Source organism: Pseudochaenichthys georgianus, chromosome 3 (genome assembly GCF_902827115.2).
Source record: "Pseudochaenichthys georgianus chromosome 3, fPseGeo1.2, whole genome shotgun sequence".
In the NCBI taxonomy this organism is placed as follows: Eukaryota; Metazoa; Chordata; class Actinopteri; order Perciformes; family Channichthyidae; genus Pseudochaenichthys; species Pseudochaenichthys georgianus.
Window position 1 is genome coordinate 45,418,314 of NC_047505.1, and position 60,857 is coordinate 45,479,170.

Below are 60,857 nucleotides of genomic sequence, written 5' to 3' on the forward strand. Positions count from 1 at the left end.
GCAGTTAAAGCACAGATATCAGATCATTATTTGCGCTGGATAGACTCTGGAGTAACCCATAGAATAATGTTTTTGTTATTATTCATGTTTAATGTTAATTGGTAAAATGCCTATGTTGTCCTCAGGAGCTTGGGCTTTTATTTTTTCAATCTTATGGCATTTTTTAACAAAAAGTGTGCTTGTTATCATTGCATCTTTCTTTAACTTGAGAATGATTACATTGCATTTAGCTGACGCTTTTATCCAAAGCGACTTACAATAAGTGCATTCGACCAAGCATTCGACAAACTTGAAGAAAACAGAATCATATAAGTATAAAGATGAAAGAAAGACTAAAATTGACAGCCAAACACATTATTTGCATTAGGTTACCTGATATCAAGTCACAAAAAAAGAAATATTTGCGAATTGATATCAGTCGATTTAATGGAAAACAATAAAGTGATTTACTTTCTATTAATACGCCCTTACCGGGGCTTTATTAATGATCCATACATAATTTACTAATGCTTTACAGACAAGCTAAAAGCCATTAATAACGCTTTTTGTTGGCTAGGTTGCCACTGTAGGTGCCTGGTTGGTAAACATCCAGATAACAATAAGTAAACTGTAAGTAAACAATAACTGTTAATGGAATCTACTTTTTTAGGTTGGATTTACATTTGGATCATGTGTCAGGATTTAAGAACATCTTGGCCACCGTTAAAGGATGGATATGTAATTGTAATTTTGTGTCCGATGGACTCTGGAGTAAGGAGCCCATAGAATAATTTAAAATTATTATTCGTGTTGAATGTAAAATTGTAAAATGCCTATTTTGTCCTGAGGAGCAGCACCATCCATCATGGTGCACACGGGCATTTATTGTTCAATCTTATGGCATTTTTTAAACAAAAATGGGTGCATGTCACATCCTCATTGCGTCTTTTTTTAAATGAATGCAGGATTTCATTTATTTTTAACTAAAGAATGACGAGAGAGAGACTAACATTGAAAGCTCAACACATATTATTTCCATTAAGTCAGTCCACGATTAAGTAGTCCACTAACTATTCCTAGGATGGATATGAAATTATAATTTGTGTCTGATTGACAAACATCCATGTCAGTTGTGTGCACAGACAGGCTTACACAAGTGCGTCAGGACGAGGGGAAGTTAAAACAATGTGTTTCTGCTGACTGTTTGTGCTTATTAGGAACTAAAACAAAGCGCACATGTGGCCGCAGGCTCCTCCTCGGCCATGTGACACAGTGCGGGCTGAGTCAGCCGCTCGTCATGCAGCGTCAGTCGGGAGTCGCACAATTATGAAAAAGCAACCTTCCGCTGGAGCTGCAGCCGAAGCGGATCTCTCCAACGTACACCGGGCTTTCCTTCCCAGGCTAACCGAGAGCACCGCCGCTAGATGGATAAAAGCCACGACGCAGCGCTTGCTGAGTCTCAACGGTGAAGAGAATGGTATGTGACCCAGAGAAACAAAACGGGGTTGATAGTGTTGTCAAATTGGCGCTGAGAATCGTCGTGACTGATCGGGGGCTTTGAGTGGCAGGTCCCCCCGTGCATGCTGCCTGCTGCCTGTCAGACACCCAGAGACACCCCGGTGGTATTTACTGTGTTTGCTGACTGTCTCGGTGTACTATTGACACACTGTGACTCCCACGTTATGAGTTAAGTAGACACCGTGACACACTGTCTAGCAGGAAAACCCGAAAAAGCACACACGGGCGGAGCGTTAGCCTGCTAAATAGCTAGCTCGCTAAAAGCTAACTGCTATTAACCGAAGCTAACTAGCAGCGGGCTGATGTTAGCAGCGGTTTCTCTGCCAGTGGGAAGAGCTTTACAAACCAATGAGAGCACTTGAGAGAAGCTGGCACTTGTTTCAAGACCCGTTTCTTCCAGCTGTCTCAGATGTCGGACAAGAAACGCTGTCATTGCCAGTAACAAGTCAATGCCAGTAACAAGTCAATGCCACCTTGAATGGCTGCCAAGTAAACTGAACGCTTTTATTCAGTCAGTCTGGGAAAAGTTAAGTGGTGTTGAAATAGTGCATTTATTATCTCAGACCTTTTGTGAGACCTCTGGACGCCCACTCATGAATGTTTTCTTTGTGGTTTGGTGACATGTTTAGGTCTGTCTGCAGCAGACATAGCTGAAGACTCATTAGTGTTTGTTAGTTGTAACTTTCCCCTTTTGGGACGAGCAAAACCTCCCAAACGACTTTTTGTCTAGTCTTCTCTGCTCTCAAATACACAGGGTATTGGAAGAGAAGATGACATGTAGCCAAAGTCATTAATGGCCACACAGTGTTGTTATTACACAGTGCAAGAGCTGGGTATTATTGCCAATGTCAACTCTAATAATACACACAGTCTTGGACATTAACAATGAGTTGGTAGTTTATGTTGGTATTCACTTTTTTATTGTCACAATGTTGACATCATATCTATCTGTCTTCCTCATTAGTTTCCAACATTTCCCACAATGGTTTTTATACACAGAGATGAATACCACAGCCTAAACAGTGTGTCTCTGACAGTAGACACACATATCACCTAACCTAAATTAAGATGTGATTATTGACATTTAAGTGGGAACTTTTATGCAGCGAGAACAATTAATTAATAATGTGGATCTAATAAGAGTAGCAGCAGCAGCTGTACATATCTGTCATTCACTTAAATTAAACAGCCAGATCCATCCATACATCAGATGGTATCATGTAACTGTGTTAAGATGAGTAGAAAATCCTTACTCAATAAGGTATTTATAAATTGAGTTAAATCTATGCTTTGTTTGCTAAGACGCCAGTGCACACGGTGCCTGTCTTTCGCCTCGGTGCATTATTTCCCACGGCGCTGGTCTGAGCCGGTCACATGCCTCAGCTTACATGAGGCACTGCTCTGATCAGTCTTATAGTCTGATGGCAGTCTAACTAATGAATGCTGACTAATCATTTTTGGTCTGGCTCATCAGAGCAGTCGGTGTGATTTGATCTGTTATGCCAATTGGGAATGGAGCTGTGTGTGTGTGTGTGTGTGTGTGTGTGTGTGTGTGTGTGTGTGTGTGTGTGTGTGTGTGTGTGTGTGTGTGTGTGTGTGTGTGTGTGTGTGTGTGTGTGTGTGTGTGTGTGTGTGTGTGTGTGTGTGTGTGTGTGTGTGTGTGTGTGTGTGTGTGTGGTGTGTGTGTGTGTGTGTGTGTGTGTGTGTGTGTGTGTGTTGTGTGTGTGTGTGTGTGTGTGTGTGTGTGTGTGTGTGTTGTGTGTGTGTGTGTGTGTGTGTGTGTGTGTGTGTGTGTGTGTGTGTGTGTGTGTGTGTGTGTGTGTGTGTGTGTGTGTGTGTGTGTGTGTGTGTGTGTTGTGTGTGTGTGTGTGTGTGTGTGTGTGTGTGTGTGTGTGTGTGTGTGTGTGTGTGTGTGTGTGTGTGTGTGTGTGTGTACTGTGGCGTGCCTCTCTGAGCTTTGTTGTCTCACGCTGTAATCCATGTACACACACACACTTGAAGATGACTGATGAAGCTTTTTCCAGCTGGACTGTGTTTTCTAACAAAAAGTCACAGTCTCAGTTTGTTGATTTTGTGAATGGAGCGCTCCCCTGTAGATCTTATCCAGCTGATCTCCCCACTGCTTCCCATCACTGTTGCTCCTGGTCAGACCTGATGCACTTTGTACTTTACAAAGCGCACTGGAGGGAATACCAATGTACTATATCTTAAATGTATCGTGAGGCATATATATTGTATAATATGTGCAAATCAAGACATGTTTTCTGTATATTTTTATATATTGCAGCTATTGGTCATTTTTATTGTCAAATAATCTTTGAATGATCTTTTCTGGATGAATCAATCATATCAGAAAATGGTTAAGAATGTCAAAGATGATGTTCTCATTACTCTTGTTTCTCTTCACATCTGAAAGATATTCAGCTTATAGGTGTTAAGTTGTAACAGAACAAAAAATGACATTAATTTAATAGGTGACAACAAATCGACTTTTCTTTGTATCTCTACTCGTATAGAAATCCTTGTCTTTGTTATTTAAACAGGGAGATTTAACTGCTCTGTCCCTCCTGCTACCTCCTTGCCTGTGGCTGGTTTACCTGCGTTTTCATAGGCTCACATACAGCGACAATAAGCACCAGATGTTGAGGAGAAAAGCCGTCACATGCCTCACATTACTAGGTTATCCAGGTGCTTGGAGGTAGGACTCGGGCAGTGGCGTTTTCTCCTGGAGGCCAAGGGAAGCCAGGCTTCCCCTGTTTTTTCGGATTGTAGTTATAATTTTAATAAATAAATAAAAACACTTCGTTTGGTTTCAGAAATTCTTTGTTGTGTGTTGCTGCCGGCCCGTCTCTCCCCCATTCTCATTGAGTATTTTACATAGAGTGAAACAGCGCCCCTCTAGATGTTATGGTGAAACGGTAGATTGCACTCTCTGTTGCGAGAGGAGGCTAGCCGAAATTGGCTTCCCTAGGTGAAAACAAATGGAGGGATTGACCAATCAGACAAGGCTCACGTCATGCCCCTGCCAACCTGTGATTAGTCAGGGCCATGCCAAGGGAAGCCAGAGGCGGCTAGCTTCCCTTGCCTCACAATCCAATCAAATCGCATCAACTTAGAGTTGCAGTGACGCGTCCTAAAACCCGGAAGAAAGCTGCGCTCGGTTTCCCTCGACAAAAAGGCAATGGGATTTCTCCATAGGATTTTGGAAAATAGCTCGAAATAAGGTCAGTGGAAAACGAACCTGTTAGATAAATGCACGTTTTGTTCAGTCGGATAATATCCACATGTCTACCCTACATTTATAATTTTCTAATCATAAATCTAATCGATAGATAGATAGCACCACTCTCACCGCCGTTAGAAAGCAGCAAGCAACTGAAGCAAGTGCAATTATGGAGGGTGGAGATTTGGAGTATTTAATCAAAAATAATTGTACTAAACTTCCGCTACAGCAGCAACAACAAATACAATCTGATGACCGGCCGATGCCCAAACTGGAGCTGTGTACAGCGAGGAAAAAAGGAGCGAGTCGGACGTAAAAACGCTAAAGGTCTCCTGATTTAGTTTGTGAATGAATGCTTATTAGAGTTTCGGCTGTAGAGTGCGTGCGGACCTGTCGGTTAGATAACAGGCGTGTGTAAGTCCTGCATCTGTATGATACACATGTGTATAAAATGATACCGGGTAACTCATCTGGTTACGTTATTACATTGACCACCACACCCCCCACCCAAAAGAAAGGAGGTATTATTGGCTTTCCCTAATTTTTTTCCCCACGCCACGCTACTGGACTCGGGGTGGCATGCCAGCGTGGTATCAGCTCGTGCTTTGTCTTTCAGAGCTCTGCCCAGGGGGTGGAGGGTGAGAGCTGAGAGCAGTCACACTTCGGTCTCATGACTCTCCTGCTTTACTTCCAGGAATCTTATCTGGAGGTTATTATAATGGACTTCTCCCCCTCCATTCAACATTTATTAAAGGCTCAGGGGCCTCATTTATAAAGGGATATACGCTCAAGAAATGGCGTACGCCAGTTTCTACGCAATGTTTGCGATTTATAAAATACTAACTTGACGGGAAAACGTGCGGTCCTCCACGCAAACTCTAACCCATGCGTACGCACTAAGCACAAAAAACGGGAGACGAGAAACTGCGACATCGTTGGCAGAAGGAAGAATGGAGAGAAATATGTGGAAATGATACCATAAATAAAATGTTACCTCATTTATCATATATGAATAATTCATTTTCAAACATTGATTAAAGCCAATCTTAAAATGATTTAACAAACGCCTGTTTGCGACTCCTCAGTGCACACAAAAACATAACTTGGAGAAATAAATAAATACGGAAATGTTATTTAAAACCACCTCAAATATGTTGTGTTAATGTTATGAAATGTTTTCTCATAAATGATGCGGTAAGCAGGAGGACAGAATTACGTCTAAACTGACGCCGTTTTGCATTTCTCTAGGTTGTAGATACGAGCATGGTTTTATATACTATCACGTTTAATCGTGTTTTTTGCCAAGACTTGATAAGTCGCTCGTAAAACACAGGAGGTATGGAAGCTAAGAACACCATATGTGGTCAATTGTACAGCTGATATAACACAACACATTAGTTGTATTTCCTTTAACTGGTGGATATAGGGTTGCTGCGGGAGGAGGGGGGGGGGTTGAGACGCACAGGCTGCAGGGGGGGGTGGGGTTGAGATGCACAGGGGGGGTGGGGGGTTGAGATGCACAGGCTGCAGCGGAGACGCTGCGCACAGCTGATCGACAGCTGGAACACAAACCACCAAATACGAAAACATAATTCAGATCCAGTCGTCATGACTCCACTTCGGAGGGATATTATTTCTAACAGTTTCTCATCGAGGGGGGGGGTCTCCCCGGTACAAACACACTGCCTGAAGAAGGCTACGTGTATTTTTTTTGTCATTAACCTTTTTCGGACCATTTATTTATTTTGGTGACGATCCGACCTCCATGCTGCTACTCTGGTTCAAACGGCATCCACCAAACAATATGATTTATCTCCACCTCCCCAAAATAACCCAAATCTTGCACGGTGTGAGATGACTTTTTTAGCTGTTCTGTCGTAATTTCCTGCGATCTTCATAAAGTCAGTCAAAATGAATGAATGGGCATTTCTTTGACTATTTATAGGCAAATATGGGCGTTACGTGAAGCCCGCAAAAGCGGCACTGCATTTCGAGTCGATTGTGATTTATAAAAGGGAAACCGGCGTAGGAAGTGCTGTACGCACTTTCCTCACCGGTACGCAATGTTTGGTGAATCGGAAAATTTCTGTACCTATTTTTTGGATTTCTACTACGTAAACAACCTTCCTACGCACGGCGTTATAAATGAGGCCCCAGATCTAGGGATGCTCCGATCGCCGGAATCAGTATCGGCCAATGGGGATCTTCCATTTAAAGTGATGTTTAAAACTCAGTTAATGGGGCTCATTCACTGGCGCTTCCACAAACAACAACCAACATAATTATTACATTCAAATGAAGTACATTATTCAAGTTTACATTAACTTTGGATAAGAACTAGGGATGGGAATTTGAAAGCAAATGTATATTCGAATATTCGACCCCCCAAGAAATGTACATATCCTATAAAAACAAAATTGGGGAAACAATTCTTTTTTTCTAAACTTTTTTTTTTGCCCAATTTTTTTCCAATAATTTTTGGAAATAAATACATACATGTTCAAATAAGTGTAGAAACCAAGTCGAATTTGTCAAATGTATTGAACTGGTGATCACAGTTTGACAGCTATAGGCCTACAGCTTTCATGTGTGGAGGCGATTCACAATCAGGCCAGCTGTAGAGAAGACCCTCTCAGCTGGAACGAAGGTTGCGGGTATAGCAAGGTATAGCATGTGTATATATAGGTTTAATTTGGCATAGTTTGACCTCTACACCGCACTCACTAACCTGGTCGAAATATTTCCACACGTTACTCCTTTTTGACGCCATGTCCTACACAACGTAGGACTCTTCTTGGAGTGTAAATAATTACCGGACTATGACTGGTAAAATATGTTGAATACCGGCAAAACTAAATCTCTCCAGTCAAAATGTCTATGTACTTTGCCGCCACACACGGTTTCCAAGCAGCGCTTATTGTTGTTTAGGCTGGCCACTCATGTGTTGCGAGTGTTGACAGGGGGCGGGGGAGCACGCACATGAACTGTTGGCGCCAGAACCTCGCAACGGCTGCGGAGCTCATTTGCGCCACATTTGGGCCTAAGATGAGGTTTGAGTCTGCGTGATCTGCGTGTAGGGAGGGGCAGCAGTCATGTCATTGGCTAGAACTAGCTAGATCTGATGGATTTGGACATAAACGCGAGTGAAGTATAACCGGACACGAGAGAGAGCTGCAGCTCTGCCCGCTGTGAGGGACCGGTGAGCGGAGCAAAACACACGTTAAGACGTCACCTAACACATTTAGCTATGGCACAGTCGTATATATATACATTGAATTATTCAATTTGATAATATGTAATCAACTTAGGCATCACTCCCAAAATTTTTTTTTTTTTAAAAATATTCATAACTCATATTCGAATACATGAATAATTATTCGAATACCTGAATAATTTCGAATATTCGATTAATCGTTCCCATCCCTAATAAGAACATGAGTGGAAGCGCTCTCTTTTCTTCTCTCCCCCTCTCTCCTGACAGCCTGTCAGTATCATCTCATGCAGCTCACTGATCCAGTAATGAGTGACCCGACAGTGAAGAATACATACATTTAACTAGTTTAGCTTGTTCCAGAGGTAGATAAAATAGCTTGGTGTGTTAGGTCTAACTTGAAGTGTGTGTTTCGCTCCGCTCACCGGTCCGTCACAGCGGTTCGAGCTGCAGTATTTCTGCTTCGCACACATTGCATTCCGCTATTTTATTGTCATTTCTGACACCTTAAAATACTGCCAGACTCGTCGGCCGATCGATCGGAGCATCCCTACTCAGATCCACTCAGATGTGGCCAGGATTGCGTATTAACTTACACACACATCTTTCAAACTTGTTGATGGTTGTACTTACTAGATCTCTAAACATGAGACTTTGATATCACCAAAATCAGCCCTTGAGATCTGAATTGGACCTGCTTTTATGAGATGTATTGTAAAGGTTTCACACTTCTAGTAAATTATTTAATCCTTTTATGATTGTCCTCAATCAATCAACAACATTTTGTCCTGAGCCGTCCTGACCTTTTTGTTTCAATCGTGCAACATTAGGAGCACTAACGAATTGTTTTGTGGCATGACTTTGTATATTTATGATTTAAAAGTTAAAGATACTATTGAAACCACTTTTAAAGGAATATGTTCTAATTCCAGTAGGACGCCGTGTTTACCTGTGAATAGTCATTATTCAGAGACATGATAGACCTCAGGCGTGACTTCCAGTTTGCTTTTTGAAAACCTCACCTGATGCCTGTTCTGGCAGACGACAGATTTGACGTTGGGCTGGTCTTTAATGACGTGGTCTTCCTCAAAAGACTGATACCAGCACATTAGTTGGTTTAGCTTACAGGCCTGCAATTATCATTAATAGTCTGCCAATAACTTTCCCCATTAATGGTATTCTCTTTAAAATAACAGAAAACAAGGTGACCTCTTCGAATGACTTATTGTGTCCCAACCAACAGCCAGATATTCAACAAACTGTCATATTAGCTAAGAAGCCGGCAGATTTCCTACGAATAAAACTGGAACCAGATTCGTGCCTTTTTTTCTTTTCTTTAAAAATGTGTTCAGTTTATTATCAAAGTTGTTGCATAATAATAACAACAACATAGTGGATTAACTATTAGATCAATCTACAAATCCTGTTAGCTCCAATTGATCAAATTGTTTGATGCCCGTGTGCCTTGAACCAGATGTGTAGTACCTCAGTTGTACAGCTGCAGCCCCCTGCGATGTGACTTAATGCAAAGAGAACATCGGTGAGGAATTACGGTTAAAGCAAGAAAACACTCCTGACGGCACCCTAAGCTCATTGTACCGTGCCGGTTGCCCTACTTTTGTGTCCATGTTACAAACCATATAACAGTGGTTCAAACGTACCGCTTGTCATTCAAATCCATACTAATAATCAAATGTGTATCAGAAAGGTGATGCAGTTCAACAAATGTGCTCTATTTCTTTTAATTGGTGAACCCAAACCTTATTTATATCTTCCATTATAAATAGTGGAAAGCTCCTTGAAGCCAGTGCATTTTGATACCAATTTCTCGAAGTAAATTGGTGGAAAAAATGAAATTGCTTCTAGTTCTCTGAGAAGCGCTGGTCTCTTTGGCCGCTGCTCACAGCGCTGACCCCGTATCCTCCAGACGGGTAATAGAATTACCAAGCCAGATGTTATCTCGCTCCGTAATACGTCAGGCAGGGCCAGAGGAATGATGGGTCGACCAGCCAGCCTCGTTACATTGTTGGGAAAAAGAAGGACGAGGACAAGGGGGAAGGAAGAACTCGTGTGTGTGTGTGTGTGTGTGTGTGTGTGTGTGTGTGTGTGTGTGTGTGTGTGTGTGTGTGTGTGTGTGTGTGGTGTGTGTGTGTGTGTGTGTGTGTGTGTGTGTGTGTGTGTGTGTGTGTGTGTGTGTGTGTGTGTGTGGGTGTGTGTGTGTGTGTGTGTGTGTGTGTGTGTGTGTGTGTGTGTGTGTGTGTGGAGAGAGACCGTAGGAAGATAGAGAGGTGGGTTGTGATCAGATTTGTGTTGTGTCTCTTTAGAATTACTTCCACTAAAGGTGTGGCTGAACACACACACCAACAGAACTCTCAGCATCCTACATTATTGCACCCAAAGGTGCTTGGGTATATTTCCTACAGGAACAAAGTAATCATAAAACTTGGAGCCCACAGAGGAAGAGCGAAGGGAGGCAGCGAGGAAGTGTGAGTGTGTGTTTTTGGCAGCGGTTCACAAGTCTTTTGTTGCCTGACATTCTCAGGTACCATGGTTACAGGTTGGCGGGGCACTCTCTTGTTTCATCCGCCTCATTATGAGTGTGTTAGATCAAGAAGACACCAGCGTCATTTAGGAAATCTAACGCAGACACTGAGTCACTGAAGGGTTAGTGACATAATAACACGACAATATAGACATTGTTTCTATTATATTTTACATGTCAAAGCTACTTACATACACTCCGATCACCCCCCCCCATATACATGAGTAACTGAAGATATGTGCACATCATTCGAGCATTAGAATTACACACACTATGCCATAAAACTGATAAAATACATAACCCATTTATTTTATTATATGATTAAATATTGCAAATTTGTCAGACAAATAACTTGTATTTAATCTGAGTAATAACATTTGACTTTTTAATGAAATCATACCTGTGCGAAGCTCATGTCCTGCTGGCTTTAGCTTAAAAGCATAAACTTCTCATTTTACTGTTTTTTGAAAAAATATAATCCTTTTAACCAAAAGCAAACCATTGTCTTTCTTTCATAACTGTGCCATGTGTATGCAGACCGTTTGTTTAGTTCTTATTGGGGGATCATTATCAACCTTCGAGTTAGTTTTTAAATAAGTGGTTTTGAAAAGAAATGGTAATTGAAGGTTTGTGTTCACTGTGCTTAACTAAGGGTTCAGGGCAAGGTTCAGACAAAACATAAATACTTATTGAAAGAGATCATTCCCTCTGCCTAGATAATTATTCACACTTACAAAAACATAACACGCATCACATCTTCAGCTGGGTCACACACATTTAAACTTTTAGACATCTGAAGCTTGGAAGAATAATGTCGTCTTTAAATGAAGATGAACTTCCAATATCAAAGCAACCTTTGTTGACATTAGACAATTGTGTTGGATGTGATCATTTCCAAATTCATAAATGTTCTCCAGCAGGGATGCCACTTCTAATAATAATAAATGATATTTATATAGCGCCTTTCAAGGGTCCCAAGGCCGCTGTACATGGTGGAGAAACAAAAAAACAGACAATCAAAGGGCAAACAAAAAATAAAGGAAGCCGGTGACCAAGAAAGGGCTCGGGCCCGAAGGCCAGGGTGAACAGGTGTGATGATTTGAAGATGTCCAGGGAGGCAGCATTACGGATCTCGGCAGGAAGTGCATTCCAGAGGGCGGGGGCCGCAACACTGAATGCCCTGTCACCAACAGTTCGGAGGCGAGAACGGGGGATGGAGAGCAGGCCCATGTCTGAGGACCGCAGACTCCGAGAAGGGGTGTAGGGATGGAGGAGGTCCGATAAGTACTGGGGGGCGAGGGAATGGAGGGACTTGTACGTGAGGATGAGTGTTTTGTATTGAATCCGGGACTTGACCGGCAGCCAGTGGAGGTGGATGAGGGGGGGGGTGATGTGTTGCCATGGCTTGGTGCGGGTGAGAAGCCTGGCGGCAGAGTTCTGGACGTATTGGAGCCTATCCAGGGTTTTGCTGGGAACCCCGGACAGGACTCCATTGCAGTAGTCCAGACGGGATGTGATGAAGGGAGGCGTGTATGTGTTTCTGCCACTGAGTCTGGCAATGTTTTTGAGATGGTAGAAGGCGGATTTGGTGACAGCGCCTGGAAAGAGAAGGTGGTGTCCAGGATGACTCCCAGGTCACTTCTGTACGAAGGATAAAGTTTAATCTAATAGTAAGTTTGCTTTGTGTGGACACGCCCAATGTAGAATTGTTTCCACTCATCAAAGTGTGAACATCAAAACCACTGCCTTATGTAAATATGTGATCCTCATTTGGTGTGGTGTGGTGTTTAGCTGTATCTTATGGTGTGTGGGAGTCATATATCAGAGCCACAATGGAACGAAGCGGTCAGTCTTTGTTGTGGTTTTATCAAAGCTAACTCTGAGTCTGGACGCCTATGAGAAGTGCCAACAAATGCTGACCTTGAATGGCCACTTAAACTTAATCAATGTACATATTTCCCCCATGTTCCCAAAAAGAATCAACATGATCATGGTGTGATAGGAATAAATATATATCTGGTTTTTTTCAGAGGACCTAACAAATGTGTTTTCTAAAGAATACGATTTGTAGGTCAGGATATTTCTTGAGCTCCACAATACTTGATTCAAAATGTTATTTCAACACGTATTTAGCCTTTAACAATTTCAAGGTTTCAAGGTTCAAGGCTTTTATTGTCATTCGTGCATAGCTACAGTGTAGTTATGACGATGACAATCTTAGGTCCCAGGCTCCTCCAACAGTGCAACACAATAACACAGATACAATAGAACAAGTACATAAAATACAATATAATAGAATAGAAACAGAATATGACGGTGCAGAATAGTCTATATACAGTAATTGGAATATTGATATATGTGAGTTGCAAACAGATGAATGTTATGTATGTTCTTTCAAAAGTTCAGGTGTTTAACAGTCTTATGGCCTGTGGGTTTTGCAATTTGAATATCGCACTAGATTTCAATACAATTTGAATTGTGTAGCACCAGTTTGATGTAAAGGCCCTTTAAAGCCTAAGTGTGGGGCCTGTGTTGTTGGGAGAGGTTTTGTGTGAGCAGCGTTAATCACAGTTGGTGGTGTGGCCTCACTAGACAACGAGGTGTATATCATTGAGGCCTCTGCCCATCCACTCATTCTCTCCCACGCCCCTTTCTCCCTAGTCTTAGTATAATATCTAGTTTGTCTCAGACACATTCATCTGCCCCCCCCCCCACCCCGAGTGCCTTCTTACAGATTAACCGTGGATGGAGTTCGGAGGCTGCATCACTCAATGATCGCTCAGCTTTTAACTCTGGCCGGAACTATACGTTAACTTTGAGACCCGTATGGAAATGTTCTTCTGAGCGACGGAGAGTGAGAGAAGTAAAGTGATTTGTTGCTGATGATCCAGTGCTCAGGAGAGGCTGTGGTGACTGTGGTTTGTCCAGGAGATGCATGAAGGAGCCTTGGCATGTTCCTGTACAAAACCCTTAAACACAGAGATGACGATGAGGACTTCCAGGTACACGGTGTTGCTGGTCAAGCGTCGGGATGACCCGTTTGTTTAAATGTTTGTCGAACCGCGGTTTGTTGTAGGTGGCTTACAACGTTAAGAACTATAGATGGGACTTTTGACACGAGAGATACGTGACTCTAGGAAGAGATGCAACGATTGAAATTTAGAAACTTTTATGGGTTGGCACTATTCCTTTACGCTTGATTTTTCTGTCTCTAAATCGTCTATATTTACGATTTCCCTACGTGGGAATGTTGCCTTCTGAGGATCATTTGCCCCAGCAGAAATGGACTTGCAGGGTCGCAACGTTTCCATTCCTGCTGGGTCACACTATTGTTTAAGTTTCGGGAATAGTTGAACGGCTCCGGTTGAAGCAGGTGACGGTGTTTGCATGTTTCGCTCTTTTGTGCTGGGAGGGATTATTGGTGCTAATCGCTCTTGAGCTGAGCCGGGGGAACAATAAGGCATGAGGCATTTAATTGAAAATTCCTGGAACATAAATCCCTGTTTAAAGGAATAGTGACACAGAATTAGTTTATTTCCGTATGACCATGGCAGCCACCTGTAGCCCTTATTATGATAGGATTGTTATGTTTTAATTTAAAAACGTCTAATCCCTTTCATTATAACTGACTGAACGAGGGGTTAAAAGCCTCCAAATGTCATTATTTTCAAAGCAAATTGTGCTGCGACTGTGTACCATTTTGTTTATCTATCCCCATGTTCTTTTTACTTGATTTCCTCGCCTCTGAGAAACTACGTAGCCCATAATGTCTGCACGGTTTGTACAAGCACTCAATTCCTAGACTGATTGTTTTCAACCTCCACCGGGGACGATTTTCTTAGCAGCTGGAAACCTTTTAATGCAAACAATAAACACAAATGAACAACATCAGCTGCTGTCTTTTTGCTCACAACTGTTTCTCTTTTTTCCACAGTCCCAGAAATCCTGGATAGAAAGCACTTTCACCAAGCGGGAATGTGTGTACATACTTCCAGTGTCAAAGGACCCCCACAGGTATGTGTTCTGTTCAGCTGTAGTGTGCATGTAGTTGTTGCCATGGAAACGGTGTAATTGTATGGTGTGTGTTAAAGTAGGCCCGAACCCTAACCGCCACTCTCCAAAGAGTAAATAAGTCTGTTTCCACATAATTTTAATCTTTATGTCTGTCACTATTATTACAGCGTTTAGTGAGGGGGAAGACCAGGAGGAAGTGTATCATATCTTCTTGGGGGTGTTTTTCTCTTTTATTCTGCTTTAACAACTGCCCTTTTTTCAACCTTAGCATGGTTTGTTTTTGCCCTTGTTTATTTTAGGAAGTCTTCTAACGGGCATGCCTTGATTTGTTCCTTGTTTTGATGTATTTTAGGAAGCCTTTTGTAATACTAGGAACTACAGTAGTTTTTTTACGATGTGTTTTGCCATTTGCACAATGCCTTCTTCAACTGAGCTGAATAGAAAGTTTGGATTTAATAATTTGAACAATGTATTATAGTCAATGACATATCCTATTTTGTGTCCTTTTTTAAAATTCAAACCATTATTAACTTTAAACGGTAACAACTATTATTTACTGCGTGTTTGGGTTTGTGCTGTAAGGCAAGATTTGATGCAGACCTGCTGGAATCTTACAAAGCCGTGTTAAAACTGTATAGAGCCTCCTATTGGCTTGGCATGCAGGTCACTTGTATAATATGTGTACATGAGGGGCTCATGAAAAACCATTAAAGGTCCAGCAGCCGGTATAAATGTCAAGAATAAAATAGACATTTTGTTTGTCATTTAGAGTGACGTTGTTTCCCACAGTGTATTTAGTATCTACTGGTTAACCACCTTCTTTGTGTGTAAGCCTTTTCTGTTACTGTTTCAAGAGTTTGCATTCCTTCCTTTTTTCCTGTCGACTCACAATGATACAAAGTTACCTTTACCCGGTTGTTTTCTTTTACATCAATTATTTGCCACTGGAGTTTCTCAGTTAACTACAATACGTGCTGCTGCTCGAAGAATATTCCGAGGTGTTAGTGAACATGTGTCCTTTTAACATTGGGCCTGCTTATGATTGATCAAAGTGAGAGTCTACTTGGCAGAACGCTCTCTTGGTAAAAGGCCAGTTCACTGGGCTTCATGCCCGGCTAACAGATAACTTTCTTTAATGTCCTTAACATTTTTCTACCGAGAGCAATTCCTTCTCACGAGGAGAAATCGGACTGTCATTGTGTCATTGCAAATGCAGCCCACAGTTCAGTTGTTAGTGTAAATTTACATTTCTTGTGAAATTTCTTCTAGATGCCTTCCAGGATGCCAGATTTGCCAACAGCTAGTCCGGTAAGTATTTGTTTTGCCTTTGTTCCCCTCGCCCTTTGTTACTTGACATGATTAGCCTGGGAGGATCCATGCTAACCAGTTACTTTACACCAGAAAAGACCTGCAGGGAAATTATTTTAATTCCAGGAAACGGAAAACCAGAAACGTCAGGCAAAGTGTGTCAGGATGCACGATCTCTCCTAAAGTCGTTAAAGGAAGGGTGAAAACAAAAAGCTTTTTTATAATAATAAAACATAGATGAGCCTCATTTGCAGTCTTTGAACGTTTGTCAAACTCTGTCATTATATTTAATTGTGAGTTTAAATTTGATCATGATAATGCTTGTATAATATTGTAAGTGTTCAAATCGGTATTTGGATGTTTAGGATGCTAATGGTGAATCGCCAAGGCAACATCCTTACATTTCACATATGCAGTTTACATTACAGTGATAATTGGTAAAACTCCAATTGATTGATTGAGGTAGGCAAACCAGGCTTCTTATTACAAACCAGCATCATATCTGAAGTAACGACAGTCGGTAGAAGATTTGACCAGAAATAGCTAGTTAGCTTATTAGCTAACTTTAGCTCCATGAGTTGATTTAAAGGTCCCCTAGTATACTGTTTTTCATCAATATATTAGAGGTCTCAGATATATACAAAACATGTCTGACGTGTTTGGCTCCAAACACCAAACAGATCATTGCAGCATTACCCATAATCCCCTCTGTTTCAGCCCTGTTTCAAAAGTGCTGATTCTCTGTCTGTTACTTTAGATGAAAATAAGGAGCCCCTCCCCACGCCCCTCTGAGAGACATTTGGTAAACAAGAACTCAAAGGTGCTCTAGCAGAAGATTCAGGTGATAAGGTGGGGGGAGGGGGGTTACCTTGGTTGCTGATTGGCTAATGGTTACACAAGCCAACAAATCGTTATGACATCATTAAGTGGCCAAAATCTGATCAGCTCATTTTCAGACAGGTTTTTATAGAAATGGATCAGGACAAAAAGAGAGGATCTTTGTTCCTGAAACTTTCAGAATCTCTTTGTATAAAATACATGAAAAAGTGGATTTTGCACAATAGGTCCCCTTTAAAAAACATCTCAAGTTAGGAACCATGTCAAATGGTCCTCAATATGCACTTGATGGCTGCATACATTATAATAAAATAGGTAAAAGTCTGATACTTCTTCCTTGATTTTAAACATCAGTGTAATGTGATTCATATGCATGCAAAATGTCTGATAAATTAAGAATAACATAAATGTGCTATTGTTAATATTCCGTTTGTATCTGCTGTGTCCCGCAGCATTACTGCTACTATGTATTAATTATCTAAGTATATCATGATATTGTTTAAACGTTGTTTTTTTGCCCCTGCAGATGCTGCTGTGGGCGGCTGGTGCGGCAGCATGTTGGCTTCACGGCCAGCTTGGCCGCGAAGTACTCGGACGTGAAGTTGGGTGAGAACCCCAACCTGACCGAGCAGGAGTGGTCGGTGGAGAAACACACAGAGGCCAGCCCCACTGACGCCTATGGTGTCATCAACTTCCAGGGAGGGTCTCACTCATACAGAGCCAAGGTAGGAGGGCAGTCTTTTACCCGCTGGGGGCCACGTTCATGTCAAAAGTAATGTTGTGAGTGATAACGGATATGGATGTTGGAAAAAAGGGTGTAGACTCATAATCTACAATTATTTTCATACATTAACACTGCTGTAATAGGTAGGTGTTTTTCCTAAATGACTTTCTTTTTATATCACGAAATGATGTGTTATTAGTAAGTCATTGTTGACAAACAAACTCAATATGAAAGAATCAGGCGCAAAGTCTATCCCCAGTCTTGATAACTGCTGATTCTTATCATTCAAATCTATTGCTGACATTTTGAGTCCATCAATCAACTAGTCGTCCTGCTACCACACATCTGTTGGTCTTAGCTTCTCAGGTGTGACGTTATGCTGCTATTTTCCACATTATGTAAGCATGCTTATCTTGTGTCTGTTCATTCGCCTGCAGTATGTGCGTGTGTCCCATGACACGCGGCCGGAGAGCATCCTGCGGCTGATGCTGAAGGATTGGCATATGGAGCTTCCCAAGATCCTCATCTCTGTCCATGGAGGGGTTCAGAACTTCGAGCTGCACCCACGCATCAAGCAGGTGGTGGGCAAGGGCCTCATCAAAGCTGCCGTCACCACCGGGGCCTGGATCCTCACCGGAGGGGTCAACACAGGTGGGCAACAGGAGAGACGTTATGTTAGTTTTAAAGGAAAAATGTGTGGGTAAATGTTAGGGGCAGCAATGTGTGAGCAAATGTGTGAATGTTAAACTGCCTTTGTAAGCGGATATCATTTGGATAACGAAACCTATGAATAAATACGTACGCCAATGACTTTCTTTGAATAAGACAAGATGCGGATGAGTTGGCAACAATGTCAATTACAAATGTTTTTGACTAAATCAACATGCAACACACACACACACACACACACACACACACACACACACACACACACACACACACACACACACACACACACACACACACACACACACACACACATTCTGTTTGTCCTTGTCTAAGTCCTGACAATAATGCACAATGTTTGTGAATCGGTATTATTGAAAAGCTAAGGCAGCTAAATCTCTTATATCCCCCCCTGCTCTCCCCTGCTCACACATTCCCTTAACGCTCACCCACTCACACTTACATTGTGCTCCAACCTGCACAAGCACACTGCCAGCATCAGTGTGTGTTGCGCTGATGAAGCAGAAGTTGTAATGCCGGGCTCGAAGCGTGTCATTTGGCTGCGTGTCGCGGCCGAGGTGTGTCTTCAGCCACAGTTAAGATGCTGTGGTCTGATCATAGTGTTTAAATCATTACTCACAGGGTCAATTACCCACACCAGTGATTACTTGTAATGCCTCTGGCTGCCTGACCAGTTGGGATGGTCTCCAGCATCACAAATTACTGCTGAATCCATGAGATCCATCGGCACAGGACTGTGGTTCGCACACAACCCCAGGACTAATGTGTTGTCGACTTTCCCCATATGCGGCGTTTGGCCACAGAACATCTTTCTTACATGCGTGGTTAACGGCAATCACAATATTTAGCGCACTTTCTAATGCTCATAGATTCATGCCATTAAGTGTAGGATGGCACATGTTAAGAAGCAATACAAATGTTGTCCAGGAAAGACAGAAAGGTTTATTGATTGTTTAATGTTTCCTTCATAAAGGTGTGGCAAAGCATGTGGGAGACGCTCTCAAAGAACACTGCTCAAGATCATCAAAGAAAATTTGCACTATTGGGATTGCACCCTGGGGAGCCCTTGAAAACCGGCATGATCTCATTGGCCGAGACGTAAGATGCAACTCTCACAATCTCATTTGTTCTAGAAAAGATGTTGATAGTTTCACTGCTGGATAACATCTCTATTTAATGTCTGGTCAGCAATTATTTTGTCAATGTTTGTTTATTAATGTGTCATTTTGCTTTCCTGCTTTCCCCATCGTGTCCCCCCTGCAGATCATCGCTCCGTATCAGACGCTGCTGAACCCTCTCAGCAAACTAAACGTTCTCAACAATCTGCATTCCCATTTCCTCCTGGTGGACGATGGGACAGTGGGCCGGTACGGCGCCGAGGTCCAACTGCGGCGAGACTTGGAGAAGCACATCAACCTCCAAAGAATACACGCACGTAAGAAAAACCTTTTTTAATGCAACGGTGTCCCTCGCTTGGATTTTTGAAAAACAAAAGATTATACTGGATCACTTTTCATCTGCAGAAGCAGTCTGGGGCTCTTCTGAGATAATTCAGTGACACTGTTTTTGTGTCTAGACGACCAAAACCATCGCCTTACTCAGCTCCTCCTCGTCAAAATACCACAATTAGCCAATTAAATGACTAAAATCCATAGCGTCTTTTAAAGAAATGCCATTTTAATATATATTTTGTCTTTTTTTTGTCATTTCGCTGTTTGGAGCTTCAAAGTTATTCAGATTCTACTCCACTCAGTGTTCAACTTTTGTGCCGGTGCCTTAAGACCAAGCTCATAGGGTTCCCCCTTCTTAAAAAATACTTTAAAGGATATCTTATTCTTCCTCTATTGCTAGCTTATGATGCACAATACTTGGAGAGTTGTCATACATGAAAAGTAACTTTGCAATTCATACCCTTTTATTACAAAGTTAGTTTGTCTTAGTCTGTTGGAAACTAGATAAGAACAACGTGGTTACTATCAGCTCAGCCTCTAATGGCGCGTTTCCACTGCAGGCCTTATTAGGCCCGGCTCACTTTAATGCTGCGCTTCCATTACAGTTTAGGAACTGGGGCAGTTACTATAGTAACGCAGTGTAGGCGGAGCCGTGACGTCATCTTCAATGAGAGCCCCAGAAAAACAACACAGCCGTTAGCTCTTAGCCCTCAGAGCTCACAGCTCCTCATATCTGTTCAGAAACTAGACAAAAGTTAAACAAGTACAAACCACAGACTGGCGAAGACAGTCGCTGGTTTATTTATGTCTGTATAGGCCGTTGCTGTGAGTGTGCACGGTCGGAGCATATATAACGTTAGCTTAGCCGATCTCCATTTAGAAAACACGCATTTTAAAAGGGTTTTTCGCCTGCCGTCTGTCTGCAGACTTGTCAAAGCATTAATTCATGGTTTTTACTATGTTTTCAGTATGTTGTTACTTCGGCATCATTTTGAAACGTATTACAATTAAATCACGGTCAAATATGTTCATCTTGTTGTAGTTGTAGCCCCCTTGCCAGCGATTCTCTCTCTAGTTTAGCATACTCAGCCCGACTCAGCCTGGTTGTTCCTGGCCCTAGAACCACGATTTAGTCGGGCCAGAAAAAAGGTGAAAAAGTAGCCCCAGGCCAAAACTAGGCCAAGTGGAAACGCAACCAAAAACGGGCCCCGCACGGCTCGGCACGCTTAAAGCGAGCTACCCGCTGCAGTGGAAACGCGCCATAACTGTCACTGGGGTGGAGCTGTATTCTGCAATTGAAAAATGTACCATAAACTAAAAGTTAAAGCACTCTCTCCGTCTTCCTTCTTGAAGGAATTGGTCAGGGTGTTCCTGTTGTGGCCCTGATCCTCGAGGGGGGTCCCAATGTGATCCTGACGGTGCTGGAGTACCTGCAGGAAAGCCCCCCTGTCCCGGTGGTGGTGTGTGAGGGGACGGGCCGCGCTGCTGACATTCTGGCCTACGTCCACAAGCAGACCGAGGAGGGAGGGTAGGTCACACACACACACACACACACACACACACACACACACACACACACACACACACACACACACACACACACACACACACACACACACACACACACACACACACACACACACACACACACACACACAGCACAGTGGTGGGCTGGGGAAGAAAATGATAGCTGTGGTTGGCTTTAGTCTTGATTTAAAGTGTAATCCCAAACTACAACATGGCCCATTGGTGGCCTCACTTGGGAAGCCGTTGTTCTGACTTCAATCTGTGTATGAGATTTACTTTGTAATGTAGAAAGAACATGGACACTAAAAATATATTTTGTTTAAGTAATTGCTCCAAGCGCTTAAACAACACATTGACAGCTGTGCAGTGTAGTTGTTCAGACATGAGGGGGTGTTAATTAAAGTAGAACACAACTTGTGTCTCTGCCCCCTGTTTTGAATCCTCTACAAAAGGTACGGGATCATCCTCGGCCTATGCTGCACCCTTCCAACAAGTTTCATGAGAATTGGGGCAGTGTCTTTTATCCTGCAACAAACCTCACTTAAAACATTACCTCTTTGGCAGAGGATGGTTAAGGAGGGAATGAATCAAGAAACTGAATAAAGTATGAAGTACTCTACAGATAATTAAAGATAATCAAGGTTTCAGGTTTTTTACAAAATATCGATTTGTGGTTGAAAGCAGTGGTTGAAGGGTTAGCAAGAGGAGAAAAGGCAGTGTGATGCTGTTAGTGATGAGTCATTCACTCTGCTGTACTTCCTTCTTCTGCATTCCCTTTGATGGCAGCGGCTCTGATCTATTACCGGCCCAGAAGTATTTCTAACAACACATCCGCAGCCCAGTCCGTTTATAAGAGAGATACATATAGCTGAACCTGTGACAGTGCAGTTATTCTAATATTCTACTCCACTATGTTCCTTCACTATTTTTATTTTTGTATTTGTTTATTGTTTAATGTCCTACATATCTGTGACCCGCTCTATCGAAATCAGTCGGAAGTCGCAACGGCTCATTTAAAAATAAACGTGGATTTGCGTAAAAAGGTTTTGCGCGGTTCGGGTGTTTTGTTTGATTTTTAAATAAACAAAGTCTTGGCTTTCAGAATATGAAACTTTTATTTCCAAAATCTCGCCACTCTGCTGTTCCGCAGCGCTGCCTGCCCCCCCCTCCCTCCGGCTGACATTGTGAATGTAAGGCGTATAGTAATCGTAGATAACACGGCAGGGTCCGTTACAGTTTGTTTTCATCTGATTTCAATTAAACAAAGTCTTGGCTTTCAGGATATTAAACTTGTTTCGGAAAATTCAGAAGGTATACAACTTTGAAGCTTGTGACGGCATAATTACAAGCGGAGAACGGAGTAACTTGACGACACAGCAGGCACAACAACAGCCGGTGTTTCTCGTGAGTGTTTTCCCCGGGAAACAAACACAATACACAAAAAAACACAAACACACGTATACACACACACACACACACACACACACACACACACACACACACACTCGCGAGCTTCCCCCAGACCAGTAATCCAAACGAAAATATCTCTTCCCTCCGTAGTATTTTGATCATTTGCTAGCCGCTAATAATCAATCGGATCGATGGATTCCAGAGAAGAGGAAACTTTAAAGGCCCTTTTCTAAAAAAAATCCTGATATCATTAGAAATCTAGGAATCTCCTCTTTCCAACGGTGTATACAACTCAACATGTGTCTTCGGGTCAATGCGACTGATTTCGATGGCGCAGGTCATATAAGGTTGCATTGTTGGAGGAGCCTGGGAGTTACGTTTTTCATTGCCATATCTACACTGTAGTGACTGTGCATATGACCATAAACCCTTTGAATCTTGAATCTTTGGAAAGTAATCTGCTGAAAGTCAAAGAAATGTGTGCTGCTAGATGTTGTGAGACAATCACAGATGACCACAGTTGATGTCTTCAGTGTAAATGTGTCCATATTCACAAACTTAGTTGATTATAATTTGAATTATCTTGGACGGTGATGGATTATTGTCTGACATTCAAAATCTTAAATACCACTAGCTGCTGCTGGATTTTGCTCAGAGCAGATACGATTTAAAAGTGAATCAATTCCTTCTGAAGGTTAGTTATCAAGTAAAAGACGATGGTATATAAAATACATTAAAAAAGGTACAGAAAATAACATATCCAAACAAAACAAATAGACACTTGTATGGCTATAGTATAACCATGTTTATTTATGCTGAAGGAAAAATATGCAGCAATGAAATGCAATATTTACACGCCTCTCTATAAAAGGAATTATATATATATTTATATAAGGCCAAGCATACACAGGATTCTATGTTCAGTCTATTACTCGGCCTGTTATTGGAAACCTTCCTATAACGTGCTCTCTACAGATCAAAGCACTCGGATCAAACCTATATTTGAAGTGTTTTTCAGCTGTAGTGTGGTTTTGAGCATTGTGACCATAACCACGTTTCTCTGAAATCCTTCGACAGGAGTCTTCCTGATGGCGTGGAGACCGACATCATCGCAACCATCAAGAAAACCTTCAACTTCAGCCAAAGCGATGCCATCCATCTCTTTCAGACTCTGATGGAGTGCATGAAGAGCAAAGAATTGGTATGCATTTCTGTAATCACTTGTATACACTTATTATTCATGTTCAGTTTTTATTTATTGCCATTTCAAACAAGTGCAGAAGAAGTGATTTGATAGAATTCCTAAAAAAAGAAAAAACACCAAATCTGCCACAGAGACGACTGGGATGCTCCCATTGTTGGTTTTTAGAAAACTCTTAAACAACATCTGGATAACGTTTGTGGGAACGTGTTGATAACGACTATCTTATTTATTTGAAAACAGATCACTGTGTTTCACATCAGCTCCGAGGATCACCAAGACATCGACGTGGCCATTCTGAGGGCTTTACTCCAAGGTTAGTAGAGGACTTCCCTCTGGACCCTAAGTTCTTTCCCTCTGGACCCTAAGTTCTTTCTCTCTGGACCCTAAGTTCTTTCCCTCTGGACCCTAAGTTCTTTCCCTCTGGACCCTAAGTTCATTCTCTCTGGACCCTAAGTTATTTCCCTCTGGACCCTAAGTTATTTCCCTCTGGACCCTAAGTTCATTCTCTCTGGACCCTAAGTTATTTCCCTCTGGACCCTAAGTTATTTCCCTCTGGACCCTAAGTTCTTTCCCTCTGGACCCTAAGTTCTTTCCCTCTGGACCCTAAGTTCTTTCCCTCTGGACCCTAACTTCTTTAAGAAAGGAACATAAAGTGGACTCGGTCAGTTCATATGCTGAGGTTGTTGGCACTGGGAGTCAAGATTTCAGGACTCAGTAATGTTTTCATTGTGATATAGATATGCTTTGAGAACCCTTGTCTTTGTGATTCTGAGGAGATCATGTTGCCCACATTCCCAGCGCCTCCTTATTTCAACAGTCACCGAGCTGCACGTCTTATTCCTCTTCGGACTCTGTTACCCTGTGTTGTCTTCCCGTCAACTGTACAACTTTTGTCCTGGTTTGACTGTTTATAAAACATAAAGTATTATTACCCACATTTTGGTTACACCTTTTAAGCCAAGTTAATTCCAATTCATTACTGATCTCTTTTTAAATTGACTGTCAAATGACAAATTTACGTGGCGCCTGTACGTGGCGTTGTAACTTCCTCCACAAAAGCAGCGAAGAAGCATGGTTGTCATGGTTGCCCTTCTGTTTATTCTCCGCGGTGGGGGCCGAGGGAACCGGGCAGAGTTTTTCGCCAGTCAGCGTGTATTAAAGTTTAAATCTTCCGGACAAAATTATAAAAGTGCCGGTCAAAGGTCTTCTTTGTTATTTATTGAGCTTTAAAACAAATGAATAACGACTCTATATAATATAATGATAAAATACACGGAGCCTCTCTTTTTCCTCCCTCTCTTCGGACAGCGCCAGTGTCTGTCTCATGCAGCAGCTGATCCAGTAATCAGTGACCCGGCCGACTGTAAAAATAAACATATTTATAACTAGTTTAGGGAGTTTGAGAGGTAATTAAAATAGCTAAGTGTGATGATCTGACTTGAAGTGTGTGTTTTGCTGCAGGTGAGCAGAGCTGCGTGTCTCCGTCCTGTCAGATTAGACTTCACTCGCGTTTAGCTCCATATCGAGAGAAAGATAAATAATCTGAATTCAGTGTGCAGTTTACTTTGACGCGGGGGTGAGCAGCAGAGGTGGGGAGAGGCGGGGCTATTGCCTCATCATTATCAGAAAAGGATCGTATAGGGCGTACACACGGAGCCGTTGGACCCCCCAGAGCGTTGCGTATGCCGTTCTATCCACCTTGGGACCCGTTATCGTTTCCTCAGTCGTTTAGTGCCGTATTCGGTCGTCCTCGTGTGGCCGAACGGTCTATATGACACTAAACCGTAACGCAAACGGCCGTTTTCGTCCTCGTGTGGCCGCAGCCTGAATCAGATCCGTTGCAGCCCCGTTTTTAGAGATTTGGGTGTGGAGGAAAAGAGAGGGTTGTGTTTTCTGACACTTGGTGAGTTCCCTGACACAGGGACACATACTCATGTATAAAATACATACAAATGTGCATTTTGCATGATAGGTCCCCTTTAAGATCAGAGAAACATCATTTGATGGATTCTTACACCGTCTTATGTCAAGGGCTCTGTTTTGAAAACCATTTCAATTTCAAATGGGCAGCACATAATTACACCAGATGCTACTAATTTATATAAAACACATAATTCAATGAAAGTTGTGATCATGATGTGATTTGTGTGGCGATGAGATGAAATAACACCTTGTTTCGACAAAAAAATACTTATGAATGTGTCAAATGTGACCCGAGGATAACAGGAAGGTTAAAAGAAAGAGGAAATGTATCTACAAATATTGGCCTGAATATTTCTTAGTTCTTTCAGGATGCTATAGAGCAGGGGTGTCAAACTCAAATACACAGTGGGCCAAAATTAAAACATCGGTACTAGTCGAGGGCCGGACTGGTTCAATGTTTATTGCAAAACTTATTGAAATGAACTTATTGCACATATTAAACCTGGAACTAACAAAGCTTAAATTATTGCCTATAAAAACAACATTAAACATTAAATAATCAGTTGCATTCATTTCTTATGGCTCTATCATTGAGTCTAATCTATCATGAGTCATTTCTTATGATTACATTTTCCCACAGGCCAACAACAGCTTCAAAAAAACGATTTCCCTCAAAGAAAAAACCAAACATGCCCTGTTGTTGCAAGAAAAAAAGTGCAGAAGGAAACATCTTTAAGCAGCCCTTTATATTCCTTTAGAGTCCTTTTTTAAAGATGAGTTAGTGTTTCACCAAGATGACTGCGCCTAAGGAAGACAAATGTTTACCCGGAGTGACCATTTTCAGTCTGTTTGTCTTTCTGAACCAGTTTCTCCTATCCATCAGCTGCTGTCACTCAGAAAATTCCTTGCTTTTGTCTAAAAAAACAACTTGAATTTTCAGATTTGCTGCGCCCGTATACATTCTGTTCAAAACACCTCTTTCAGGTGGAGAATTTGTTCCGTAATAGGAAAGGAAACACTGAGTTCACAGCTGGTGAGGAGAACATTATCTCTAGGAGAGTATTTTTCTACTTAAAGAGCCTCTATAGCAGGGGTTCCCAACCTTTATTGTGCCAAGGACCGGCAGATACATTTAAAAAAAAGTCGCGGACCGGTTGTCAATTTTAACTGATTTTAATATTTACTCACCAGCAGCAGGTAGCAACAGAGGCTAATTGTATGTAACAGCCCGAACAAATACTAGAACAATATGCATCCAAAACATATTAACAACGTTTAAAAAAGAACCAGTGTCGTTTTTCGGAAAAACGGAAAACCAACGTTATTCAGTTTTTAAACCTGTGTGCGCGTGTGTGTGGCATTTGTTTTCAGAAGATATTATGATATGACGTTCGTTCCGGTGCATGTCCGACAGCATTTAGCACTACATCGAGATTAAGATTAAACTAATTTATTTTGGGAACACCCGCATATAGGCTACCTATGGAGTAGGTAAAGATGTGTGTAAATTGCTGTTCATGGTCATTTGAAAACAAATGCCGGTGTCGGACAGACACAAACACAGAGCTGAGCACACACACACACACACACACACACACACATCATGCGCCTTGGTGACTGGACATCTCCTTCATAAAACTAATAAAAGGGGGAGTAATCTGGCAGTTCGATGTGTGTGGTTAACACGTAGCAGCCTGCAGTCACTCGCTGTTCTGATGAAGGTAAACACAGCGAAGGCGGTGCGTAAAAAGGCACCGCTCTCGGCGCGCTGGTGCTGCACTTCTCAGAGGCGGAGTATACGTCCCGCTGCCTCCTGATGCTGCCTGCAGCCATTTCATGAAGTGAAGGAGGTTTTCCTTCTATAAAACAGCTGCGGGCAGCAGATACCGTGAGAGACACAAATTCATAGATCAAGGCAGACTGGTTTACTCTCCTGTTTTTCCGATCCGGTGCTTAAACATATAGCTCTACACCCCTGGCCAACATGTCGTTAAAATGAAGTCCGAGTTTGAAAAATATCTAAAATAATGTATGCACTGCCATTTCCCCACATAAACATAACGGTCTGCAATTAAATGATTGTCTCCTGTGTGCTCCTCTTCCTACTTGGCGCACCGGTAACTTTCTCGTGCGCACGAGAGGCTGAGACCAGGCTGAGCCGCCGAATCCCTCGGAACATCATAAAAGCCATTTTCAACGGTTATCTGGTGAAAGATTAACTAGGCTACTGGATGAAATAATATGACTGGTATAGGTGCGAACATTAAACACTTTTTGAAAAAAATATTTTTATATATTTATAATTCTGCAAATATTACGATAAACTCACAGCTATTTCGCGGCCCGGCAGTAACACCAACCGGGGGTTGGGAACCCCTGCTCTATAGCACATGTGTCAAACTCAAGCCCCGGGGGCAAAATCAGGCCCTTGGTGGATTTCATTTCAATTCATTTAGCGGGCTGCGTATTAAACAGGAAGTTTGGAGAAGTCACTGGAAAACACAAGTCATTGCTGTTGTTAAAAACTGCATACGTTGTATTGTTGCACAGGTAGTCAAACTACCTTTTTATCTCAGGTTGTTTTAAATACAATTAAGTCATTTTAGTCAGAGAGAGAGACACACAGAGAGACAGTCAGACAGAGACACAGAGAGAGAGAGAGACGCACAGAGAGACAGTCAGACACAGAGACAGAGAGAGAGACGCACACAGAGACAGACAGACGCACACAGAGACAGTCAGTCAGTCAGTCAGACAGACAGACAGTCAGACAGACAGACAGACAGACCACTCAGCAGCTGGGGGGTCAGCAGGAGAACTGATCCTCTGCAGGACCAGATCCTCTCTAACCCCCCAGATTTTTTTCGGCTGCGTAGTTTCAAATTCTAGCGCACTCAAGCTGGTTTCTCCATTCTTACCTACCCTACCTTTTAAGTAGCACAATTACTCCCTGTTGATATTTTTATATCAAACCCACAAAATCAATTCTTTGTACAGTGAATATGCTCGTATAATTCAGACGGCTCCTAGAGGACAATAGAGCAGATCGGTGTGTGAGAGAGACTGAACAGGGATTTACTATGTAGTCTATTCAGCTGCGTTGCTGTATTAGTGTGTAATTGACTGTATTACTGCCCTGCCCCTGCTCTCCTAACTCCTCTAATCCTGCTAGCTAGCTAACAGAAATTACATAGCTAATAATAAAGCTTCATCCACCTGTGAAAATAATATTATTTTGTATTTCAGGCACAAACTCGTCTGCCTTCGATCAGCTGGTCCTGACTCTGGCCTGGGACCGGGTGGACATTGCCAAGAATCATGTGTTTGTGTACGGACAGCAGCTCATGGTACGTTCCATTTATCTGAGTGGGCCACAACTTTCATGAATGTTTGCTTAGCTCAACGTTGGCTATAAACATTCGGACTCGCCCGAAAATGAGCCCAGAGTCTGAGCTGAACCACAATCTGCAGCGGGGGACCCGGGGGAGGGGACCCGGGGGAGCGGACCTCGGCGCGCTGCCATGCTCTGCTTGTTCGGACTGAAACATGAACCCTCTTACAGTTGTCTTCATAAGCTGCCCTCGGTGCTTTTGTTTGTTTTGAAACTAGCAGGGAATCCTAGCTTGTGCCGCGAATGAGAGGATCGAGTATATTTATTTAAGTTTCTTGTGTGTTTTTGCTGTAATGTGGACATATTTTTGGGCTTCTCTCCTCATCGTGTTTGTTTTATAAATAATCATTAGCTATTTAAATTTATAACCGCATGTTTTTGTTTGCTTGTTTATAGGTGAGCTCTCTGGAGCAGGCCATGCTGGATGCCCTCGTGATGGACAGGGTGGACTTTGTTAAGTTGCTCATAGAAAATGGCGTGAGCATGCATCGTTTCCTGACCATCAGTCGGCTAGAGGAGCTCTACAACACGGTAAAATAATAAAACACGCACCAGCGACTGAATTACAAAGATGGAATTTGTGAACAGAAAAAATACAAAAGTTGTTGTGTGTTGAAATGCTTTTGTCTTTTTTTATTTTGTAGAAACAGCAACCCAACAACCCCACTCTCCTCCACCTGGTTAGAGATATTAAACAGGTACAGCCAGTCCAGTTTTTAATACGGCATGCATTTTATTTAACGGGTGCTTTCCATAATACTCTATGATAATTGTATATGGTTTGTTTCTGTGTCTTCTTGCAGAGTCATCTACCTCCAAACTATAAGATCACATTGATTGATGTGGGCCTGGTTATTGAGTACCTGATGGGCGGGACTTACAGGTGCAACTACACCAGGAAGCGCTTCAGAATCATTTATAATAATCTACATGGCAGCAATAGGGTGAGTTTGAACTGTTGCAACACCAGAGGGGAAACAGTTCATAGCTCTCATTAACTTTGTGTTGTGTGAACGTGCCTTCATGTCACTTTCATCTGGTAGCAATTAACAGAAGATGCCTGAAAGCTGCTTTGGCGTAGGATGCATTTCCAACAGACTAAAAAACACAGAACCAAGTTTTTATAAAAAGACAAAAGTGAGGCATCAACAGGAAGAAGTCTCTGTCTGCCCACATGTGCTTAAGCATGTTTGCAACTTGTGTCATCGTGAAGGAATCCTGTTCTGACATTAGCTTGCTAACAGCTAACTTGTCTTTTCATAATTGTATTTACCGTACCCCTGGTAGACATAAAGTGCTCAAATAACCCCTTGACGTGCTGAAATGTAATTTATGGAGGTAGTTGTTATTGTCGTGCCAACTGTTTTCCTCTCTCGTGGGTGTGGAATAACTCTCTGTATCTAAAATGTATTTTTCTTGGAGTTATCTGAAACTTCTGTCTTTGTTTTATGTATTGTTTTAAAGGGGACCTATCATGCTAATTGCACTTTTTTATGTATTTTATACATAAAGATGTGTCCCCGGTGTGTCAGGGAACTCACGCAGCGTTAGAAAATAAAACTCTCTTTTCCTCCGTACCCAAATCTCTAAAAACGGGTGTACAACGGAGCTGATCCAGATTTGCCGCCAATATGACGTCAAATCGCCGGCGGACCCACAGCACTATCAGAAACGTTGCTATCAGAAACAATGCCCGACTGTTTTGGACGTAATATGGTCGGTGCATGTTTTTGCATTAGCATCGCTAACACTCAGAGCTAACCTGTACTGGAGAGCATGTGTGTGAAGAAGCAGGAAATAATAAGGAACTCACCTTGTGGCATAACCGGCAAGAGAGAAAGCCTTTGAGCTCCAAACTGTTTCAGAGAGAATCCTTGATATGGTGTTTCATCATGGCAGTATCTGCCGGTAGAATCTCCCGCATGAGCAGGCATAAGCTCCGCCCCTCTTTTTTAAAGCTTTATACTCCAAATCAGCACTTTTGAAACAGGAAGTGAAATAGAGGGATATGAGGCATGGCTAGAATGGGTGATCTGTTTGGTATTTTGCACAAAACACTTCATAGACGTGTTTCTTATATATTTGTATATATCTGAGACCTATGCTATTGCCTAAAAATAGCATGATAGGTGACCTTTAAGTGGTTCTTGGCACGTGGATGTCGTAAAAAAAAAAAAATGCTATAGTAACTAGTATAGGATTGATGTTAGGCCTGAAAGTATTGTTGACTGAGAATCGTGTATCTTTCTTCTTCTGCGCAGAGGTCGGGGCGCCACCCTACAGGTCCTGGTTCTCATTTGAGAAAAAATAACGAGTCCTTCAGCATGCAGGCTGACAAGAAGGAGAAGACGAGGCACAACCACTTCATCAAAACTGCACAGCCATACAAACCTAAGGTAAACATTGGAAATAGGAAACAAGGCTTTCCTCAAAGTGAAAGTGTATAACCTATCTCTGTATCTAAGGATTAAAATAACGTCTGCCTCCCTCTCCTCCTAGCTTGAGTCTTCCATCGAGCAGAACAAAAAGAGAAGCAAAGAAGAGATCGTGGACATAGACGACCCGGAGACGCGGCGGTTCCCCTACCCTTTCAATGAGCTGCTGGTGTGGGCCGTGCTGATGAAGAGGCAGAAAATGTCGCTGTTCTTCTGGCAGCACGGCGAGGAGAACATGGCAAAGGCGCTGGTGGCCTGCAAGCTCTCTCGATCTATGGGCTACGAGGCCAAGAAGAGCGACGTGGTGGACGACACCTCCGAGGAGCTCAAGGAGCACTCAAAGTAAAGTCTTTCTGTGGTATTAATTCATTATTTATTTGGTTTGTTATTTTATCTTTTCTTGAATATCTTCTACCACTGTTATGTATTTATATTCGTTTATTTATTTGTTTAATGTTTTTGTTTGTTTGTTTTTCAATAACAAATGTATTTCTTTAGGTATAATATATATACGTTAATAATTTTCTTTTTGGGAGAAGGGGTGGGATTAAATAAGTTTATTACATGGTTTAGTTGAATACTCTATTCTAATTGGTCAATTCAGAACATGTGACACTTTGTTAATCCAGAACAGACAGACCGTTGTCAAGCACTTATTGACCGTTGTTAAGGATGCTCACATCTGCACAAAGAAGTCCGTTCGATTGAACTGTATACAGTTTGGCTGAAAAGCAAACGGCAAACTGCATAGCTTCGCGTCGGGATCCTGACCGCCTCGCTGCACATTATCCCTTACGTAAACTTCTTCCCACCCCTTTTCCCCTTGTAATTAAGTAGATTATTTGTTTATACATAGTTTAGAATCAGTAATATTTTTGGGTACAACTTTACAATAAGACTTATAAAGGGAATAGTTTGTAATTAATTTATTAATTAGGTTGTGAGGACTTTATAAATCATTAATAAGCTTTTATAAGACATGAGATAAACAAGGCAACTGTGACTAGTTGCTAAGCCTTATATTGGCTACTTGGCTTACTTCGTCTCCTTCATCAGCCAGCATCCTTGGTATCTGTTGCTCACTGAGTTGATTCTCGCAAAGTAGCCAATATACAGCTTAGTCATCTTGCCAAATAGTGAGCACACATTTATCTGTACTGCTAAGCCTTATTATAAATGGTAGTAACTCATTAATAAATGGTCATAAGAGATGCCAAGAAACATCAAGGTGGATGGGGGGGAATCCACTCCACAGATGACTAAGCCTTATATTGGCTAATTAGAGAGAATCAACTCAGTATTGGCTACTTGGCTTACTTGGCTTAGCCATCTTGCCAACATAGTGAGCCTGTGTTGATGTATGAAAATTATGATAGTACTGGTTTATAGATGGTTTACAACCTAATTCATAACCTAATTATAAATAAGAGTGTAGTCTTATTGTAAAGTGGTACCTATTTTTTATTATTTGACACTGCTTAATTTTGTATTGTATAATAATTCTCATGTTAATTTTTGTATTATTGTTTTACACTTTCGAAATAAATCTAATCAAATCTAAAAAGTGTTCACATCTCTCTATAAAAGTGAAGGTGTGCTAAACAAACAGTTTATTGATGCTGAAGACTTTCATTTCTGCCGCTGCTTCTAATTGAACTATTCATATCTTACACTGCACCTTAACTTGTATTCATGTATTTTGTCTTTTTATGTTTATTATTGCTTTTTAATGACTGTTTTTAAATGCCATTTTCTTAATGTCTTCCATGTTTGTGTTGAAAGGTGCTATATAAATAATCTTTCCTTTTCAGTGAGTTTGGGACGTTGGCCGTGGACCTGCTGGAGGAGTCGTTCAGGCAGGATGAGACCATGGCCATGAAGCTGCTCACCTACGAGCTGAAGAACTGGAGCAACTCCACCTGTCTGAAGCTGGCCGTCTCCTCCCACCTGCGGCCCTTCGTGGCTCACACCTGCACCCAGTTCCTGTTGTCCGACATGTGGATGGGACGGCTGAACATGCGAAAGAACTCCTGGTACAAGGTTCATGATCCATCTAGATTTTATTTTTGGCAACAAATGAAAGTATACGTGTTGAATGCTTGCTTTACAGAGGCTGCTGAGGTTTGATGGTGTGAGTCAACAGTCTATGAAAAGCTTAATACAAATGTTAAACCGTGCTGCAGTGGTTTAATAGTTGTTACATGAATGCATGTTTAATCGTTTATTTGAAGAGGGACAATGCATATTGATGAACATTTAAAACAAATAATGCTTTAAAACGTAAACATGCCGGATTTTAGCTTTGAGCTCATTTCCATCCGTAGTCCCTCACATACGACATTTAAGAACATGTCATTTGTAAACATAGCAAAAATAAATACATGATATGGAGCAAGAGCAGCATACAAGCATTAACCACATGGCAGTACAATGTAGCAGCTACGACATATAAAGTGCAGGAGGAGATACAAGAGAAGTGCGAGAGGAGATGCCCCTGTGTTAAAGTGCATTTAGCGGTGATTGCACGTCTGTTTGTTTCTCAACCATTCTTTGAGTTGACCTTTAAAACTATTGAGAGTGGGACAATCCCGTATCTCAGTTGGGAAGCTATTCCACAAAGAGCTGCCTTTAATTGATAGAACATTTTGTCCGAAAGTGGTCCGTCTAAGGTGGACTTCACAGTCTCCTCTGATTTCTGACCTGGTGCAGCGTCCAGAGTGTTTTCTGTGGATGAATTCCCCTGAGGGGGGGAGGGGGCAGTCCATGTAAGCATTTATTAAAAAAGGCACATACTTTTAAAAGACTTAAAATTGTCAAAACTCAAGAAATTGTGTTTTTCAAGGATGGTACAGTGGTGGTATGAATAAGGCTTTCTGTCAAACACCTTGATCGCTCTCTTGTGCAGCTGTTCTATTGGTTTCAGGTTTGTGGCACAAGCAAACGACCAGTTTGAGAAACGGTATTCAATGTGGGATAGAATCATGCAGTGGAGTGGACTTTGCAGCATTGACAGTTAAGAAAGGTCTAATCTTGCAAGTTGAATTTAATGGTATTGGATACTTTCTTAATATGTTAATTAAAAGTCAAGTTCGAGTCCAGTATGACTCCAAGATACTTGAAGTGGGAGACGAGTTCTATTTCTGCTCCGTTTCAAAACACGTTGGATCCTTCGATTTTGACTGGTCGTTTACTGAACATCACACATACTGTTTTTTTTGCATTTAACTGTAAACAAATGTTGTTCAGCCAGTGTTGAACTTTGTCCATAGTATTTGAGAGGCAGGATGTGATTAATTCAGTGTTTTTCCCATGTTTATCAGATGTTGTGTTCTGCGGTTTGAACAAAGGTCTGCTTTCATATCTAATCTCAGTCTGAGTTCTGTGTTAAAATGCCACAATGATTATTACTGATATGAGGAATAAACGGTTCATTAATACTCTTATCTCGGGGACTTCCCGGTGCAAGCATTTTCTGAAGTGTAGGTCAAAACCTGAGCAACTAAATTCAAATGTAATGGCTGTTACAAAATACGTTTTTATCATAACATTTTTGTTATGACCTGGCTCCAAAGGCCACAACAAGGAGGAGACATGCCATATCAACGGTTAGCAAAATGTGTTTATTAAAGCAAGTGGTTCAAATTAGCCAAATGAATCAAGTGCCCTGAGTTACTGAAATCAAGGCGGCTGGATGCAGCACAGCCACACCCTCTCCAGATGACCCCACATGGGTATCACAAATATCATAACAAATTTAGAGTAGATTAGATTACTTTATTGTCATTACAAAATGCAAGCACAGTGTAACGAAAGTAAGGAGGGTCTAACCAGAGTGCAAAACAGTCAGTTATATACATAATTATCAGAAGTACGTACAAAATAAATGATACAAAATAAAGGTACAGATGGGAAATGTATAAATAAGAATAAATGCACGGATAATAATAAATACAGTGAATACAGTACTGTATATATAGCAGTAATGTGCAAGGATAATTGCGCTCCAGCACACGACAACGCTAGGCAGTATGGGACAGCGTGGGGTTCATTGTCAGCAGTCTTAACAAATAGTTGTTAAGATACTAATAACAATGACTTTTCTGATGTCCTAAATGTTGTTTTTGTTCAAATTGAAATTGGACACGAGTCTAACATGCAACGAATATGCTCTCATTTCTTTGTTTTGGGTGAGCAATAATATCAAACAATTTCAAGTATTTTAATCAGGCTCGGGATAATTCCAGCAGGGCTTTGGCTGTGTTGTTCTGTTCTTCTATGACACAGGCAAAATCAAGACAGAATGTATTATAATTAGAGAAAAGCCAAAGACTAGTTTGATGTCTACTTGCGCAATAAAACACTATAGATAGATAGAGAGGTACTTTATTGATCCTAATTTGAGAAATGTTTGCGTTGCAGCAGCATAATATACATGTACATAAGAGAAACTAAGACACAGAAATAAACAGTCCAATATATTTCAGAAATAGAAATAAAATGGCATTGAAAAGTAAAAAAATAAGCATTTATGTGTCATTCAAAGTACTTTCTTGACAAATAAAAGGTCCCACACCCACATTAGTGCGTTTGTGTCTCCAGGTGATTCTGAGCATCCTGGTGCCTCCGGCCATCCTCCTGCTGGAGTACAAGTCCAAGGCCGAGATGGCTCACATCCCTCAGAGTCAAGACGACCACCAGATCACCATGGAGGACAGCGAGCACAACTTCCAGAACATCGTTGATGACATCCAGATGGTGAGATCTAGAAATAGAAGAATGAAAAGCCACTTTTAATCCCACAAGGGGAAATGTAGGTTTTCAATCTGTTGTATAGAAATGCAGTACAGATACACACATGCTCAAAAATGCTTTTTTTTATGGCGGTGTGTCAGTATATAACTATCGGCTATATTCATTATTGTGCAATGCATAATACAGCAGCACTGTCTTTGGGACAACCGGTAAAATAACATGTATTCACAGCATATGGCAAACATGACACACAGTATTACAGACTTATTATCGGAGCTGAAAGAAACTTTAAAAGGAAATAAAAACATAATTTTTGAGTTGCATTTCTTTCTTTGTTAAACAGAGCTGTGAACAGTTTGTTGTCTTAAAATAAGAGTAGGAGACATATTAAGATAATTAGATTGAAAAACACTTTTCTTGGACTTAAAATAAAATGTTTTTCTTCATTCCTTTGTGTGTTCCCCTCACATTCTCCTCTTCACTCTGCTTTCCTTCTCTCCACTGCTGTCTCATTCGGGCCACTTCAACCTCTGCAGGATGTCTTCAAGGAGGCCAGATCCAACGACAACGTGGAGACAAAGAGCGACATAGACACACAGATTCGCTCCAGGAAGCTGCCCCTAACCAGGAAAATATATGCCTTCTACCACGCTCCAATCGTCAAGTTCTGGTCCAACACGGTATGGAGATAAATATCTACATATCTACACATCCACACGTCCACACGTCTACACGTCCACACGTCCACACGTCCACACGTCCACACGTCCACACGTCCACACGTCCACACGTCCACACGTCCACACATCCACACGTCCACACGTCTACACGTCTACACATCTACACGTCTACACATCTACACATCTACACATCTACACATCCACACATCTACACATCCACACATCCACACGTCCACACATCCACACATCCACACATCCACACGTCCACACATCCACACATCTATACATCCAAAAATTCAAGCGAAAACTCTGGGGGGGACATGTTAATGTATGAAAGACATGAAAAAGTGGATTTTGCATAATAGGTGACCTTTAACACAGATTATTTAAATGTACCCTGAATAAAAAGAATCTGTGTGATCTACACAGTTGAGATGCAGCAGAAATGCAAACAGGAATGTGCTAATGGTTAGCCAGCCGAGTTTCTTTGTTCCTTTTGTTCATTAGTACCTGAGACGCTTCGGTCAACAGGGGCTGTCAGATGTGGTCGTTAGTAATGTTCAGATAAAGATCAACAAGTACCTGAGAATTTAGCTAATGTTAAAGATTCCCTCCCCATTTTGGTCTGACACAAAACCCTGCAGACTCTGTTATTGATAGGTTCATAAAAACTACAAATGGGAGAGAGGAACAGGGTGCAACCTCGTCTTATGAGACACCCACCAAAACAGCGGCGAAACACTAACACTGCAGTCAAAGAGTCTTTTCTGGCCCGGAAGGTGCGTTTTCTTTTCTCTTTGACCATTCAGGTATTCTAATGTGGTTAGGAAAGACCTAGGATGTAATTCAACTCTTAGACTGCAATCTATAAATGGAACAACTGGTTGTTTTAGCATTGAATGGAGAGACACATATTCAAACAGCACCACCAGCAGGAAATCTCAGGGAATGTGATCATACAATTAAAGAATCTGTAACATGCAGATAGTTGGGACCCCTCGATTCAGTGTGAGAAGTCTTTTTTTCTGCAACCCCCTTCTTTTTGCGCTCCATTAAACCCTATTGGAAGTGTTCTAGTTGGAGACACATCAGCCTCTCCTTGCATTGTGCCCTTGCATTCTATTTTAAACACTCCTATATGGCTACCATACTTTTTAGGAGAGACTAAGGAGAGACCTTCTTGAACACACACTTTTCACAACCATATAGGGACTATCACTCACCTTTTCTCACCTGTTCTTGTGTTTATTTATGGACACAAGCCTGAGGCTGGTTCTCAGGAGCCTGGGAGTCGTCACTGAGGGTTTAATCAGCAGGGACAGGGTTGTTTTTCAGGCGGTTCAAGAATGAGAGGTGCTGATAGCATCACTGAAACTGCTAGTCTCCGTAATATAGCCTGTACCCAGGCTTATCTACATCTACTTCAACACATCAATGCTGCACATAACACCAGGTTGCACATCAGATGCGAGTGTTAATGGCTGGTTTTCCTCTCATGTCAAGGCTCAGCAATTTTTCTAATGTAGTGTGTAAACTGGACGTGTGTGTTTGAGTGTGCACGTGTAACTTTACCTGCCTATGTGGACCAACTTTCCCACAGTCTGCAGTATGGTGCTACAAAAGAGCTCCTTTCTGTTCCAAGCACAGGTCAAACTACAATGGGCAGTTCATGGGTCATTGAAAACCAATCATGGTTTGTTTCGCTACTGAAAAAGAAGAAAACACAAAGGTTGAACTAAGCTGCTCTAAAGAGCTATTACTTTATTTCCCAAAGTACCCACTTAATGTATTTGTTATGCAAATAGCAATCTATTAAAAAAAAAGTACTTCATGTTAATACAGGTAGCAAATCAATGAGTTACTTAAGAAACAGGACTAAGAGACGACAGCAACGCTTTGAAAGGCTGCCTTAGCAGTGCTTTTAGCTAAATGCTAACGTAATGATGATGATAAAGAATGTTTACCATCTTCCCTATCTCTCTTTAGGATTTTAGCATGTCAACATGTGCTAATTAGTACAGACAGATGTTTGAATGCATGTAGTACTGCCATACAAACGTTATCAATATGATTTACTTATACAATACAGCTTTATTTATAGAGCACTTTAAACCTCCAGATGAAAGTGCTGTACAGTCATATAAACAAAACAGAACAACAACAACAAAAAACACAGCACAGCTCACACACCATAAAATAAGTACAAGTAAAAACGATAGACAATTTAAAAGCAACGCTCTAAAAGATGTTGATACGCTAAGGAGAAGAGGTGGGTTTTAAGAAGCGATTTAAAAGCAGGCAGTGTGGCGGCCTGTCTGGTGTGCAGCGGCAGATCGTTCCACAGCGTGGGAGCCGCTACAGAGAAGCAACGGCCCCCTCTGAGTTTTGACCTGGTTCTGGGCACGTTCGGGAGCAGTTGATCCGCTGACCTGAGAGGGCGGTTGGGCGTGTAAGGGTGTAGCAGCTCAGAATGAAATGGTGGGGTCGTGCCATTTAGGGATTTAAAAGTAAATAAAAGGATTTTGAAATGAATCTTAAAACGTATTGGCAGCCAGTGGAGCGAAGCCAAAATGGGGGAAATGTGGTCATATTTCCGTGTGCCAGTTAAAAGCCTTGCTGCGGCATTTTGCACCAGCTGCAGACGAGCGAGGGAGGACCCACTGACCCCCATGTAGAGAGAGTTACAGTAATCCAGCCGAGTGGTGACAAAGGCGTGGATTACTGTCTCAAACTGCGGTCTGGAGAGAAAAGGTTATCGAAGAACTTCGACAGAACTGAGCATCAAATCAAATCAAGTTTTATTTATATAGCACATTATAAACGATTTTTGGTCGGGCCAAAGTGCTGTACATATAATAAAATTAGCCTACAGTAGAGACACTTTACAGCAAATACAACAACACAGATTGTTCAGAATATCAGTATGAGAAAAATGACACCCTCTGTCCTTAGACCCTCTGTCCTTAGACCCTCTGTCCTTAGACCCTCACATCGTACAAGGAAAAACTGAGAACTGTAGACAATCCAGTTACAAAGATTAGCTTCATTATGAAAAGACTGATTACTACAGCTTTATATGACCAGTAGGATAAAATATCCCACCTCTGTTCTTTATATAATCTCCACCCCGCTCGCCCCTCCCTTCTGAGAGCCGGCTTTGTTGGGAACTGTGATTTTCACTGGAGACGGAGAAGATCATGTTCTCTTCTCTCACACAGCTCACCGCCAGCTGAGCTCTGAGGGCTCAAAATGGCCGACTGTTTGCTCCCGACTCAAAGTGCCATGATGAGGTTCAGCCCCTTCGGAGGCCTCAGAGAGAGGAAGCCCCTCTCGGGATCGACACCGGCCACTTATAATCTACGTCAGGGTTATTCGATTAGTTTGGAATGGGGCCGGTTGATGAAAATGATCCAAAGCAAGGGGCCGGGAAAAAGACGGCTTGAAATACGAGCAATCATATTAAGAGCTTAAAATACAGTAAATACTACAACAGCATAGTGGAGTGCATATATCGTGTTTAATTCAATCAAACAACATAGCCCCAAGGCCTTTAGAGATCTAAATGGCTCAGAACTCAGTAGGCCTACATGTGAAGCTAATTTAACCATCAACATCATTTAATTTGATTTAATGTAGTGAAATTATCTAATCATTCACGCAGAGATGCAATACATGACAGGAGTTGTCACTACAGTAGCTAGCAGGTGGGTTCGAAACCCGAGCCCGCAGAAGTGTTCAGGCAATGTCTTCCCCTCTATCTCTCAATGTAACACCCTCTCTGGAATAAAGGCACTCTGGCCCAAAAATAAAAATAAAATGTGGATTACTTTTTAACATTATACTCAAAGGGCCCGTTCATATCACCCCGCGGGCCGCTAAGTGAATAGCCCGGATCTACGTCAAGCTTTTCTTATACTTAGCATATCTACATCTCTCACATGTGTGACGTACAAAGTAAAAAAGAAAATACACTATTCCAACTCTTGAAAGAAAAAACCCTTGACTCTTTTTATTTCTATGCATGTCTATAATTCTGTTAAAACCTGGTGTTTCTGCACAGTTACAGATTAAATGGCTAACATATATTTATTGAAATATAATTGTATATCTATCCATAGTTATTCATTGGCGGGTGCGTAGGATTGTTTATAACTCCTTTCTGCCAAAGAGCATTTTAAAGTTCAAAATCTTATACAAATGTAAATATATATCATCATTTCCAGATTCCACATGGATTACAATTAAAATATTTTGTTAGATAAACATGTTTTTTGGCGTTTTTTTTGTTTGTTTTTTTAAGTGTTTTTAATAATACATGAGCCTTGTATAGCGCTTTTCCAGGAACTCAAAGACGCTTTGACAGAGAATAAACAAAATAGAAAATATGGGGGGGTAATGCAGTCAAAAAGCGGTTTGATCTCCCACTTGTCACATAAAGGAAGACATACACACGTATCAGCTGGACGATCTACGAGCAATTTATCGGCACCAGAAAATCCATTTATATCATCACAGTAACAAAAAGTCAAAAATGTTAAATGATTTCAGGGTGATGGAATCCTACAATATGACGGCTTTTCAAAGCTTCATTTGAAGAGACTTGTTAATGAGTCTAATGAATGTGTCTCTCGTTGTCAGCTCTTCTATCTGGGCTTCCTGATGTTCTACTCGTACGTGGTGTTGGTGAAGATGCCCGAGTGGCCTTCTCCTCAGGAGTGGGTCGTCATCCTCTACATATTCACTTCTGCCATCGAGAAAATTCGAGAGGTATGTGCAAACGAAGATAATGAAGATTTCTTTGCTCGAGCCCTGTAAAGCCAATGCTTCAAATAATCTCATCTCCTCAACATTATTTCATTATTTTTCCATTTTCTTCCTCTTCCAGATGTTTATGTCTGAAGCGGGCAAAATATCCCAGAAGATAAAGGTGTGGTTCAGTGACTACTTTAATGTGTCCGACTTTCTGGCCATTGTGACCTTTTTTATCGGGTTCGGCCTGAGATTGGCCGGAGGTGAAGCCTTCGTCCCTGGCAGGACGGTGTATTGTCTGAATATTATCTTCTGGTACGTGCGCCTCCTGGACATCCTGGCTGTCAACCAGCAGGCTGGACCGTACGTCATGATGATCGCTAAAATGGTGAGAACGTGAGAAGTCACACAACTGCATGATGTAAAGAAAGCAGACAACATGTTTAAATGCAATTGATATGCCATCGCTCATATTTCGTATTAATTGTGTGTGATCTGTTGCAGGTGGCCAACATGTTTTATATTGTGGTAATAATGGCTATAGTCCTGCTGAGCTATGGCGTTCCCCGGAAAGCCATTCTGTATCCACATGAGGAGCCCAGCTGGTCGCTGGCCAAAGACGTGGTCTTCCAGCCGTACTGGATGATGTACGGGGAAGTGTATGCCTATGAAATCGACGGTAAGGACGATGAGGAAGGTATAGGAGATTACGCCGGTAAGAATAGTTTTATTCAAAGCTTTTCACCACAGCATGATAGCTGATTGGCACTCCGATCGAGCACTGGAAATCAAACCCGGCATAATCATTGCCTTCCTTCACAGTCTCTTTCACTCAACATGGGTTCACACACACTGAAGCAGCCAACGCAGGTCTCTTTGGTAAGGCAGGGCTTTTTGTTTCACCACAGCATCGATCGCCCTGACTCCGCTTAAAGTGTTCTGGATAACAGCGAACGATTAAGTGATCATCAGTCGGGCGTGTTGGATGCTTCAGTGGAACAAAACACCTGGCAGAGCTCCATAACATGAGTTGGCATCCCAAGGTTTCACACACTGCTGAAAATTATCACATGGTTTATGAGTGTTACTATAGCTACCATGAGTGGTACAAAGTCGGATGTAAATTATGCTGTTTTAAGTTTGTTGTAAAGTTGTTATTTAAAGAAAGCTAGTGAAGGCTCAAGGCTAGAGTTGAAGGAAATATCCCTCTAAACATATCATAGTTGCAGCTTGTTTTTCACACCAAGTGTAGTCGGCTATTTTCTTATATCCGTTTGCATAAAAGTTAAGGGTACTTTACAACTTACTGTACGTGTGTGCAGCATCTTTTTTGTGGATTTACATCGTTAGAGCTATGTACTTGCTGAGGATCAATATGGGCTTCTCAATGGATATCTAGAGAGCAGGTGGTCAGGAATGTATTATTAAACAATTCATGATTTGAGGTATTATGGTCTCCTTTCCTCTTTGTGTGAATGCATTTGTGGTAAAGTCAGATTTGGACCGACACCAGACAGAAAGTTAATTATAGTAAATGCAAATAAAAAAGTCCTGGTGGATGAAAGTTAATCTTTAGCATATTTGGGGATTTGTCAGTGCATGCATACCTGCAGGAGTGTGCCCATCCTTAAACTCTCCTCCTCTTCACAGTGTGTGCCAATAACAGTGACGTAGCAGTGAAGTCACTGTGTACGGCGGGAGTGTGGCTGACTCCTCTCCTACAAGCAGTCTACCTCTTTGTTCAGTATATACTAATGGTCAACCTCCTCATCGCCTTCTTCAAGTAAGTGCACAACATTCCAGTGCTGTATCCAGAATACTGTTTACTCATTATCTTTGCCCAGTTTCTGGTTATGTGTTATACAGTGGTGTAGTGGGGATGTTTTTATTGGGTGGACGTGGGGGGGAGACACTATGGACGCGCTCGTCAACAAGGGGGGGAGACACTATGGACGCGCTCGTGAACTGTCAACAAGGGGTGGGTTCACTGTGGACCTCTGTCGCCTGTCAGCGCAACTTAATGATGCCGTTTAAACAATATGATAATAAAGGGCGGTGCCTTTCTGCGCGGCTGTCACTCAAATGCGGGACATAGTCTCAATTTGTGGGACGCGGATGATACAAATTGTGTACACCTGGTCACCCTACACACACACACACACACACACACACACGGTGCTGCCCCTCACACACAGGCTTCAAATCAAGTTTCATAAATGCTTGAGCTACGTTTTTATTATAATTACTGTGAAATGTTGGTTACGTTTTCGTCATTGTTACAACAAATACACACTTGCAACTGATAACACTGGCAATGCTTTTATATTTATTAGACTATTAAAAAAAAAATCATGCTTCAACAAAGTGGGGGCTCCAAATAAGTGTGGGTACGGCGACCCCCCGCGTCCAACGACCACTGGTGTTATAACCAGATAGGGATACTTAACCCAATGTATATTATATGTATTTTCCCTTTACTCATAGTTCTATTTATCAATCTGGATTGATTAAGTGTTGGAGATGTCAGCCGTAGAGATGTGTGCCTTCTCTCAGATGGAACTACATGGCACTTTCAAACAACAATGTCTCCTTTTAGAAATCATGACCCGGTTACTTCGATAACTGATGGGTTTTATGATCAGTTTCATGTAGGAGCTATTTTCTTTCTACCAAACTACTCCCACCAACCTCATCACCTCCCAGAAGGAAAAGCCCCTCTCTTTGTGCTTTTCCCTTTCCTGTAGTGTGATGTATACTGTAGGTTTCTGTGCATGTAAAAGGTCTGCAAAGTCTAAATTCCCAAAGTTCCCTCGAGAGGCAGTTTCTCTCTGACACGCCTCCATTGGACTCGTTTGTTTCCTTCTGTGTCATAATAACGTAACACTGGCGCTAGTATAAGCTAGTGCGCCAACATAATGTACATAATAGGCTAAGGGGCGGGACAGCTCTAATCGGTTAACCAATCACAACAGTGCCATCCATCTAACCAATCAGAGCAGACTTTTAGATTTTAAATGTTTGGGTAAACGCTCCCTGTAATTCTGAAATATGGCTGACATTCTCAACATCATCATCATCCTGGGTTTAATGTCTGCTCTCTTTCCAGCAATGTGTATCTGCAAGTGAAGTCCATTTCTAATCTGGTGTGGAAGTACCAGCGCTACCACTTCATTATGGCCTACCATGAGAAGCCGGTCCTCCCCCCCCCCTTCATCCTCCTCTGCCATATCTACTCCCTCTTCTGTATGTGTCGGAAGAGAAAGAAGGAGCATACCTACGGACCAAGTACGACCTTTTTCTGCATCATCGCATCAAATCTCCTAAATGTGTATTATTAAAAAGATGCTGATAAAGGATGCCATTGATATAAATAGATACATTTCTTTGTTATCTTTTCAACATTGTAATCTAAATACTTTATGCGTGAAAAACAATTTGACAAATATTTCCTGCTTTACTGCACGTTCTGGACATTTCTAACCCTAACACGCCTGTTTACGTTCTTTCAGAGCTGTTTCTCACGGAGGAGGACCAAAAGAAGCTTCATGATTTTGAGGAGCAGTGTGTGGAGACGTACTTTCATGAAAAGGATGATCAGTTTCACTCGGGGAGTGAGGAGCGCATCCGTCTGACCTCAGAAAGGTGAGACTGTTACTGGCCTTCTTAACCCTTAGATGGGTACCCTTTTTGACCCGGTGAGGTGGTTTTCTTGAAGTATCTTTGTAAGTAATTTTTTTTCATCGTTTCATATTCCAGCTATTCCTCAAAAAACATGTTTTGGATATCATGCCATTTAAATTGTATACATTTTAAGAAATTGTAGTTTTTGTATTTCTACCCCAAGCTTCCATAAGTGGGTCAAAAATGACCCTGCATGCATTTTCTATGGGAACCTTTGATTCTTATCACCTGTTGCTGTCAGGAATACATTCACTGTGGACCACACAGACGACATCACAAGTGACACCTCTCAGGAAGATTATTTTACATGGACTCAAAATCGCTTTACAATATAAGGGAAGGTTGGGGTGGGGGGTATAGGACTATCAAACTTGATCAACTGGCATGGATTGATGGGGGGGCTATGAGTAGACAAGAGGAGAAGAGTTTTGAAAAGGGACTGGAATACTGTGAGGGTCTCAGAATAGCGGAGATCTTTGCATCAATATGTTCCAAACGTTTTGTTTCTAAATGTAAAGAAAATGTAAACTATTTCTAGTGTGAACCAAAATATAATACTAAATATTATACAAGTGATTTTTCTTAACCAAAATGGCATAAAAACACACATTATTCTAATACGGGTCCTTTTAGACCCACTTATGGACGAGTCCAGTCACTCGGGCATCCAAGGGTTAAAGGTGCCCAGTGGAGTTTTTCTTGTAAACAACCAAAAGTAACTTTTAGATTCTGTATTAAACATCAGAATGCATTAATGCTTTTATCCTTGAAGTCTATCAAACCGGCATGCCCGTGCTTGTGCCTGAATCACCCAAAACATGGACCTTCTCGTTCTCATAGTCACGAACTGACCAAAACACAACATGTTAACATTAAAGGTCGTGTTCAGTATTACGTTCATGCTGGTATTTTGGGTTCCTTCGAAAATGTGAATATGCTTTAATGTAACACAAAACACATTTTCCTCACTCTGTCCGTCTGAGCGTACCTGTATCCAGCACCTTATTACGCCGCCCTCAACACTAGAAGACAGGTTATTTACTTCAATAGTATAGTGTTAACATTGTATTCAACATAAACAGTAGTAGGTAGCACAAGCTGAGCCGTGGCTAACTGAACCTAATGTCATTTCCAGGGTTGAGACCATGTGTATGCAGCTGAAGGAGGTCGGGAACAAAGTGAACTTCATAAAGCGCTCTTTGCACACTCTGGACTCTCAGATCGGACACCTGCAGGACCTCTCTGCCCTCACTGTGGACACGCTGAAGACCCTCACTGCTCAGAGGGCGTCAGAGGCCAGCAAGGTCCACAACCAGATCACCCGGGAGCTCAGCCTCTCCAAGAACGTCGTCCCCAACATCGGCCCTGTGGCTTCAGACACTGGGCCCCACTCCAAAACATCCATGATGGGCAAACACAGTGTGGGGCTGGTCCCCACCATGAACCCAGCGTTGAGTCCAGAGAGGAGGGGGTTGTTTGGGCTTGGGCACTTTGCTGCAGAGGCCGTCTTCCCAGGCAGCTCCTGTGGCTTTGTCCAAAGTGCTGTGGCCATTTCCCCTCCGGAGCTGCGTCTCCGCGGCCACTCTCTCACCCGGAATAAACCGACCCGTCCTCAGGAGCCGGGCTTTTCCGACTCTCCCTCCAGCCTGCCCTGTGTGCCCTCCCCGGGGGCCCAGTTCCACCTCAGCAGCACCCCTGCCCTGCCCAGCGGCTCCAGCCACCCAGAACTCGCCCTAGCTAGGCTTTACCAGCCAGACTGCACCACTGTAGAGTTTGGGGCGTTTGTGGGTAAGTACAAGACCGAGGGTGAAACTAGTGTTGATGCTGAGATCTCAGAGGAGGGGGAAAGCTGTGTGTGTGTGTATCCGACTGTTGTTGTTGTCTCTAAGACTTCGGGCTCTGCTCGGCCTGCTTGCTTTCCTGCTTGCACTGCAAAGCCAGAAAACACAGAGGGGTTAGAAGGGGGGGAGAGAAAAGGGGAGGCAGGTTTAGGGTACGTGAACGAGGCCTTCTGCGACGACGAGGGCAGATCCGGTTCTCTGAGCACAGACACTGAAGTCCCGCCAGCTCCTGAAGCTGAATCACCACGGGGTCAAACTCAAGGAAACGGCAGCAAGCCAGGTTGTGTGCAGGCCCCTGCTGTGGCACCCAGGAAACCCCACAGGCAAAGGAGAAGGGAATGGAACATGTCAGGACGGTCGGCTCCTGCGGCGCCTGGCTGTTCAACGAGAGGTTTGAGTTTTAGTGTGAGATTACGTTCAGACTGCGTTTGCCGGGTGCTCGGGCCTTTCCATCTCCAGATCAGGAACCAGCCGACTCTCTAGCTGCCTTTTCCTTTCCTCTCTCTGTCCTCCCGTCTGGTTGCTCTCTGGTCCGGGTGTTTCTCAAGTGTTCTTGTCAAGTGACAGCACGAATGATTGGTTGACTTGAGGTTTTCAACTGTAACTGTGATTGATTAAGGTTTTGTTCGGCAGGTGGAGGTGAGGATTCACTTTTGGTTATGATGATTCTTTGAATGTTGTGGTGGGATATTGTGACATGAGACAAACATAAATAAAGTATTTTACTCTGGTCATGTTGCAGACAGACATAGCTGTTTGAATGGCCTTACAAAAGCTAAACATATGTGTTGGTTTCAGGACATAAAGACAGTATGGACCTCCAGCTCTCGGCTCCCAAAGAGAGATCCAGCTCACGGCAGAGCCCGGTGTCCGAGAGCCGACTGCAGCTGAGTGCATGTGTGAGTAACATGTACTTTTAGCGGCATCGTCTTAATAAATGTAGTTCCCAGATGCTTATTTAGCCTAACATGAATGTATTTGTGAACCATATTGTTTATAGCAGCCATACTTTGTTACAGTGTTTCAGAATAAGGTTTATTTTCTCACTCCTTTATGCGTCTCAGGCTCTGCCTTCAGGTCCCGCTCACATCCGATCAGTCAACTCCTACGCCGGCTTCACAGAGTTCGACAGAGAACCAGCTTCCCTCCATCCTGAATCCAGTAAGATCACACAACAAATACAAACAATATTATGAATTATGTTTTTTTATTATACAGATATTAATAATTAGATCAGATTCAACTTGTTTGCAATAGCACATACATAGTAGGGATGGGAATGATTAATCGACTATTCGACATTATTCAGGTATCGAATATGAGTTATGAATATTTGTATTATAATTTTTTTTGTAAACATTTTTTGGCAGGTGTGCCTAAGTTCATTACATATTATCAAATGGAATAATTGAATGTATACGACAGTGCCATAGCCAAGTGTGTTAGGTCTAAAGGTGTGTTTTGCTCCGCTCACGGTCCCTCAGGTGCTGATCTCTCTCTCTCGTGTCCGGTTATACTTCACTCGCGTTCTCGCTAGTTCTAGCCAATGATATGGCTGCTGCCCCTCCCTACACGCAGATCACGCAGACTCAAACCTCATCTTATGCCCAAATTCCAGCTGAGAGGGTCTTCTCTACAGCTGGCCTGATTGTGAATCGCCTCCGCTCCCGCCTCTCCCCTGAGTAGACATGCTCATATTCTTAAGGAAGAATGAGTATTGAATAGCTGCATTCTGTGCACAGGCCCTGTTACAGGTTGTTGATCTCTGTTGTCACGGGTTACGTTACCCTGACCCGTTGTGCTGTTCGTGTCTGATCCCTCTTTCATTTAAAAACCAAGTTATGTTTTAAGCATGAAAGCTGTAGGCCTAGCTGTCAACTGTTCAAACTGTGGTCACCAGTTAATTACATTTGACAAATTCGACTTGGTTTCTTCTACACTTATTTGAACATGTATTTATTTATTTTTCAAAATTAAATTATTTCTTTTTTTTATAGCATATGTACATTTTGGTTAACTGTTTTTTTGGGGGTTGAATATACATTTACTTTCAAATTCCCATCCCTAATACACAGTACATTGTAGTCTGCATCCAACCAGAAAGCACAAAGAGTTGATAAAGATTGCGGTATCTGCATGTTGTTGCATGTTAGTATAAATATATATATTTACTGATATGGTTTAAGGCATATGAGTTAAATTTTAAAACACAGTTATAATAAATATTTGCACAAAGCCTTGTATGTCCCTGAGTCTGAGGCGCTGTCTGTGGAAGCCCCACATGAGTATGTTTTTATTGTTTATGATTGTTTATTTCCTGTAGCTCTGACAAAGAGGGACAGGAGCCGGTCGTCAGCTGAAGACATCCTCGCCCACGAGGACCCCCGGCCTGCAGGCCTGGTAAGACAAGACTGTGTGAACTTTCAGAAGTACAAAGATAAAAACGACTTCAATGCTGCTTTCTGTCTTTGTTTAACCACTTCTTATTTCTCCACCAGGAGAGAGTTCAGGGCAAGTCAGCCCAAGCCAGCAGCCTGTAAGTGTCCTACCACTGATTTCATTCAAGATGTCTTTGTTCACACACACACACACGCACGCACGCGCACACACACACACCCTGAATATCTTGTACCAGACATTTCTCAAAATTCTCAATATTAAAATAAAAACACAAAGGTCCTATGACTAATACCGAAACCAAGCATAATAGTGAAAAATAAAAACAAATTTAGTAAATTGAGTAAACAAAAATGTATATAAAGTGAATTACATCTACAAGTGATACTAGCACAAATAACAATAAGATGAATGTCACTTTTGTAACATTCTTTTGGCAATGATATTTAAAAGTAGTTTAATGTCAAATTGCAAATATAAGTAATAGTGCACATGATAATTGAACATGTCTGTTGAAGTCAGATTATTTTATTTCTGATTTAATTTGCACTGATGCATATTTGTTAGTTGTTTGAAGCCAGCACTCAATGACGCCCACTATTCTCTCCACCCTACTGTGTGTTAATGCAGAACACAAGCTCACATGTTTTTGTTAAACTAATGTTGTTTTGTTTCTTTTGTTCTCCGTCAGACGAGCCCCTGGGGAAGAATCACCCAACGGTGAGTTAGTTCGGTCCGGCTCGTTCTGCATCTCCACAGACGCTGTTATCAAAGTGACCTTTGACCTTTCCTCTAGTGGCTGCCTTACTACCATCTATAGTGATCTAATGAAGGATAGTGTGGCTTTATTTGCCTTTAGCAACAACATGGAAAAGGTGCCATGTTACATCCAGAATATGATATCCTTTTAGAAGGTTCATTCCAGATAAGAAAAGTTAATACATAAACTTGCTTAAATTGCATTGAATATGGACTGTTTTCGAAGTATTTTGTAACTTTGTTTATGGAAAATCTTAGTACAGTGAGTGAACTTTGCTGAGCAATGCTTGCTGTATGTTAACTCGTGTTTCTGGATTCAAGCATCACTGTGCTCTTCTTCTCCTTCAGTGATTACAGCAGCTTCAGTTTCTCTCTACACGCCCCGACACAGCCACCTGGGAGCCAGGAAGGACTGTGAGTCACACACTGACCGAGCACTCATCACAACACACTCAAGCCGTACATCTGCATGCAATACTTTGACAGAAAGACAAATAGAATGATTAAAAAAATAAAGATATTTGCAGGGAGTTTATGGTCTATTTCTTCTTGAGTATTGATCTTGTTTTTATTTATGAGAAGAAAAACAATGTGAAGAACTTTAAGAACATTTAAATGCAAGCACAATTGTGAAATGGAGACATCTGCTGGTGAACGCTAGAACAGCTCATGTTGTGGTATAGATTTTCTTGGATCATTTCTTCACCGTCATGTTCATTAAATGTCATCAACTAATTATTTAAAGAGATTAACAGTTCTCCTATTTTTCTCCATAGCTATTGGCTCTCCATTCAAGCCCATAGAAAGCTTCATGTACTCAGGTGAGAAATGGGGAATGTGGTGTTTCATTGTGTGTTCTTGTATTGTTTTAGTTTGCTAAATCAATGATGCTACAGATCTAGTCATGCTTTTTTTTAACTTGAGTGTTGTCTTGTGGTAGAGAGGCTAAGAGCAAACAATAATCACACCAAATATTGTCACCTCTGTTGATTCCTCTCCTGTGTTAGTCTTAACCTGTTTGCATATTAATGATAATAAAGATTTATTTATATACAGGGTTCCTGCGGAGTCTTAAAAAGTCTTACATTTGGTTGGAAAACATCGAATGTGGTGCTTGGTTGAAACCAGTGGAGGGAACGTGTTTGAAGCTCGCTGCACCTTTTGCAAACACAATTAGCGTTTGTTTAGCTAGTGCGGCGTTAGCTAGTGCAGCAGCAGCTAATGTGGCGTTAGCTAGTGCAGCTACTCCCGCAACAACACCAGGGACCTCCGGGCGACGTTTGAGTCTACGTCAACCCTAAAAGCGGAGGTGCTGTGGACGCTCAATACCGTAGCTAAACACCAATCCTACAACAGCATGAAGACAGCAGAGCTCTGGCTACTGTACTGTTATGCTCAGTCATCGTTCTTATGTTGAACATGAATACATTTACTTTGTAAGTAATTATGGGACGTATTTCTTCTTTCATAGCAATTTTCCTTCATACTTTCTTGCCGTGAAATAGGTCTTAAATTCTATTCAAAGTGGTCTTAAAAAGTCTTACATTTGAGTTGGTGAAACCTGCAGGAACCCTGATATAGCACTTTTCGTACAGCACATGCAGCTCAAAGTGCTTTTACAAAATGACACGTCACAAGTTAAAAACAAACAATAAGAAATTCCCCTCAGATTATTTGTCACAAACATTAAAAGGGACAAGCAGCCAAATATAACATGTTATCAGGTTAAGAGACACAAGGAGGTAACATGTATGATAATAAAAATTAATAAATAATGGTTTCTCTCTGACAGGTAAGACACAAGACAACTGAGTCGATGCTCCAATATAAAATATTATATAAAACAAAGTGAACATTTAAACAATATTAACGAGTGCACATACGCTTCCTCCTGCAGCTGTGGAGCGCAACAACCTGATGAGGCTGTCTCAGAGCATCCCCTTCACCCCGGTGCCCCCTAGAGGTGAGTCTGGGTCACAGCACCTGTTTCGCAGACATGTCGGATCGGGTGAAAACACCGCAGACACTTTATACAGAGACGGCAGGCGGTTGGAGAATGAGGAAGTTTGGAGGCAGACGTTGCTTCCTCTCTCCACACCTGTGGGAGAGCAGGTTCTGTCTTTTGTGTGTTGTTGTTTTTCTTGAAATGATTATTTTGGCTTCACTATTCAGATATTTCTCCCTGCTGTAGAGGAAATACTGGTTTTTAGTTTGCGATGTTTCAAGTGGCAGTCGAGCAGTTGCTGTGAATATATCGGAGTGTAAATACACGCAACCATTTCTAGATATGTCATCATGGTGCAGTCAGGAGGCGGTTGTTCAGTATTTACCATAGACTGGTATTTACCCATAAATATGTTGCAACAAACACATGGATTACAGTTTGTTTTAGAAATGGGCCTAACACAATGTCGCAAGTTATAAGTATATTTGAAAGTCTCATCTTATTACAGTATTTAGCAATATTTGAAATATAAAGCCTTCTCTAATGTGATGTAATGTAAACAAGTTACCTGTACTACTACACAGTGGACAGCTTGTTGCAGCTCTAAGCTCAATATTTAGCAATTACAGAAAATAGTGACGTTGGGAAAAACAAACTTGGATGGCCATCAGATATTCAAGTTGTAAAATGGTAGTTTAAGGTATTGTTACGCTGGTTTATAGCAATTGTAAAAATCCTTACATGAAACCTAATAAAACATTAAGATCCAAAGACAAACTTGTTGTTAAAAATGTTTTATTGTTTGGATTTCCTGGCCCTTTGAACCAATTGGCTAGTTTAATAAACATGTCTTATTACAGACAAAGTGATCCTGGTCTAATCTCATTTCTTACTAAATATGAAGTTATTGCTAAAATCCTAATCAATATGTCTAGTGCACTCCAGGGTGTGCTTGTACTTATTTAGTTTTGACTGGTCAGTGCAGATAATCGACTAAATGACTAACCAAACAAACAACTGATCCAAAAGCTCAGGAGGAACTGAAGTTGTTTTGCAATCAGTCAAAGTTGTTTCCTTCCTCCTCTGCTGCACAGTTGCATGACTCTCATGACGCACCCAGACGACTGTCTCTGGGCCCGGTTTGAACTGGACGGATAGAGAAAACTGGTTTGTGCACTGGAAGAATGTCAGTGTCGGCGTACCTCGTCATTGCATTGTCCACTTAATCAGTAGAACAGCAATTAAAGAAAATCAAACGCATACCAAGCCTAAGAGCTCGATTTCAACGAGCTCTTGGCTCAAATAACCATTTAAACATTAGCATTACAACACAAATGTCTTTATGACGACCATTTGAGTGTTCATGTTGCAGCTGATGCATAAGTAGGCAAATGTTTGCTAAGGAGGAAGCACTCAGTAAACAGATATCAATGTTGTTCTGCTTTGAGTATCGTCTGCCTTTCTTTGCACAAACTCTGTAGAGCAGTAGAATCTTTAATCTTTGTGTGTGTGTGTGTTTCCCTCAGGAGAGCCGGTGACGGTGTACCGGCTGGAGGAGAGCTCCCCCAACACCATCAACAACAGCATGTCTTCCTGGGCCCAGCGGGGCCTCTGTGCCAAAATAGAGTTTCTCAGCAAGGAGGAGATGGGCGGGGGTCTCAGGCGGGCCCTCAAGGTGCTCTGCACCTGGTCAGAGTACGACATCCTCAAACCAGGACATCTGTATATAGTCAAATCCTTCCTTCCAGAGGTGGTCCAAACCTGGCAGAGCATCTACAAGGAGGACACCGTGCTGCACCTCTGTCTCAGGGTACGAGCGAAGGCTTCTGAGACCCCGTCCGACCTGTAACTGTGTCTTTAGTTTGATAGAGCTTTATGGGATTTACACACGTTATTTATCAAACAATTGGGTACCGCCACGTTAACCAAAAGGTTGTCATCTCTCTTTAGAAAGCATCAAAGTCCATCATTTTAGTGATGAAGACTGAATAAAAACTAGTAAAACTGTTGCTAGAATCTTTGATTGTGGCGATGTTACAAAGCTTTACTTTAAATGTCTTTCTCCGTCATTCCAGGAAATTCAACAACAACGAGCTGCTCAGAAACTGACATTTGCCTTTAACCAAATCAGGCCGAAGACGATCCCTTACTCTCCGAGGTGAGAACAAACGCAGGCTGTGGCAGAATTCATCTACATATCTCACATCGGTTTTATTTTCCTATATTGATCTGATTCGGTATGAATGTCATGCAAAGCCTCGAGACACGCGTTGTGTAGCTGGTTGTGGTTTGGCAACACAACGGATGATTTACCAGCTTCTCACTGTGTTGCCGTTGTCCTTTGACACACACTATTTCAACTATTTAGTGCCAAGCTTATTGATAGTATTATTGATTTCATTTAATCAGTGAACAAGTGCATTTACCACAAAGCCAAACTGTTCCTTTTAAAGCATCAACACATTGGTAAACGTTCCCTTTCCTACCTTTCTAAATGCATAATACCTTGAGTCACTTTAAATGCTAGGCTGTTTTTCTTTGCTGTTCAAACCTCAAATATAATTAGACATTTTGGAGGATTTTCGTTGTCCTGTCGGCGTTAAACCTGTGTCCCCGCTGTGTTTAGGTTTCTGGAGGTGTATCTGCTCTACTGTCACTCTGCCGGACAGTGGTTTGCGATAGAGGAGTGCATCACAGGAGAGTTCAGGAAGTTCAACAACAACAACGGAGATGAGATCGTGCCCACCAACCTGCTGGAGGAAACCATGCTGGCCTTCAGCCACTGGTCCTACGAGTACACCCGCGGAGAGCTGCTGGTGCTCGACCTGCAGGGTAAACACTCGGCACTCTTACGTTACCAAACTGAATCCCTTTGAATGGAGTCAAGTTTGTTTTTAATTAAATAGCTTTTTTACCTCCGTTTAAAAACTCACGAGTTATGGAAATGCGATAGGTGTAGATGTTCCCCTCTCTCATGCATGTGAAAAAGATTTGTGTGAATGAAAGTCCTTTCTCCATTGTCTGCCTGTAGACTTAGCCGAGTTTGTATCATGACAATAAAGCTTTTTCGTGTGTGTGTGTGTGTGTGTGTGTGTGTGTGTGTGTGTGTGTGTGTGTGTGTGTGTGTGTGTGTGTGTGTGTGTGTGTGTAGGGGTCGGCGAGATTCTGACAGATCCATCTGTTATTACGAGCGGTGAGAAGGGGTAAGTGAGCCCTCACACATGTCATTCACCGTTTTGAAATATTTGTATAGCTTATTCTGGCTCAATATTGTAAAGCTAGGCAAGGCAAGTTTATTTATATAGCACTTTTCAACACAAGGCAATTCAAAGTGCTTTACAAAAAAACGAAAGACATTAAGAAAATGGCATTTAAAATCAGTCATTAAAAATAAAAGCTAATAAAATAAACATAAAAAGAAAAAATACAGTGATAAAAGTTACAGTGCAGTCTAAGATATGAATAGTTCAATTAAAAGCAGCGACAAAAAGAAAAGTCTTCAGCCTGGATTTAAAAGTAGTAAGAGTTGCAGCGGACCTGCAGGTTTCTGGGAGTTTGTTCCAGATATTTGGAGCATAATAACTGAACGCTGCTTTACCATGTTTAGTTCTGACTCTGGGGACAGAAAGCTGACCAGTCCCTGAAGACCTGAGAGATCTGGATGGTTCATAATTTAGCAGGAGGTCAGAAATGTATTTTGGGCCTAAACCATTCAGTGCTTTATAAACCAGCAGCAGTATTTTGAAATCTATTCTTTGACACACAGGAAGCCAGTGTAAAGACTTCAGAACAGGAGTGATGTGATCCACTTTCTTAGTGTTAGTGAGGACTCGAGCAGCGGCGTTCTGAATCAGCTGCAGCTTTCTAATAGATTTTTTAGTGAGACCTGTGAAGACACCATTGCAATAGTCCAGTCTACTGAAGATAAAAGCATGGACAAGTTTTTCCAAATCCTGCTGTGACATCAGTCTTTTAATCCTAGATATATTCTGTAGGTGATAGTAGGCTGATTTAGTAACTGTTTTAATGTGACTGTTGAAACCCAGGTCAGAGTCCATGACTACACCTAGATTTCTGGCTTTATCTGTTGGTTTGAACATTGCAGACTGAAGCTCAGCGCTAACTTTTATACGTTCTGCCTTGGCTCCAAAAACCATTACCTCAGTTTTAGCTTTGTTTAATTGGAGAAAGTTCTGACACATCCAGTCATTGATTTGTTCAATGCACTTACTCAGTGTTTGAATTGGAGCATAGTCTCCTGGTGAAATTGTTAAGTAAATGTGTGTGTCATCTGCATAGCTATGGTAACTTATTTTGTTGTTCTTCATTATCTCAGCCAGTGGTAGCATGTAGACGTTAAAGAGAAGAGGCCCCAAGATGGAGCCTTGAGGTACCCCACATGTCATATTTGTCAACTCGGATGACAAGTTGTTTCTGTCCTTTAAGTAGGATTCAAACCAATTTAGAACTGTTTCCGAAAGTCCCACCCAGTTTTCCAGTCGGTCTAGTAATATGCTGTGGTCAACAGTGTCAAACGCAGCACTGAGATCTAATAATACTAACACTGAAGTTCTACCACTGTCTGTGTTTAAGTGGATGTCATTAAAGACCTTTACAAGAGCAGTCTCAGTGCTGTGGTTTGGACGAAAGCCTGACTGGAACACATCGAAACAACTATTTAAATGCAAGAAATTACTCAACTGTTGAAAAACAACTTTTTCAATGATTTTACCTAGAAATGGCAGGTTTGATATGGGCCTGTAATTGTTCATTACTGAAGCATCTAGATTATTCTTTTTTAAGAGCGGTTTAATGACTGCATTTTTCAGGGCCTGTGGAAAAATATCTGAGTGAAGATATTTGTTTACTATATGAAGTAGATCTGAGGCCATGCAAGGCAAAACATCTTTGAAAAATCCTGTTGGAATAATATCAAGGCAGCAGGAGGAGGATTTCAGAAGTTGTATAATGTCCTCTAAGTTTTTATCATTAATCTGATGGAATTGTGTCATGATGTCTGAATTGATGTTAAGTGGACACAGAGACAACACATGTGCTGTTCCTGATGCAGAGGCACTGACTGCTTGTCTGATTTTCTGAATTTTGTCAGTGAAAAAGGAGGCAAAATCATTGCACGCCCTGGTGGTTAGAAATTCAGAGGCTACTGACACTGGGGGGTTAGTTAGTCTGTCGACGGTAGCAAACAAGGCACGTGCGTTGTTTTTGTTTTTGGTAATGATGTCAGAGAAGAATGATTGTCGTGCGTTTTTCAATTCCAAATTATAAAGGCCAAGTCTCTCTTTATAAATGTCAAAGTGAACCTGGAGATTTGTTTTTCGCCACCTGCGTTCCGCTTTTCGACATTCTCTTTTTTCTGCTCTCACGGTCATGGCCTTTCTCCATGGAGATATTTTCTTGCCAGACACTTCCTTTACCTTAGTTGGAGCAATGGCATCGATAACATTTTTAATTTTTGAATTAAAATGATCTACTAGCTCATCTACTGAGATGTTAGCAGGGGCAAGTGTGGAAGAAAAATTCTGAGTAAACATTTCCCTAGTATTTTCAGTTAAATATCGCTTTGTGGTTACCTCTTTTTGAACATTTTTGTGAACAGAAATAGAGCTCTCAAAGAAAACACAGGAATGGTCAGAGAGCGCAACATCAGTCACCACAACCTTAGAGATATTCAGACCCTTTGAGACAATGAAGTCCAGAGTGTGCCCCTTATTGTTCGTGGGCTCCGTCACATGCTGAGTCAGTCCATAGCTATCAAGAACACAAAACAGTTCTTTAGCCTCTCTGTCCTGGGGGTTGTCAACATGGATGTTAAAATCACCAACAATGACTAGACGGTCAAAGTCAATACACACTATAGACAGCAGTTCAGTAAAGTCATCAAAAAAGCTTGCACAGTATTTGGTTGGTCTATAGATATTTAGGAACAGAGCTCGAGAGGAGCATTTCAGCTGAAGGGCCACATATTCAAAAGAATCAAAGTTTCCATACGATGTCTTCCTGCATTGAAGGGAATCATTGAACAGAATAGCAACTCCACCCCCTTTCTTATGCATCCTTTCCTGACTCATAAAACTAAGCTAAGCCAATCGTTAGTCAAAAGCTGATCATTAAATGTCACTCTTCCTGACTCCTGTGCGACACTTTATTGAGCATCACTGTGTGAATCGTAATTCGCTGCTTTTTACTCGTTTGCCTTATTATGCTTTTGTCTTAATGCAATCATAAACCGAATTTTGAGGAACATGTAGGACTTAAAGAAATTGTTGAAATTCTCCACCTTTCTCTGACTATCTTTTATAGACTTAAGTATTAATTAAGGAAATGATTGTAAGATGAATACACACATAATAACCAGTAGCAGTCTCACCACATTGATACACTTCCAACTCCATCTGCTGCTTTCTCTGTTGCGTTTGCACTCACTGATCTCCGTGTGACTCCTGCAGATCCTATGATATGATTTTTGGACCGGCCAACCTGGGGGACGATGCCATCAGGAACTTCAGAGCCAAACACCACTGCAACTCCTGCTGCCGCAAACTCAAACTCCCAGGTGAGGCGTCGGAGCTGCTGCTGTTCAGTCAGCTTATTGCGAGAAGAAAAGACTTCAGACGCTCCAACCTCAACCTGAGCATTCGGATGATTTAATGGCTCCCTCCAGATGCGTCTCATACAAATACTCTACTTGGAGTTATGATTTAGTTTAATAGGTTGTTTCACTCATGGTAACAAAAATAAGTAAAGTAATTGAACATAAAGCATCGAGAAAGCAAATGACAATAATAATAGTGTTTAAAAATGGTATATTGCAAATAGCACAGTCATCTCTCAGCAGTGTGTTCTGAAGTACAGCGTCAGCAGAGTAAACAGTATATATTATTCATTGCACTTGTATTTTAATAGCACAACACTGAACAGCTAGAACAGCCTAGTCAGTTCAGGAAATGACATCCATTTCCTGTGACGCAGCCTTTAAAAAACAAGCAAGAAAAGACTCTTGTGCAATATAACGATATCCAAAATGTAGGATGTATATTGATACAAATGTCTTTATTGCCCAGCTGTAGCATAAACATTGAATGAGAGAATACAAACACAAGATAACAATTGTAATCTCTTGCAACATATTTTTTCTCTTCTCCTCCCAGATATAAAGCGTAATGACTACACCCCGGATAAGGTGACGTTCCCACAGGAGGACCCTCCGAATCCAGGGGGCGGGGTCAAAGAGTCCCGCCAATCAATGAGGCTGATGCTGTGAGCGGATGGAAACGAGGAAGTGAACGAGCGAGAGAGAATCATGTCAAGGACGCTATTTCAGATCAATGTCGAAGCCAAGGAGCAGAGAGGCGCACCCAATCAACTGGAAGAATCACACCTGAGTTTCCATGGAAACCAGTGCATGCAGACTGTCATGCTTTTGTCCATCCCGCCAAAACGCTGTCGAACACAATTCAACCATCTTGACCTTGTTTTGTTTTTTTAAAGTAAAAATACACGAGGAGAAGACGTTTTTAAACATATTTTGTACAAGTTTATGAAAATATATATATATATATACGAACTGGATATATCCACAGGTACCGTTTTGTTGCAGAGGGTTTATTATTTATTATGAAGTTTGAGAAGTTGCCTTGTTTTAAGAAAAAAAAGAACACATCTAAGTGCATTGTACATCTGTTACAGCAGCTTCAGAGGACGGCTGCTGAGCCACTGCTACACCACATCATTTTTATAATGTGTAAAGACTTGTATCACAACCTTTTGTCTCTTAGTTTATGAACAGATATACATGAATTTGAAAATCTTGTAAAATATGGGCAGATTGCAATGCAACTTTTACAGAACAATGTATGTAATGTTATTGTATTGAGAGTGTGTCCACCAACATATTGCTGATAGTTTTTATTGTTACAAAGGTACTATTGCTATATCTTTGTCATCAACTATTGTATGAGCAAATTACAATCTAGTGTATCTTATAGATACTGTTATCTGGCATGAGCTGAACAGATTAAAAATATTTTATTCAGGGGAACTGACAGATGTAAGGGTATTACTGTAAACATTTTGTACTGGACATCATTTTAAACAAATAAAATGTTAAAAAAGCTTTGGCAACATTGTTCGAAATCATGTCTGTGTTTCAATGCGTGACACTTATTCAGATTAAAATGAAATTCATATTTAGTAGTAAGCTTTAAGAAGAGAAAAAAACAGCCACTTATATCTGCAGGGGTTATTTCCAAATGTCTTTATATTTGGTATAAAATACAGCTGAAACGTTCTGGGTCTGTTAAGCACAAAAACCAAAGTTCATTGGGGCCCAGATGTCGAGAGTGGGTGCTCTTTGTTTGTCTTTCTGACATAATTCAACCTTTTATTTAATCAATGATTAATCGAGAAAAAGTCAAATGTTGTGTCCACATTGATGTCTCAAAGTCAACTTTAATATCAATCTTTCAGTTTATGTGAACAGACAGAGAGATCGAAATAACGTCTCCGGTCTATATGTTCAGGCTTGCATACCTCATATCACCATTAAATACGTTTGAATTGAATTGTTGCCATTGCACAGAGTCCATCATCAGTGGGGCAGTGCAGTCCTGCAGATCGTCCTGCTGGTGGATTCTTGAACGTATCTGTGC

The 60,857-nt window shown here is 41.6% G+C and overlaps 1 protein-coding gene across 4 annotated transcripts; it reads left to right on the forward strand.

Annotated features, from left to right (window-relative positions):
- Nucleotides 1–1,279: 1,279 nt before the first annotated feature.
- On the forward strand, nt 1,280–60,342 carry trpm7 (transient receptor potential cation channel, subfamily M, member 7). 4 transcript variants are annotated; one of them, XM_034076654.1, is made up of 40 exons: nt 1,280–1,456; nt 14,408–14,487; nt 15,757–15,795; nt 17,159–17,357; nt 17,794–18,007; nt 19,017–19,141; nt 19,307–19,478; nt 20,848–21,022; nt 23,509–23,632; nt 23,876–23,948; nt 28,805–28,905; nt 29,346–29,480; nt 29,594–29,647; nt 29,753–29,893; nt 31,211–31,345; nt 31,449–31,726; nt 33,196–33,424; nt 35,984–36,139; nt 36,673–36,816; nt 41,455–41,583; nt 41,702–41,953; nt 42,070–42,244; nt 43,216–43,348; nt 44,672–44,850; nt 45,075–45,207; nt 46,382–47,478; nt 47,886–47,986; nt 48,152–48,248; nt 49,411–49,487; nt 49,586–49,623; nt 50,176–50,204; nt 50,592–50,657; nt 51,020–51,064; nt 52,141–52,206; nt 53,715–53,998; nt 54,264–54,346; nt 54,815–55,020; nt 55,340–55,391; nt 58,656–58,762; nt 59,358–60,342. In XM_034076654.1, the coding sequence occupies exons 1-40, from the start codon at nt 1,454–1,456 to the stop codon at nt 59,468–59,470; spliced, it is 6,039 nt and encodes a 2,012-aa protein (XP_033932545.1). In that variant the 5' UTR covers nt 1,280–1,453; the 3' UTR covers nt 59,471–60,342. The 4 variants fall into 4 exon arrangements, with proteins under 4 accessions (XP_033932545.1, XP_033932560.1, XP_033932537.1 ...); XM_034076646.2 differs by lacking the exon at nt 1,280–1,456 and adding an exon at nt 13,200–13,475; XM_034076661.2 differs by lacking the exon at nt 1,280–1,456 and adding an exon at nt 13,201–13,475 and having other exon boundaries at nt 46,382–47,034.
- Nucleotides 60,343–60,857: the final 515 nt, after the last annotated feature.

Bases quoted from the DNA above. Each gene is read 5' to 3' on its own strand.
- trpm7 (XM_034076646.2), top strand. From the start codon at position 13,425: ATGTTCCTGTACAAAACCCTTAAACACAGAGATGACGATGAGGACTTC. The intron at 41,954-42,069 runs GTGAGAACGTGA...GATCTGTTGCAG, and splicing joins TCATGATGATCGCTAAAATG to GTGGCCAACATGTTTTATAT. The intron at 49,624-50,175 runs GTAAGTGTCCTA...GTTCTCCGTCAG, and splicing joins TCAGCCCAAGCCAGCAGCCT to ACGAGCCCCTGGGGAAGAAT.